Genomic DNA, 67,944 nt, shown 5'->3' with positions numbered 1-67,944 from the left:
TCCTTCGGGCCCTATCTCCCAAGGTCATGGGCAGAGCAAATGCCACTACATTACCCCTTTTTTGTCTAAATAAGATTCTAAACTTAACGCAAACTATATACAATAAGAATGATTATCAAGTATTGTCCAGGGAAAACAAAGGGTAATAACATAAACAAAAATGGAACTACAACCAACAAGAATAACATCAAACAAGAAAGACATGCTAGGGCTGGAGAGATGGTTCAGAGGTTAAGAGCACTGACTGCTCTTCCAGAGGTCCTGAGTTCAATCCCCAGCAACCACATGGTGGCTTACAACCATCTGTAATGAGATCTGGTGCCCTCTTCTGGCCTGCAGTCACATATGCTGTATACATAATGAATAAATAAATCTTTAAAAAAAAAAAAAAAAGAAAGAAAGAAAGACATGCTAAATGTCCAGAACATAGGTGAATGGCAAATTACCAAGATTACTCCAATAGCTAGCCTATCTTGAAGATTCTAACTCTAGTACTAATATGTTCTAGCTAAGCTACAAGAAGATTGTAACTGTAACTATCTAGTCTTCAACTTTATCAAAGACCTGAGGAAGAACATAATAATACCTGAGAAAACAGAAAATGCAAGCAAGCAATTTCCGAAATTCTTGTGAGAATAGACAGAGACAGCTGGCAGCCTGGACAGTCACCTAATGTTTCTCAGCATTGTTGGGGCATCCACTTTGGCTACAGGCCTAGAGTATCTGACAGACCATTTTCAGAAGCAGGAATTTTGAGAGACCATCTTACCCTGTCTTGGCAGAGTTCAGTAGTCACCTTTCCTTGTGTCCTGATTGTCTGGAAAGAAAAGTGTTCATACTGTCAGCCGTCGAGGCAAGGGCAGTTCTTTGCCCAGCAGGCTATTTTGTGCCAAGAAGAAGACAAACTTCCAAACAGAAATGTCTAGAAGCCCAACATTCTCTTGGGATAAGATTAGTGCTGCCAGGAGCAATCATGTCTCACGTCAACAGAATTCTAAGTTACCAAAACATTTAAATGCCATATTCTCTAGGTCTATGAAGTGTTTGAAGATTACCTGTTCATCTGACATATGTTTCTGTAAATCTGGACAATCCAGCCAACCTCACCTCACCAACTCCTCAGCTTCCAAAGAGAGCTACTTCCTGTATACCCACACCTATATGCCTTTCTGTTCTGCCATCTCACTTCCTCTCTCTAACCAGCTACATCACTTCCTCATTCTGCCCAGCTCTGTCACTTCCTGTCTGTACAGACCTCCAGACCTTTATGGTTAACTAGTGTTAGAATTAAAGGTGTGTGCCACCACACTTGGCTCTGTTCCCAGTGTGGCCTTGAACTCACAGATATCTGGATGGATTTCTACCTCCCAAAGGCTAGGATTAAAGGCATCTGCTACCATTGCCTGACTTCTATGTTTAATATAGTGGCTGGCTTTTTCCTCTGATCCTCAGATAAGCTTTATTAGGGTGCACAATATATTGGGGGACACAATATATCACCACACCTGCCTCAACTCTTGTTTGTTGAGTTTTTCTTACAACTTGTAGATTTGTCACATCAGTGGATTTCTCCTCATCAAGGGGTTTTTCCTGTTCAAAGCAAATTTTTATTAATTTTGTTGGTATCCATAACTTTTCCTCTCCTGCAGAAACAAAAGCAAAACTTCTTCCCCAATGTGGGACATATCCTAGTTTCCATTCCAAAGTCAACACATCTTTGAAGTAAACCGGTTGGTTTAGTTCAGGAGTTTTTTTCTGTTGTCCAATGTCTCTCTGCAGCTGTTGTTCCTTTCTCATCAGCATTGAGAAAATTCAAGGTTAATAAAGCATTATGTAATCTATTCCTAGGAGTCATTGTTACCTGTTTCTGTTTATCTAGCATATCCTTTAAAGTTCGATTGGATCTTTCTATGACTGCTTGGCCTGTGGGATTGTGTGGTAACCTGTAACATGCTTTATAGTCTAATAAGCAAAGAACTGTCTCATTTTATTGGAGACATATGCTGGGGCATAGTCTGTCTTAATTTGTACAGGTATTCCCATGATAGCCATTACTTCAAATAGGTGTGTAATCACAGAATCAGTCTTTTCAGAACTCATAGGAGTTGCCCATTGAAATCCTGAATAGGTGTCAATGGTATGGTGTACATATTTTAATCTTCCAAATTCTGCAAAATCAAATACATCCATCTGCCAAATTTCATTTCTTTGTATAACTTCAGGATTATTTCCTGCAGGTAAAGGAGTTTGGTTATAGAAGGAATAAGTAGGACATTTTTTTACAGTTTCCTTGGCTTGTTGCCAAGTGATGGAAAAGTCCTTTTTCAAACCTTTGCTATTTACATGGTGTTTCTTATGAAATTCTGAGGCTTCTGGCATAGTACCTATTAATAACTGATCAATCTCATTGTTACATTGTGCTAGAGGACCTGGCAGACACATATGAGATCTGATGTGTGTGTGTTATTTATATATATATATATATATATATATATATATATATATATATATATATATATATATATAGGACGTTTCCTATTTCTGATGATTTTCTGTAATTGTATAAATAGTGAAGTTAATTCTGTATTATCAGGAATAAATTCACTCCCAACAAAGCATCTTGTGACATTTGGGAAGGAGCAAACAGGACTCCTGAACTTCCTTTGATTGGATGAAATGCAGGAAATCCAAAGCTTGAAACAGCTCTCAGCTTTCCATGTCTGTGAGTGGCACATCTTTTATTCATGGATTTCTTAATTGAGTGGGGACCACGAGCCAAGCACTGAGGGGTCGGGGTGAGGTGGGGGAACACTAGGTTTGCAGCTGGAAGCTGGATGCTTGGAGAATGTCCTCAATACCTTCATTGCCATTCCTGACATTTCATACTAAAATGTTTCTAAAGTCACCTGCAGTGATGATGGCACTGAGTTCATGCTTTAAAAATACCTTCTGCTCCTCACCTAGAATGCCAGGGTAAAAAGGAGCAGCTGCTTTGGAAAGAGGGTACAAGGTTTTTTTTCTTTCTTCCTTTCTCTTCCTTCCTTCCTTCCTTCCTTCCTTCCTTCCTTCCTTTTTCTTTTCCTTTCTTTTTGTTGTTGCTATTTTGTTTCTGCAGAGTCTCATGTAGCTCAGGCTAGCCTCAAACTCCTACACAGTCAAGGCTGGCCTTGAGCTCCTGATCCTCCTGCTGCTACCTCCCAAGTGCTAGGATTACAGATGAGTTATACCACACCAGCTAGCCTAGAAGTTCTATGAAGTTAAGCATATACTTACCACACTGCCTAGGAACCCTACTCTTTAGGAACCCAAGGGAAATGCAAACTTGCACATGGATGTCCACCAGTCCCAAATTGGACACAGTTTAAATGTCCATCAAGAGAAAAATGGGTAACCATGTCCTCATGCAACCGAATACCATTCCAAAAGCCATGAAGTGTGGGAGTCCTCACCAGGAGCTCAGGGAAGATGTCACACAGAGCCCATCCGGTCTCATTCCACTGACGGAAATCTGGCAAATGCACACTGATGTTGGGAGGGGCCAGTGCAGTCTGGGACAGAGCTGGAGAAGGGGGCTGCAGAGGAACAAGCTCAGCTTTAAGGGGTAAAGGAAATCCTTTCATTGTAGCTGTGGTTATACCACTGTAGGTTCATCAACATCCACTGGGTTATGCACTCCAGTTGGTGGTTTTATTGAATGTAAGTTATACTTCAGTAGTTACGATATTAAAAAAAAAACCAAACCTGTTCATGAACTAATGGGGAAAATGTCCTCCACTTACGTAATACTGTAAAAACAGACAATTTTTATCTTTTAAAGTTAAAAAAAAGTCACACTCATAAACACAACAAACTTTTCTTTGAAATAAGAAGAAACTGAAACTCAAAGATATATGGAGCTTGTAAGCTCAGGCCAGGCTGTGACTCTGCAGTGGACAAAGTCCTACAGAACACATGGGGATAAAATTGGCCTCGGGGCTAGAAACCAAACCAGAGGGAACAATAGCAACCTGAGCAAGCCATCCAAACTCAGTCATCAGGCCTGTGCTGTGTCTGTTCTCACCAAAGGCTAAGAACCCTGAGCTGTTGGTAGGAGGCCTCACTTGGAGCTGAGGTCAGGGACTGGCTTTATCCACATGCAGAAAAACAACATGGACAGAACTATTCTTCTTCAGAATCAGGCTTCAAACAGGATTCTAAAGGCCATGAAGAAAACCAACATTAAGGGGAATCCAGGTGAGCGAGATGGCTCTGTGGGTGAAGGTGCCTGCAACTAAGTCTAATGACCAGTTAGTCCCTGAGACTCCCATGGTGGAAAGAGAGAAAAGACCCCTGCAGGGTGTCCTCTGACCTCCATATGCTACACACACAAATAAAAAATAAATACATACATACATACATACATACATACATACATCATACATACATATATACTCTAAAAAGAGGAAAGCCAACAAACTCAATACAACAAATAAATCTACTTGTGGTAAATATATGTAATAAGAATTCTGAAAGTCATTTTTAAACCGATTTAAGATCCTAACAAAAGTAAAAGAACTGACTCAGAAGAAGAAAAGTTATTAAGCAAAACCAACTGTAATCACCTGTTGATGTGAAAAAGAATGAGAAACGAAAAGACAAAAAAGAATAATTGTTGAAGTGAATGCAGATGAGCAAACTCTAAAAGATAAGACACAGTTGAAGGAAGAGTTGGTAAACTGAACGTCCTAAGGGATGCATCTGGAAAGTGTCTCAGACAGATAGACATAAAGGACAGATGGACAGTGATGGACCAGCCTGACTCCATCTTACGGATGGAAGCCACTTGATTGTAAGTCAGAATAAGTTTTTCTTGTTTTTGGAATTTGACATGCTCCCCACCCTATGAAGTTTGATTCATACCTTGAATGTGCCCTGATAAGATAAAATATTCTGCCAACTAATCTTGAGATGTTTAGCCAAGTTTCTATGTAACCAAACTTCCTCTGGAAATCATCCAACCCTTGAAAATCCCTAGTCTTGAAGGTTTTTGGGCTATATGAACCCTACCTTCTCCTGTGTTCCATGCTAATTTTGTAAATCTCATTTTAGGGAGATAGCCTTGTTTGACAGAAAATAACTAGACCAAAGAATTTGGGTAATGGTCTTTACTCTCATTCTGTGGAATTAACAGACAGACAGACAGACACATACACACATATACACAAATATTTAAAGATAAGTCTCAAAGACTATAAGAGAATAGACACAATGTCTATAAAGCAGTACCAAGTAAGATGATGGGGTTTTGTTCCTGTTGTTATTGTAGTCTTTGAGACAGGGTCTCAGTAGGTAGCCTTGACTTGTCTTGATGTCACGAAGTCCCTTATGCTTCCTTTCCCAAGTGCTGGGATTAGAGGTGTTCACCACTGTTGGAGACTGACCCAGGACTGTTTGACCCAGGACTGTTGTGTCTTGAGTTTTCTGCTTCGTGGAGTCTTGCAAAAACAGGGCATCCTTGGCCTAACCACCAAATGTACGTTTAGATAAACCACTTGGCATAAACTGTAATCAGCCAGCTGCAGAAGCCTGGGACCAAAGAAACACCCTACCCTGACCACCCTGACTTCTTCTCAAGAAAATTTTTCCACTCTCCCTGCTCCCCCTCCCTGCCTGAAATCCTGCTTATAAGCTGTAACATCCTGCCAATAAACGAGACCTTGACACAACTCAGACTGACTCTGTCTTTCTTTATGCGCCTGGTCTCCTTCTTCTCTCGCCCCCATTGGCTTTCAGGTGGTTCCCTCCTCGAGACCCTCGAATAACCTGACCTGCTGGACGGGTCACACCACCACACATGGCTCAGTAGATTTTTTACTTAGCAGCACTGGATGGCCTAGAGAAAAGTAATATTCTGAGTATGCCCAGTGAAGAGAGTCTATCAATCTACCTCAGTATACACTAAGTGAACTTTTAAAAGGGAGAACATGTCATGGGCATTTTCAGAGACTGTAGACTAGTTCATCACCCACAGCTTTTCTGAAAAGACTATAGAAGTTAGCCAAATACACTGGTAAATCACATGATCAATTGTTTTTTATTTATTTATGTAAGGCTGGGGATTAAACCCAGGCTCTTGTGTATTATAGATACACACTCCCCCACACAGACCTATATTTCGGACCAGTGTTTATTCTTGGCGTGTGGCTGTAGCTCAGTTGGTAGAGTATTTGCCGAGCACTCACAAAACCCTGGGCTTAATCTCCAGTTCAGTGGAACTCACGTGTGCAAGCTCACACTTGGGAGCCGGAAGCAAGAAGATCAAGAGTTCAAAGTCCCCAGGTATGGTGGCACACAACTTTCACCTTTAATCCCAGCATTCCAGAGGCTGAGGCAGGAGGATCTCTGTGAGTTCGAGCATATAAAGAGTTGCAGGACAACCAGGGCTACACAGAGAAAAACCTGTTTCAAAAATCTAAAACAAACAAACAAAACAAAACAAACAAACAAACAAACAAACAAACAAAAAAACAAGAGTTCAAAGTCATCCCCAGTTATACAGTAAGACCAGTTTGGGCTGCAGGAAACCATCACACACATTTTAAAAAAAAATTTTTTTTTTGAGACAGGATTTCTCTGTGGAGCCCTGGCTGTCCTGGAACTCTCCCTGTAGACCAGGCTAGCTTTGAACTCACAGAGATCTGCCTGCCTGGGATTAAAGACATCTGTGCTGGGATTAAAAACATGTGCCACCACAGCCAGCAACTCATTAAAATATTTTAATGATAAATGTTAGAACTGAAGTTCTAGATAATAATGAAGATGGGGCTGGGAGGGGTAAGACTTCACACTCGGTTCCGTGTGTGCAAGAGATTATCTCCACGGGAGGAGTAATACACTGTTAGGATACTTTACACTTAAGCAACCAGGTTAAAAATTAAAATGAGTAAGCTGGAGAGATGGCTCAGTGGTTAAGAGCACTGGCTGTTCTTTCAGAGGATTATCTACATGGTGGCTCACAATAATTTATAACTCCAGTTTCAGGAGATCCAACATCCTATTCTACCCTCCATAGGGAGCAGGTCACAAAAGTGGTATTCAGACACACATGCAGGCAAAACAGCCGTGCACAGAAAATAATGATAATGATAATAATAATAATAATAATAATAATAATAATAATTTTTCAAGTGTCTGGAGAGATGGCTTAGTGGATAAGAGCTCTTACTGTTCTTGCACAAGCCTGGAGTTTGGTTTCTAGAGCCCACACTGGATGGCTCATAATATAACTCCAACTCCAGAGAATCCAGTGCCCCCTTATGGCCTCCAAAGGCATGTGAATGCACATACTAACATGCTGACATCACACACACACATACATAATATTGCTGTGGGATGTATGGCAAATGTGTTGCTAATTAATCAATAAAACACTGATTGGCCGTTGGCTAGGCAGGAAGTAATAGGCGGGACAAGGAGGAGAATAAAGCTGGGAAGTGGAAGGCTGAGTGAGAGAGACACTGCCAGCCGCCACCATGACAAGCTGCATGTGAAGATCCTGGTAAGCCACGAGCCATGTGGCAAGGGATAGGTTTATGGAAATGAATTAATTTAAACTGTAAGAACAGTTAGCAAGAAGCCTGCCACGGCCATACAGTTTGTAACCAATATAAGTCTCTGTGTTTACTTGGTCGGGTCTGAGTGGCTGTGGGACTGGCAGGTGAGAGAGATTTGCCCTGACTGTGGGCCAGGCAGGAAAACTCAAGCTACAAATGGCGTCCAACGTGGTGGCAAGAGTTTCCACCTAAAAACTGAGAAAAAAGATTCTAAAACGGAGCTAAAAACAGCTTCCTAATTGTCTCTCTCAAATGAGCGGCAGCTGCGGTTTCAGCTACTGGTGGGTTCCTAGCGTGCTTGCTCAACCTGCTGTATGGCGGGAATGAGGCCTCTGCAAGTGGCACATTAAGCTGCATGGTGGATTTAGACTTTGCTAGTATAAAAAAAAAAAAGAAGTTTCTGGATTACACGCTGCTTGGATAAAAGCATAGACCCACGAAAGCTCCCAGAGCTGGTGGTAAACGTAGCCATGTTGGGAAGCTGAGGTGGGCGGAGCCAGCAGCCACAGCTGCTGCAGTTTAAAGCAATAGATTCACAATAAGACAGATTCAGATGTAATAGTTTACAATGTGTGTAAAAGATACGTAGGCTTGAAAGAGACAAAAAAGGTGATATATAGAGTTATAGAAACAAATACATAGTTTTAAAAAATAAAGTCATTAAAGAGACAGTAAAGGTAGTATAAAAAATAAGCCATGTAAAAATGGATATTACACAGAGAATCTGGATTGTGTTGTCTTTGGGATTTTTAATTGCAGAAAAACATTTGATTGTAAAAGCTGTTGAGTTATGCCAAAATGTATATTTTAAAGATACCTTGACTTCAAAATTTGGATATAAGGATATGTTGCTTTGGAAAAGAGTCTCTTTTGTTCCCACAGAAAGCCAGAGGCTATGGATTTGTTCAAGATTAAGATACATCAGGTTTGACCAGCCAAGACCCCCTGAAAGATCTCCGATGATACCATGGCCCAGATGATCCAACATCCAAAATGGTTTGAAGGCATCTGGCTCAGACAATACAGCCTCATGGACTATTCCATAATTCTAAAATTTTCTTTGTTTCCCCATAAGATACAGCGCCCCCTTCCAGCAGGAAGTAGCAAGAGAAGCTACGCCCAAATTCCCAAATTATATGTAATTTTACTTTGTTAAGGTTAAAACCTTCCTTTTTGAAAAAAAAAAAAAGGGGGGGAAGTGCTGTGGGATGTATGGCAAATGTGTTGCTAATTAATCAATAAAACACTGATTGGCCGTTGGCTAGGCAGGAAGTATAGGCGGGACAAGGAGGAGAATAAAGCTGGGAAGTGGAAGGCTGAGTGAGAGAGACACTGCCAGCCGCCACCATGACAAGCTGTATGTGAAGATCCTGGTAAGCCACGAGCCATGTGGCAAGGGATAGGTTTATGGAAATGAATTAATTTAAACTGTAAGAACAGTTAGCAAGAAGCCTGCCATGGCCATACAGTTTGTAACCAATATAAGTCTCTGTGTTTACTTGGTCGGGTCTGAGTGGCTGTGGGACTGGCAGGTGAGAGAGATTTGCCCTGACTGTGGGCCAGGCAGGAAAACTCTATCTACATAATATGAATTTTTTTTTCAAAACAGGGATTCACTATGTAGCCCTGGCTGTCCTGGAACTCACTCTGCTGACCAGGCTGGCCTATAACTCACAGAGATCCACCTGCTCCTGCCTCCTAAGTTCAGGAATTAGAGATTTGGAGTTGTGTGCCACCACATTCAACAAATTTTCTAAAAACCTCAAAATTGCCCTTGGGAGGCAGAGGCAGGCAAATCTCTGTGAGTTCGAGACCAGCCTGGTCTACAAAGCGAGTTTCAAAACAGCCAGAGCTGTTACACAAAGAAACCCATCTTGAAAATCCAAAACCACAAAGAAAAAAGAACTCAAAATCTAGCTAAAAGTTGGATATAAGGTATACCCAACATACTGGTAAAGCCAAAGCTGAAAACGGGTATAAAAGATGTCCTAGGCAGGCCGGGCAGTGGTGGCGCACGCCTTTAATCCCAGCACTCGGGAGGCAGAGCCAGGCGGATCTCTGTGAGTTCGAGGCCAGCCTGGACTACCAAGTGAGTCCCAGGAAAGGCGCAAAGCTACACAGAGAAACCCTGTCTCGAAAAACCAAAAAAAAAAAAAAAAAAAAAAAAAAAAAAGATGTCCTAGGCAATGGTCTGCGTGGAGAGTTTCAAGACAACCAAGGCTATATAGAGAGATCTTGTTTCAAAAACAAATACACCCCAGGCAAATACTAATGTTAAAAAACAATCTGGTCTGCCAATAATAATAATATCAGGCAAAATAGACTATATAACAGAAAGCAGAACTTGGGTTAAAGTAGGTCAATACATTCACAATGAAAGCAACAATCCCACTATGATGGCAGCAGACCCAGAATGGAACAGCTCCCCAGCATTTGGATGGAATACTTGTCCAAGAATTGTTTGTTCATTAAAGCAAAACTTCACGCACGCCCAAGTCCCTTAATGTGGAAAAGGATGAGACTCAAGGACCAAGAATATTAAAAAACAAGGTTGCTTACTAAATTATTAACCATCCAGCTATGGGCTAAATCAACATAACTGCAACTTGAACAACACAGGCCTACTGCACCCCAAATCACCAGCAGCAAATTTGCATATTAAATTGGAACATTTATATAGACGTAGTCTAGAAAAAGGCCTTTATTAAAACATGCCCACAGTTAACCCTTTCAGATACCACTGGAATTGAGGGAGCGGAGCCTCCTTCACAGGCAGGGTGAAGGACAGGAAAGAGGGCGGGCTCAGAAACCCGGGGTGTGGGACAAAACCACACGAAAGAAGAAAGAGGCTGGAGGCCGTCCTGGGCTTGAGGGCGGCTGTTTAGTGGACATTGTTAGGCTGTGAACCAGACCCAAATCCAAGGTTTGTTTTTATTCATTGACTGGATGATCTTGATAAAGTCTTCCCTATCATTACTGGTTGTTACCTTTATGTTAATCTATTTATTGTGTGTGTGTATGTGTGTGGACACACAAACTACTACAAGCATGTGGCGGTCAGGCGACAACTTGCAGAAGTCAGGGCTCTCCCATTGTGTGGGTTTGAGGGCTCAAACTCAGATCATCAAGCTTGACAGCAGGTACCCTTATCCCCGAGCCATCTCACTGGCCCTAAAAAACATATCTTATATGTATGTGTGCGTGTGTGTGTGTGCGCGCGTGTGCGTGTGTATGTGTGTGTGTGTGTGTGTGTGTGTGTGTATGTGTGTGTGTATGTATGTACATGCATGTGTGATATACATGGATGCATGTGATGGATGGATGGATGCATGTGTGTGCTCACCCATGTATGTGAATGTGGGCACACATGTGCCATGGCACACGTGTGGAAATCTGAGGACACCCTCGAGTATGAGTCCTCATATTCCTCCTTGTTTGCTGCCTGCTGCTGTGACCAAGCCAGCTGGATGCCAAGCTTCCTGTGTCTGCCTCCCGTCTCCCCACGGAAGCACCGAGATTACACAGCCAGCTTTACCTCAGTGCTGGGATCCAAATTCAGGTCGTCCTGCTCACACAGCCAGTACGTTACCCACTGAGCCATCCGCCCAGCCCTTTCCTACCTTTCTATTCTTTATTCGTCTGGCCATCAGTCTCTCCAAAAAGAGATGGTTGCCTATTTCAAGGCAGTGTGTGGATTAAATGGCATCAATCTCAGAGGCACTCAGTGTGCCGTAAGCACCAAGAGCTGCTCTGCTTCCCACTTAGAGCACAGGAAGAGAGCTCAGGAGCCACAGAGCGGGAACAGGATTTAGAGTTTTGGTTGAGATACAGAGCAACAGTATGAGAGCTGTCTGCGATTTGGGGCTATGATAAGAGGAGAATGGGGTCTGCGTTGAGGGAGGAGATAGCTCAAGTTGTGATTGCAGTTTTAGAAGCTGTGGGTGTGTACCTGCATGTGTGACCACCCTAGACCCTAGACCACCAGTTCTGATTTCGTGGTGGCCACAGCCAGCACCAGGAACAGCGGCAGCGATAGGGAATTTTTAAAGAAATGCAAATTTTTATGACCTGCTCCAATCCTGTTGGATAGTGCCCAGTCATTTGCATTTTAACAAGCTACTGTTCACCAGTGTTAGCATAATTCTGACATGTGCTGTAATTTGAGAACCAGTGACCTAGCTTGACACACAGTAGGAAGGATCAAGGTTTCCAACCAGGTCTATGGAATTCACTGGAGGAGAGATCAGACCAATCCAAATGACCGAAGGGCTGGCTTGTTTCTGCGTCCCCACAGCAACAGTGAGGATCCCATGTGGGAAGAGCAGTGTGGTGGCTGTCTTAGAAACAGTGGAGTGGCCAAGGCAGAAGGTGCTGAGAGACCAAGGATGGAGGGAGACGATCCAGGATGGCACTACAGGCAGAGTGTCAGTGAGCTACTGAAGGTATCGTAACAAGCTTGAAAGGAAAAGTACCAGCTAAGGACCCCCAAGACCAAGTTCTCAGCACAAAGGAGATTTATTTGCCCCAGAGGGACAGAGGGCAGGGATAAGAGACAAAGACAGGAGATAGAGAGGGAGAAGGGAACAAGGGAGGGGTCAGGGGTATTTGTCCCCAGGGGTGGAAGAGACTGGACAAAGGACTGCCTTTGGATAGAGAGGAGACAGACGTGGCACATAGGAAAATGGCGGTTTATAAAGGTACAAGGGAACCCCATGTTAGCATGAGGTATTTAATGTTAATTGGGCATGTTAATTAGGTAGGCCAAAGCGGGCTTTTGATGGCTGGATTTCAATACTTTGTTAGCTGGACCTTGGTAGTCAGCCTGGGGGTGGGGGGGATTGGCCAAATAAGGGAATGGACCTTGGGGGCTAGCTTCAGGAATGTAATCTAACGGGTTTTAGCAAAGCAAAGGGAACCAGGAAGAAGGGCAAGGCCTGCCAGAGCCACCTGTTCAAGTGGGTTAGTGTCCCTTCAAAGCTCACACTCTACAGTGGGAGAAAGAGGTTTGTATGCTCAAGTAGACAAAGGTGAGCCCTAGCCAATCAGAATGCTCCTGGGCTTCCTATAAACCATGGATGTGTCAAATGGCAGCTAGGAATAGGAAGCTGAGAGCCTCAGCTGACTATCTTAATGACTTTGTTTACCCTGTCTGGAATGTGTGCCAGGGTCAACTGGGCAAAGTGGCAGTCACAATCAAGATGGTGGCCACGGCTGGAGAGATGGTCCAGTGGTTAACGACACTTGTTCTTTAGAGGATCCAGATTTGGCTGTCAACACCACATGGTTCACAAGCATCCAAATTCCATGTGATGGCTACTCTTGGCTGTCAGCTTGGCTATGTCTGGAATTAACTAAAATCCAAGGGGCTGGGTACACCAGTGAGGGGTGTTTTTCTTAATTAAATCGTTTGAAGTGGGGAGACCCACTTTTAATCTGGGTCTTCTTAGATGGGAAGATATGACTTTAATCCAGATCTTTTGAGGTGGGAAGATCCACCTTTAATCTGGGCCACACCTTCTGCTGGCAGCCTATACAAGGGCTTGGAAGAAGGAAGCTTGCTGTCTTTGCCTGATTGTTCTTGCTCTCGCTGGCAAGTCTGTTCCTTCATTGGCATTAGAGCCTTCTTCAGGATTCTGGTGTATACTGAAGACCAGCTGAGGCATCCAGCCTCATGGACTGAACAACTATTGGATTCCTGGACCTTCCTTTGTTAGAAAGCCATTGTTGGATTAGCTGGACCAGGGTGTAAGCCATTCTAATAAGTCCCATATATACATACATGCATATGAATATATATATTCACTCTAAAGTTCTGTTCTGACTAATATACTCCAGTTCCAGAGGATTTGACACTCTCTTCTGATCTCCACAGGCACCAGGCATTCCTGTGATACACATACATATACATAGGAAAAAACACTCAAATACGTAAAGTAAGTAAACACACACACAAAAAGATGGTAGTCAAGCCAAGTCCCTCTACCTAGGGTGGATTCTAGAAGGTTCTCTTGGCTACAAGTAATATACAGCTGACCTAAATGACCTTGATTATCAGGGATTTATTGGTGGTAGCAGGAGTCCAGAGATGGGCTGCTTCTGCTTTTGGCTAAGCTACAAGCTCCAGAAACCCTCAAAGACACAGGGTTTCCCATCAGTCATCTCTGCCTGCCAGCTGGCTCAGCTGCCCTCCTAGGGGATACCCAAAACGGGGAGAAAGTCTGCCCTCCAGTGCTTAGACATCAAGAAACAGAGAAAGGAAGAATGCTTTCTTCTGCCTCCTTTGAAGAGTTTAAAAAAAAACCACAAAACTTTTCCACGAGAAATCAATGTTCTCTCTCATCTCACCAGGTCACAGGACACAGTGTAAGCCAATCATTGGCAAGGATAATGGACTGTGAAGATCATCAAAGACCAGGTTCTCTCTCTCTCTCTCTCTCTCTGTCTCTCTGTCTCTCTCTCTCTCTCTCTCACACACACACACACACACACACACACACACACACACACACACACACACACACACATGCTGCGGACCCTCTGGTAGTATGGTGAGGCTACAGACATACCAGAATAGTTTTCAATTACATTTATTTTTAAAACGGCAAAAGTAAATCCATTCTAGTGAAATACAGTTTCTAAAACTATCTTTTTAAAGCATGCTATAGGAATAAATATCCTTTGTTTCATTTTGTGGTGCTGAGGGATGGAACCCAGGGCCTCACACCTGCTAGGTTGAGTGCACTACCACTGAGCCACACCTCCAGACGCTACATGTGTGTCTTTCCTGTTACGTGGTAAGACACCCTGACAAGCAAGCAATCTAAGGAGAAGAGGTATATCGTGGCTCACAGTTCCAAGGGTCACAGCCCATTCAATGCATGAATGGCAGGAGTCAGGAAGGCATGGGGACAGGAGCAGGAGACTGGCTGATCACATTGCATTCAGGAAACAGAGAGGTGGAACAAGAAGTGGGATTGGTCTAATAAAGCCATAAGGCCCACCCCCAGCGACCCACTTCCTCCAGTGTTCTCGATAGGGTTTCTATCTGCTCTTCCAGAGGTCCTGAGTTCAATTCCCAGCACCCACATGGTGGCTCACAACCATCTGTAATGAGATCTGGTACCGTCTTCTGCATACATAATAAATGAATAAATCTTTAAAAAAAAAAGAAAGAAAGAAAGAAAAACTATGACCAAAGAAACTTGGGAAGGAAAGGGTTTATCTGGCTTATACTTCCACATCTTAGTCCATCATTGAAGGAAGTCAGGACAGGAACCCAAACAGGCAAGGAACCTGGAGTCAGGAGCTGATGCAGAGGCCATGGAGGGGTGCTGCTTACTGGGTCACTCCCCATGGCTTGCTGAGCCTGCTTTCTTATAGAACCCAGGACCACCTGCCTGGGGTGGCCCCACCCACAAAGGGCTGGGCCCTCCCACATCTATCACTAATTGAAAAAATGCCCTGCAGGCTTGCCTACAACCTAGTCTTATAGAGACATCTTCTCAAGTGAGGCTCCCTCCTCTCCAGTGACTCTAGCTTGTATCAAATTGACAGAAAATTAACCATCACATCCAGCAAGACTAATTTCCTAAAGTTCCACAGCCTTCCAAAACAGCGCCACCAGCTGGAGGCCAACTGTCCAAACACGTGAGCCCGTGGGGGACAGTTCCCATCCAAACCACAGGGCCTGCTTCTTTACTAGGCCAATAAATAACAGATTCCAGCCGCTGGCCTGATAACAGCCAGTTTTAAAGCCGCAGCGAGTGTGTGCAGTGTTCCGGGCCACCTGCAGAAAGCACTTTAGGATGATACGAGGACTCTCTGCAGTTCCCATAGTGACAAAGTCACTAGCTGTTGATGCCACAGTGACAGATAACATGGTTCCTTTTGTTCTGGGGAGAAGGGGATGCTGAGTTTTACACAGGTTAGTGAGAAGAAAGGGGTAAGGCTTTCTCACCCGATGTGGGGATTTCCCACTCCCGTGTGTGAACCTTGTGTTCTATCCACAGAGCTCTTGGACTTCATTGTAAGAACTGACTGAGCCAGGCCTGGTGCTCCCAGCTAGTGGGGAAGCTGAGTCAGAGCGGCCATAGGTCCAACCTGCTGGGTCTTGAATTAAGTTCAAGTCCAAGTGGACCAACTTAGTAAGACCATGTGTCCAAGTGAAAAGGAAAGAAGGCTGGGAATGGAGCTCAGAGGTAGAGCACTTGTCTAGCACACGCAAGACTGTAGCTGTAGGTACAATCCCTAGTGCCAAGGGTCAGGGAAGACACCCCTTGGGAGCCTGATCAAGAGGTATAAGCCAAGCCAAGACAAGTCTTCTCTGAGATAAGTGGTCTAAAAGGAGCATAGAGAATGAAACCAAATCTGGACTAAATCAAGAAAAAAAAAAAAAACTGTAGGATTAGAGAGAGATTAGGGAGAGGGTGGGAGCAGCTGGAGGAGGCGTGGGTGGACATGGCTCCAGGGTCTGCCTCAGTAGTGAAGGCAAGGGCTTCTTCATCAGCAGAGCAAGGCTCGGCACTGGGGAAGAGATGTTGTCAAGGGGACTCAGACACCAGATGGTGCCCGGCCTAGGACGCTTGCCAACCTCGGCATTCCTTCATCTCCCTCCCCCATTTTATTTACTCTTGCGTCCTGATTGGTTTTCTTCAAATATTGATCCATGTTTCAGGTGCAGATGTAATACTTACCCTTTGCAAACAGCCAGCCTCCTGGCCCCATCTTTTCTCTGCCACTTATCAGCAGTGACGGGGGCTCTTACCTCACCTGTCTGTTCAAACACCTCATTCTGCACAAAGGATATCCCAAGAACTCCCCTACTCAGGCGGGCAGAGGGGCAGGTTGGCAATGCAGATTCCCAGGCACTACCCTATCACTACCCTATGCTTGTAAATAAGAACAGCCTCACTGGACCAGATGCCACCTTTAGTGCCTGCGTAAATTTTCTAAAAAAAGAAATTTGGAAGTTCAGGGAGAGGAGGTGGACCCAACATCACATACCTCAAAGGTGGCAGAGCTTGGATTTGATCCCATGCCTGTCTGTCGGTCCTGGCTGAGACAGCACTGACACTTAAGCTTCACCAATAAGGTTGAGGCTCTTAAAACAGTCGGTGGAAGTTTGAATAAGAATGGCCCCCATAGGTTCATACATCTGAATGCTTAGTCACAAGGGAGTGGAACTGTTGGAAGGAATTAAAAGGATTAGGAGGTGTGGCCTTGTTAGAGGAGGTGTGTCACTGGGGGTGGGCTTTGAGATGTCAAAAGCCCACACCAGGCCCAGGCTCCCTTCTTTTCATGCTGCCTGTGAATCAGGATGTAGCTCTCAGCTACTTCTCCAGCACCCTGTCTGTCTGCTTGTGGCCATGCTCCCCACCATGATAATGGACTAAGCCACTGAAACTGTAAGCAAGACCCAATTAAATGCTTTCTTTTATAAGAGTTGCTGCAGTCATGGCGTCTCTTCACAGCAATAGAACACTGGCTTAGACAGTCATGGGACATTAGACAGTGCTAGGGAAAAAAATTAAGCATTCACATTAAAATTAAAAGCACAAAAACTTTAAACCCCAGCGCATGGGAGGAAGAGGTGTTCCTCACTAGCCAGGGCTACCTCAAAAACAAAACAAACAAACAAAACCAGAAAACAAAACCAACTCTACCAGGACTCTCATTTAACAGCAGATACTAGCCAATGCAATTAGATAAGCTAAAACAATAAGAAGTGTAGAGTTGGAAAGAAACGCAGTTGTCATTTACATGGCTGGGAGGTGGGGTAGGGGCAACCAAGTGGAAAACCACTGTGAATATTACAGATTCAATAAAATGGCTGGATACAAAAGTGAAAAATACAGAAACCAGGCTAGGGGTGGAGCTCAACGGTGAAACAAGTGTTTGCAGACACAAGACTTTGGGTTCAAGCCCCAGCACCAAAAAATACAAAATATAGAAGCCAGTAGCTTCACATGTATCAAACAGCAATGAATTAGAAGACTCTATTGCAATGGTAACAGCAAGAAAAGTGAGAACTAAAAATAATTAATTAATTAATTAATTAATTAATTAAAAAAATAAAAAAATAAAAACAAAAGTGAGAACTAACTCAGCAAAAGTATGCACAGACTAGAGAAAGACGACATCTTTATGGTGTGTGTGAAGGGGTAGTTGTCTTATGATGGTCTCAAGCTCCTGGCCTCAAGCCATCCTCCTGCTTCAGGCTCCTGAGTGGCCAGAAGGACAGGCATTTGCCACTGTGCCGGGCTCAAAAGCAAACCTAAGTGTGCTCTCTTCTCTCAGCATCTCTTTTGAGAAGGATTCTATTTTATGTATGTATGTAAGTATGCATTTATTTATTTATTTAGGGTTTTTGTTTGTTTGTTTTTTGTTTTTGAGGCAGGGTTTTTCTGTGTAGTCCTGGCTTTTCTGGAACTTGCTCTGTAGACCAGGCTGGCCTGAAACTCACAGAGATCTGCTAGCTTCTGTCTCCTGAGTGCTGGGATTAAAGGCGTGCACCACCACTACCTGGCAGAGAAGGATTTTATTTTAAATTATGTGTCTATGTGGGGGCTGGAGAGATGGCTCAGCAGTTAAGAGCTCTGGCTGTTCTTTCCAAAAACGGGGGTTTGTTTCCCAGGCCCCACATGGTGGCTCACAACCATCTATAACTCCAGGTCCAGGGGATCTGATGCTCTTTTCTGATGCCCACAGGCACACGCAGTGCATATACATGCATTCAGGCAATACACTCACAGACACAAAATAAATTAAATAAATCTAAAAAGAAAATATTTTAAATTATATGTATATTGATAAGTATTAGATCCCCAGTTATTGGGTATCCTCCACTGATGCAATAAGCCAATAATAAGTAATAATAATAATAAGCCTAATTAATAAGTCCAGGTTTAATAAACAGAGCAAAGCAACTCCTGGGTGACCCTTGGGAAGGCAGGAGAGAAAACCACATGGCAGGTCTGGTGAGTAGACCCTGTAGGCATGGTCTTGAGCAGCCCTAGGGGAGGGGCTGACCCTTGGTGGGCTTTCTGAGGGTGGGGTCTGTAGAGGGCAGCTCTAAGGGAGATCCCCAACATACATGTTGAGGGGGGTGCACATGAATGCAGTGCCTGGGAAGGCCAGAAGGGAGTGTTGGATCCCATGTAGTTGATGTTAAAGAAGGTTGTAAGCTGCTCAACATGGGTGCTGAGCCATTTCTCCCCCTCCTCCCTCAACATCTTATTATTAAGTTTCCGGGGCTGAGGATGTAGCTCAGTGCTGGAATGTTTACCTAGTATGCCAGAGCCCTAGGTTTGATCCCTAGTACCCTCAGCACCAAAAAATAAAAATTAAAGTAAAAGCTTTAATAAGCATAAAAGTTGAACAGTACAGAACACACCCATATACCTACCACCCTGGTTCTCCAGTTGGTATTTTTCTAGATTTCACAATCTATATTTTACTTCTCTATCAATCCATGTGACTAGCACACATATTTATACTCCTGACTGAAGAAATGTCACAACAGGGAGGGACAGTTGAGACACACAAAGATGGGACTACATTAAGCTTTCGATGTGCTAATTTACGAATTTAACATAATCCCAGTTGTGGTGGTTTGAATGAGAATAGCCCCATAGGCTCCTAAATTTCAATGTTTGGTCCCTAGTTAAAGGAACTGTTTAGGAAGGGTTAGGAGGTGTGGCTTTGTTAGAGGAGGTGTGTCAGTAGTGACGGGCTTTGAGGTTTCAAAAGCCCTGGCCAGGTCTCAGTCTCTCTCTCTCTCTCTCTCTCTCTCTCTCTCTCTCTCTCTCTCTCTCTCTCTCTCTCTCTCATCTTGTCTCTTGGCCTCTCTCTCCTCTCTCTCTCTCTCTCTCTCTCTCTCTCTCTCTCTCTCTCTCTCTCTCTCTCTCTCTCTCAGGATTTCTATTGCTGTGATGAAACACCATGACCAAAAAGCAAGTTGGGGAGGAAAGGGTTTATTTGTCTTACACTTCCATATTACTGTTCATCATGGAAGGAAGTCAGGACAGGAACTCAGGGCAGGAATGAGGAGGCAGAAGCTGGTGCAGAGGCCGTGGAGGGGTGCTGCTTACTGGCTTGTTTCTCCAGGCTTGCTCAGCCTGCTTTTCTACAGAATCCAGGACCACCAGGGAAGGAACCACCAGAAATGGGCTGGGCCCTCCCCCATCAATCACTAATTAAGAAAATGCCTTTCAGTTGGATCTTATGGAGGCACTTGCTTGAGGTTCCTCCTTTCACATAACTCTAGTTTGTATCAAGTTGACATAAGACTCCCTCCCCTTCCCCTTTCTCCTGCTTATGGATCAGATGTGAGCTCTCAGCTACTGCTCCAGCAACATGCCTGCCTGCTGCCACACTCCCTGCCATGATGGTCGTGGATTCACCCTCTGGAACTGGAAGCAAGCCCCTAATTAAATGTGTGTGTTTTTTTTTTAAATAAATGGCATTGGTCATGGTGTCTTTTCACAGCAGTAGAACAGTAACTAAGACAGCAACTTAAAATAACGATTGAATTTTGTCTGAGGTGAGGATAGAACACAGGCTTTGAGCATGTTGGAGGGAGAACTTTTTTTTTTAGTGATTTATTTATTTTTATTTTATGTGCATTGGTATTTTACCTGCATGTATGTCTGTGTGAGGGTGTTAGATCCCCTGGGGGTAGAGTTACAGGCAGTTGTAAGCTGCCATGTGGGTGCTGGGAACTGAACCCAGGTCCTCTGGAAGAATAGCCAGTGCTCTTAACCACTGAGCCATCTCTCCAGCCCTGAGGGAGAACTTTCTAACTCAATGATTCTAGGTCTAAATGAGTAAGCTGGTAAGTTCTGGAGGCAAAATGTTACACATGAGCCAGGCAGTGCAGTGCAGGTAGAGACAAGAGGATCACTGCGGGTCTGTGGCCAGCCTTGGCTACACAGTGAGTTCCAGGACAGCCAGGACTATGTAGAGAGACCCTGTCTCAAAACAACACATTATACAGAGCGGGAGCAGAAAGCTGCAGAACACATTGGAATGTGTCATAAAAGAGTTGATGCTGACCTGTCATAGATGAGCCGAAGAAGTAGAAAAAAGATGGGAGAAGAGGCCATGGATGAGGGGGAAGAGGCCATGGATGAGGGAGGAGAGGCCATGGATGAGGGAGAAGAGGCCATGGAAGAGGGGGAAGAGGCCATGGAGGAGGGAGAAGAGGCCATGGAGGAGGGGGAAGAGGCCATGGAGGAGGGAGAAGAGGCCATGGAGGAGGGGGAAGAGGCCATGGAGGAGGGAGAAGAGGCCATGGATGAGGGGGAAGAGGCCATGGAGGAGGGAGAAGAGGCCATGGATGAGGGGGAAGAGGCCATGGAGGAGGGAGAAGAGGCCATGGAGGAGGGAGAAGAGGTCATGGATGAGGGGGAAGAGGCCATGAAGGAGGGGGAAGAGGCCATGAAGGAGGGAGAAGAGGCCTTGGAGGAGGGGGAGAGGCCATGGAGGAGGGGGAAGAGGCCATGGAGGAGGGGGAAGAGGCTATGGAGGAGGGGGAAGAGGCCATGGAGGAGGGAGGAGAGGCCATGGATGAGGGGGAAGAGGCCATGGAGGAGGGAGGAGAGGCCATGGAGGAGGGGGAAGAGGCCATGGAGGAGGGGGAAGAGGCCATGGAGGAGGGGGAAGAGGCCATGGAGGAGGGGGAAGAGGCCATGGAGGAGGGAGCTGAGCTTAGTGCTAGTGGCATCTCATACCAGTGGGGGAAATAAAGGTGCTGCTGAGAGTCTAGAAAAATTAAACAGCTAAAAAAAAAAAAAAAAAAAAGTGAATCAGAGACTTTAGCTCATACCTGAAGACAATTTAAATTCCCAGAGTCTCAAATTTATGTTTATATAATGAAAGCTAACTTAGAAATGATAAAGTAATAGAGAGACTGAAACTACTTAACAAAAAAGTATTTGTCAAACAAAAAGTCAAAAGGGAAAAGAAAACAAAACCAAATTGAAATGCACTTCACAGAGATGTCACAAATCAACAGGATGACAGCCCCAGCCAATAATGAGGCAGCCAAGACGGAGCCGTCAGTCCCTGGGGAGGGAGAGCAGAGGATTCTCAGACCAGCAAAGAGCTGCTGGGTCCTGCTCACAGGAGCCAGGGAAGGGAAGGGATACCAGCTAACAACCCACAGATCGCCAAGATCAGTCCGTTTGATTTCTGAGGTTGTGGAGATGGAGAAGGGGCCAGGTGCACATTCACACACCATTTATAGAGGTGCAAATTGCTCCCACTTCTACGGAAAGTAATTAACAGGAATTAAAACACTGCCGGTGATTTGACCCTGCAATTTTAAGGTATAGAGATGTCGTACAGAAGTGCTCAGCCTATGCTCAGGTTTGCCAGGTAGGACATTCCACGCAACCTTGTTTCTAGAGGCAGGAGACCCCATGGAATCCTCCGGATAAATCATTCTCTGTCCAACAATGGAATGGCCTACCGTCACTTGAACTCCATAGGGAGACTTCACTGAGGTATGGTTATCTTGGGGCTGCTCAGTAGCTATAGATGCTAATAGGGTCTGAAAGCCAAGAATTTAGAATGAACCCCACACTGGGGTTCTTTTTGTGTTTTTGTTGTTGTTGTTGTTGTTTGTTTATTTTTCCAGCCTTGAATTCCTAGGTTTACCAGGCAATGGTGGCACATACCTTTGATCCCAACACTCAGGAGGCAGAAGCAGGCAGATTTCTGAGTTCAAGGCTAGCCTGGTCTACAGAGTGAGTTTCAGGACAGCCAGGGCTACACAGAGAAACCTTGTCTCAAAAACAAAACAAAATTCCTGGGTTCAAGCAATCCTCCTGCCTCAGCAGCCAGAGTGCCTGGGGATCCAGGCATATACCACCATATCTAGTTATTCCAGGTTATTCTTTGGGGCATATGCATACGTGTTTGCATGTGGAAGCCAGACAGCTCAGTGTCCTTCCTCAGCTGGCAGCGTCTGTCCATTGGACTAGAATCTATTGATTTGGCCAAGTTGACTGGCCAGAGCTCTGGGATCCTGTCTGTCTCCACCTCCCCAGCCTTGGGATTTTAAGCATGATCTTGCCTACTTTTTTAAAATGTTGGTCCTGGGAATCAAACGCAGGTCTTCATGCTTGTACAGCAAGCAATCTACCAACTGGGCCCACGGGCTATTCCTGTGTTGGGCACAAAGGGAAAGCGGCTTGTAACTACCCTCAGGGAATGTTGGGGTTCTTTCTGAACCTTCAGGACAGGCCTGGGCACCACCTTGGGGACGTGTCTCCAGCCTTATTACCGCACTTCCCCCAGCTGCTATCACTGGCTGCCCCTAACTCTCTCTAGCTTTCACTTAAACATCACAGAGATAATAAACAGGAGCCATAATTTCCAAGAGCCGGCCATGTGCCCAGCTTTGGCACGTGGGCACAGTGCTGCAGTTAGGAGTAGCCTGTTTCTTTTAACAGCTTTATTGAGATATCCACACACCATACATTTATCCACTTAAAATATCTGTTCAGTGATTCAGCAAACCCACACAGTCGTACAACCACAGTGACAACCAATTTTAGAATATTTTTATCACCTTGCATATCACAATGTTCTCAGGGTTCCTATACACTGTACTGTGCATGAAAATATTCTTTTTCGCTCTCAAATAATATTTCATTGCCTGGATAGACCACATTTTCTTCATCAGTCACGCATTGGTTGATGGACACTTAGGCTGTTTCCGTTTGGGAACTTCCATGAATATTCATTGACAGGCTTTTGAGCAGACATGTGTTTCCAGTTCCCTTGGGAGTGTGCCTGCTGAGAGGTGTGTGGATTGACACTGAGAAGCTGCCTCATTTCCCATCCTCCCTAGCAGTGTGAGTGGTCTGGGTTCTGCACACTCCCCAGCATTCCTCATCTGTCCTTTTGATGTTGCTCTCCTTGTATGTGTGATGACAGCTCATGGTGGTTCAGGTGTCACTTCCCCAGTAGCATCCCCATTACACAGAATGGGAAACTGAGGTTCAGGAAGGTGAAGGGTCCTGCTGGAGGCCTTGCAGCAAGGATGGACAGGGGCAAGACTCCAGTCCAGGCACTTTCTTCCCCCTGGGCTCTCTCAATGAGGCTAGAGCAAGCACTTCAGACTCCCCTGTGGGAGGAGAGGGCTTTGAGAGGTGCAGATTTTGCTGTGATAAGCCCTGCACCAGTGCCTGGCACAAAGCACCGTGCCTGGCTGGAGCGAGTGGGCACTATCATCACTAACTTCAGCAAGGCCCTCCTCCCTCACAGAGGGACCTGGGCCTTTCAAGGCCAGCATTGCCTTTGGACATTTCTGAGATGGATCATATTCATTGAATCAATGGTAGACACTGGCCAGATGACCACAGGGCAGACAAGATGGCCCTTGGATACCCAGATTCTGCAACAGGTGCAGGCCTTGATGGCTCCACAGCCTAGTTATGTCTCAATCCACCCATTCATCCACCCACATACCTACCCATTCACCCACCAGTCAGCCATCATCTGGCTATCCATCTACCTACTATCCAGCAGTCCTTCCTATATACATCAGTCCATCTAGCAGTCCTTCCATCCATCCGTACCCACATCAGTCCACCCACTCACTGACCCATCAGCACATCCGTTCATCCATCGTTCACCCATTATTCATCCATCACCCATCTACTTATCCATCATCCATCCACCCATCCATCCACCTATCATCCATCCATCCATCCATCCACCCATCCACCAACCATTCATCCATCCATCATCCATCTACCTACCAGCCCATCCATTGTCTACTCATCCACCTATCATCCATCCATCCATCCATCCACCCACCCTGCCTACCTTCAGCTACCCTCCTCTGAGCTTGTATCCTCACTTGAAAATTGAGGACACAGGGCCTGTCTTGGGGGCCCAGTTTCACCATATCAACATACCTCTATCCCTGAGTAGTGCTATTGGTTTCTGAAGGTGCAGAGAAAGGGACCTGCTGGCCATACTGGCCTGGGAGGTCCATGTCAACACATCCTCAGGTAAATTCTCCGCAGAACCATGGCAGTCGGGATGATCCAAGGCTTGCATGGTGAGGGAGAAGGGGTCTGAAAGGATCTGGTCTTGCCAGGGCCAACCACTCACACTTTTAGGCTAAGGAAGGTCCAACTACTGGGTGAGCTAGGGTGAACTATGTACCCTCTCTGACCCTGACTCCTCTTGTGTAATAGGGGGGATGGTGATGGTCTAAGGAGAACATGAGATCCTAAAGTGGACAGCCTGGAGCACCGGCCTGGCAAAGCTTGCCAGGCTCTCAGGCTTGTATGCACAGCAGACATGGAGAAGGTGCCCACAGCACTAGGCCCAGATAAAGCACTCAGAAGGAACACACGATACACCTTGTCAACCCAGTACTAGAGAAGCTGAGGCAGGAGGATCGGGAGCTCAAGGTCATCTTTGACTACACAGAGAGTTTGAAGACATTCTGAGCTATGTGAGACCATGTTTCGAAAACAGAAACACAAAACTCAAATATATAGGGGCTGGGGTGTAACTCCACGGGAGAGCACTTGCCTAGCATTTCTCACTCCCAGCACTCAAAAAAAGTGAATTAAAATACTTTGTCTAAAGTGACAAACACAGTTGGTGTGAGAGCTCCGTGGGTGAAGGCACTTGCCACCAAGCCTGATGACCTGAGTTTGATCCCCAGGACCCACATGGTGGGAGGAGAGAACCGATATTCTCAGGTTGTTCTCTGACCTCTGCACACGCGCTGTGGCATGCCTGTACCACCCATAAAGATGCGTGTAATAAAAAATAAAGTAATATACATACAGCTATTAAAACTAAAAACAAACAAACAAAAAACCCACTAAATGGTGGCACACTTCTACAATCCCAGCTCTTGGGAGATTGAAACAACAGGACCACGGGTTCCAGGCCCACCAGGGCTATATGAGACTCCAAAATTGATGATGATGATGATGATGATGATGATGATGATGATGATAGTATTACCATAAGAGTCACCACTGGATTCCCTCGAAGAGGGAGGGAGGGGACGGTGGAAGAGACTGAGGGCTGAGGTGGGGTCTGCTTGAGAGTGACAGGTTTTCTGGGTGGCAGCTACAAAGATGTGTATCCGCTCCTGAACGCATGCTTCACAGATCCTCCTGAAAGTGTGATTATCGCAGGATCCAGGACTGAGTCAGGCGCCAGTATTCACAGTAGGGTCGACAAAAGCTGCTTCTCTTGCCCTTTGGGGACCCCTCTCCCCAGCCAGCAGCAGTGACTGCCCTTTCAGGCTCCTCCCAGCACCAGGTCACTTTGCCCAGTGCTGTGACCCACCAAGCCTGCCCTCCCTCCCTCCCTCCCTCCCTCCCCACGGTGGCTCAGCTGCCAGCCCCATCAAGACACTGTCTGGGTTGGTTTAAACCGCTTTATTGGAGTTGGCTGGTACTCACAGGTTGGGTCATATACACAGGGCCCGCTCACCCCTAGGCAAAGCCCTGGGCCTCCCACCTCCCCTCCATCACCGAGGGTGGCCAGAGGTTTGAGCCAGTTCCGGGGCGGGGTGGGCCCAATAGAAATATTTACAAACCACCAGGGTGGGTGTCCCCTGATCAGGAGTGGGGAGGGGGTGGGTGGAGGGGATCCCTTGGGTGGACTTCACAGGCCCAAGACAGGGCTGGGCGTGGGGGGGGGATGCCGGCAGAGGGGGGCTCGGGGAGAGCCTCGAGGGCCCAGAGCGAGCCTGCTGGTGCTAACTCTGCCTGGCAGGGCAGCCTCCCGCGTGGGGCTGGTGGGTCTCCGCTTCCCGGGGGGGGACCCAGAGCCTGTTCCGGGTAGAAAGAGACGGAACGGGAGCGTGGGGCCCCCTCGGCCCGGCTCCTCACCAGGGGGCTGGCCGCGAGGACTGGGTGCACGAGGCGGAGCCGGAGGGGGGGCAAGCAAGCAAAGCACACGCGGGACTCCTCTGCCGCCGTCGCCGCAGGGCCGGGAGGACTGCATGCGGGGCGGGCGGACTACAGGCTGCAGGCCTCGGGCAGAGAGCGCTTGCGCAGCTCCCGGCCCGGCTTGGGCGGCGGCGCGGGCGCGGCGGGGGGCGCATCAGGCAGCTGCAGCACCGAGTTCTCCCCGGGCTGCACCCGCAGGTAGGCCTTGACCTTGTGGTGCCGGGCCTTGCCGTCGCTGAAGTCGATCACGCGACACTCGTAGGTGCCTTCGTCAGTGGGCTTCACCCGCGACAGCCGCAGCTTGTGGGAGATGTTGCTGCCCACCACCTTGACCACCTGGGGGCGACAGAGGCACCGTGAGGACCGGCCGGGGTCGCGAGCCAAGCCGCCAGGCTGCCCCCACCCCAGATAGAGCCAGGGAGGGGACCCAAGGTCAGCATCCGAGCAGCTGAATGACAGAAGGACAAACAGAAGCAGCGCTAATGCCTAACCACAGGGTGGTGCATGCAGCCGGTGGAATACTGCCCAGCTATGAAGAAGGGAGAGCCAGAACCCAACCTGTGAGAGTTCCTACACGCAAGCAGGGAAGAAGCCTCCTGGCAAAGCTCCCGGGCTGTGCTGCTGTTCATGAACAAACGGAAAAGCCCTGCATAGGAGGGAAGCCAGCTGCCTCACAGCAGAGCTTGGGAGAAACTTGAGTCGGGAGCTTGTGCCACCGTGAATGTGTGGTCAGAGGAAAATCTGCAGGAGTCACCTCTCCTTCCTTCCCCCATCTGGATGCCACGGCTCAAACGCAGGTGTCTGGCTTTAGCACCAGCGCCATTACCGGCTGAGCCACCTCACAGCCCAAGGTTCTGTTTCTTCCAGATAAAGGCTGGACGATGAGGACTGGAAAGATGGCCCAGCACTTAAGAGCACTGGCTGTTCTTGTAGAGGACCAGGGTTCGATTCCCAGCACCTACATGACAGCTCACTACTGTCTGTAACTCCAGCTCCAGGGGATCTAATTCCCTCTTCTAGCGTCCACAGCCACCTGGCACACGGGTGGTGCACAGACTTAAATAAAGTCCAAGGGGGAAAAAAGGATTCAGGCTGACATCCACAGCACTACAGTTGATGCTAGAGTTTCTACCGCCACTCCCTGGCGGTAGAGTGAGTGTTACACTTGTAAAGCTTTGCCTTTTTATTTATTTGAATTTTTTTTGGGGGGGGGGGTTCGAGACAGGGTTTCTCTGTGTAGTTTTGGTGCCTGTCCTGGATCTCACACTGTAGACCAGGCTGGCCTAGAACTCACAGAGATCTGCCTGGCTCTGCCTCCCGAGTGCTGGAATTAAAGGTGTGTGCCACCAATGCCCGGCGATTTGAATTTTTTTTTAAAGATAGGCTCGGGGTTGGGGATTTAGCTTAGTGGTAGAATGCTTGCCTAGCAAATGCTTGCCTAGCAAGCACAAGGCCCTGGGTTCGGTCCTCAGCTCTGGAAAAGGAAAGATAGGTTCTCACTATGTTGTCCAGGCTGGTCTTCAAGTCAGGACCTTCCTGTCTTAGCCCCCTGAACACTAGATTGTTGCACCAGACCTAACCCTTGACCCAATTTCTAATTTTCATTTTACAGTTGGGGCCCCACTGTCTTGGGTCAAGTACACCCAACGGGGTGGACAGCCCATTCATGCTTGTGTCTGTGTGTCTGCCATGGAGACTTTCTAAAGCTCTGGGTCCCTTCTGTGCCAGTACTTAATCCCCACAAGGGGCAACCTTTCCATATCTGTCACCACAGTTTAGCCGCTTTCTAGAACACTCTATGTTGGGGAGGACTCTTTGCCAAGTCTGACTTTCACACAATGCAGTATCAGCTGGTTCTATGCATTGCTGTGTAGTACTCCATTGGATGACCACACTGTGGCTTGCTAACAGTTTCCTGTTGGCTGGTATTCAGGTAATTTCCAGATTAGTACTCTCATGAATAAATCTGCTGCGAATATAACTCCACTGGCAACTTTTTTTTCCCCAATTACAAAAGAAAAGGCATTTGGAGAAAAACGCATCCTAGTGTGACTGGAGGGTGGTATGGGGACTCTGGCTTATTTTTGTAAATTTCTACATTTCTATAACTAAAAAACAAAGTTAAAGGGAATGAAGTTGGACCTTTATTTAGGTAAAGACCTTTCTTAGAGCTGGAAGCCCGGCCCTACAGGGGTTCAGTCCAGCCACCATCTGGCACCACCACCCTTCCAGGCGGCTCAGCCCGCCAGCCTGGTCCCCGAGCACCAATGTCCCTCTTCTAGATAGCAACAGCTGCACTGTGCCTGCCAAGTCCCAAGTGCTGCTTTGGGACCCTAGTGGGTTCCCTGCTGTTCTCCCCCACACAAAGTGAGGGACCCCAGGGCGAAGAGGATGGCCCCTGAGAGGGCGGGTATGGCCTGTACGGAGACACACTTAGCTGGGTACACAAACAGCAGCCAGTGTCTGTTGAGTGCAAGGACTCGCCTCATCTCCTTTTTCCAACTGGAGTAGAGCCCGAATGCCATCCTCTTGTCTTTACGGATGGGGGAAACTGAGACTCCAAAAGGAGTGAAGGGGTCTTGGCCTGGTCCAGAACCCAAACCAGTATGCAGCAGGGCTGGGCACTGACCCCAGGTGAGGCTCCGTGCATTCGCCCTAGAAACAGTGCGACAGACCCACTGAGGATTCCAGAGCTGGCAGCACAGGCTCGCTAGGAGCCCCCTGGTGAGGAGCCCATCCCCCAGAAAGCAGGAAAACATGGGCTTATGGTACATCAGAGGACCTGGGATGGGACACAGACAGAACGTCCCCATAGAAAACAGGACACGAGAGTCAGGAATCGGATGTTCCCTCCCCGTGTGGGGCTCAGCTGATGTCCACTCTGCCTGCTAACTCCATCACCCTGACCAAGGGCACAGAAAGACCCCCGCGGTCCCGCCACGCTCTCCGGTGAGTTAGGAGAAGCCATTGCAAATGCGCAGCGGGAGCGAATTACCTCAACATCTGTTTCCCTCACGGATATTAATTATCCTTCATTTGTCAACCCTACAAGGCGCTAATGGAGTAATAATGCGCAGCGCTGGGAGCAGCCGCTCCTGGGGAGGGAGGCCTACGCCCCGCCCTCCAGGCGCAGGCAGAGGGGCACACTGAAACCTCGGCCCCAGCTGTCAGCCCCCTCCGCAGCCTCCTGGAGGCCAACAGACAACGGTGGCCTTCAGAAGGGCGGCGTTTCCATCAGGGCTTGGTGGGACAAGGTCTACAGCACAAGCCACTCACGGGTACCCTGGGCATCCAAGTCAGAATCCAGACGGAGGCGAGGCTGCAGCCCCGGCTTTGCCCTTAGCACAGTGTGCAAAAGGCAAAGACCCAAGCAGCAGCCATCAGTGCTCAGAGCGCTTCCTAGTTACAGCACGATGTCCCTGAACCTCCCAGGGTCCCTGAGGGAGAAAACTGAGGCTCCCGAGATCAGGCATGCAATGGCCACACCCGGGGCGTGGCCTACGGGCACAAACCCCTCCCCCCCGCACTCTGTCCTTGGGGAGCCCTGCCCTAAGCCTCATCAGCTGCTGCTCCCTTAGAGGGTATCTCTATTCCACCTCAGTCGTTTGGGGTGATGGAAGAAGAGCCTGCTGAGCTTCCTCATTCAGGAATCCGTGCGACTGGAGCGGCCAAAAGACACACCCGCAGGGCAGCTTGGCTGTAAATCATAATCACAGCCCAGCATCGACAGGCCTCAGCGATTAAGCACCTAATCACGCCGAAAGAGCCTGGCCAGGCCGGCTCTGACCGCCAGCTTCCTGCTGGCCACAGCCACACACCCCAGGCTCTGTCCTCCCAGCTGGGCCAGGAGGAAAGGCCAGGCAGGCCATCTGTGCCCATAGAGTGACCTTTGCCTCCGTGTGGCTCCAAGGAGAGACTTGGGAGGTGCCTGGGGAGGTAGGGAGGGGTGGGCTGGTCTAGCCTAGGCCAGGCTCTGCTCAACTCTACCACTTCACCCCCTGGGCAGATTCAAAGCCCAGGGTGGGAAGCCCCCAGCTCTGGGACCTGTGGGTCTGAGTACCTCCAGTTGGTCCTACTGTGGTCACCTTGCTCCATGAAGCATCTCCAGCCCAGACTCCCACTGCTCCTGCCCCTGAGCATGTGAGGCGCCACCGTTCTAGCCAGACCACCCCCCCCCCACCACCCCCCCCACCCCTGCATCGGCAGGAGCCAGGGCAGCCCCTGACTCTGCCAGCCAGGCCGGCAACAGAACCCGCATGTCTTCCCAAAGGCCCCCAACCCCATCCCACCTGCTCCTCCTTGATTGGCTGCAAGCCCTCCCACAGCTGGCACAGCACAGGGGGCCCTGGAGGCACTAGCCCTGCCCTCCAGGGAGCCCTCAGGCCTGTGTTAGCTCAGGCCCCTGGCACAGGCTCTCAGAGATCAGCCACTCTCCTGTGGTGGTGGTGGCAGCTGTCACGTTCCCTTTTATCCCCTGGGAGTAGTGGATACATGCCCATTTCCCACTTGGGCCTGGGGACTGGGCGTAAGTGACTGTGGCCTTCTGGAAGCATTTCCTGCCCACTGTCACTGCAGCTATCACCTGACAGGCCCAGGGAAGGGGAACTTTTTTTTTAAACTAATTTTTGTGAGTGCATGAATGTGTGGGTATGTGCTTGTTCTGACATGTATGTGAAGGTCAGAGGGTGACATGGGGTTCTGTTCACTCCTACTGTATGGGTCCCAGGGATCAAACTCAGGTAATTAGTTGGGGGCAAGCACCTTTACCCACTGAACCATGTTTCCTGTCCCGTGGGGGAACTTAAGTCAGGAATTCAGCACCATCTTCCCCTGTGTGACGAGTGAGTGATCAACTTAACCCCTAATGCAGAGAGCATTGGCTAGACCACAGCAACCCTCCCAGAACTCGACCATGGCTGGCAACCAGGTACCCTACACTTGGCAGAATGGTGCCATGGGTCTCTGCAGGCCACAGGTAAGGACTGGCTCCCTTGGCACAAGCTAATTCTGGTTTCTAGTGTTTTCTTACACCATCTTATTCCAGAAACAGAGATGGAGAGGAGGCAAAGCCAGAGCCAGAGCTCAGCTCCTCGGGATCCCCAACTACCGTCAGTACAGCCAGCCCCGAGTCTGGACCTCTGCAGGGCCCCACAGCAGGCTCCACAGGTTCTGAAGTATCCCCCACAACCTACCAAAGCCAAGTCTCCCACAGGCCCCGGCACTGCCTGGCCTATAGTTCTCGTAGTGGTTTATCAAAGGCCCAGAGATGTCCCAACAGCTAAAGCTTGGGAGCTAGTCTAGCAAATTTGGCCTTTAGATGATGTAGGAACATGAAGTCTTTTCTTGGTCCCTGTGGTCCCCACATGAGTTCCTCCACTGGCTATTATCACCTGGACACACAAGTACAGAAAGGAAGCCAAGTCAAACCATGCTACCACCCATATATACAGACATGCTTGCATACACATCGGTCTGAGTGTGTGCGAGAGGGATAGTGATCAGTCAATATTAACTGGGCACCTAATGTGTGCCAGGCTCTATGTTGGTCCACGGAAACACAACAAGGGATTCAGGCTCATCCTGGGCCTACTGTCTCTCGGGAAGACTGACATGAAGTAATCCAGGGGTGGATAATGACAGGTGAAACACAGCCATCAGGGAAGGGAAAGGGTACAGTTGTGACTGGGCCCAGGGGTCCCCCCTCAGCTGAGCAATGAAAGGAGAGATAAGAATCGATTTCTAGGCAGACACCCTAGCCTATGCAAAGGCCCAGGGGTGGTAGGAAACAGATGAGCCTGTGCATGACAGAATAGTCACAGAGCTTTGAAGTCTAAGAAGAAAAGTTGGTACCATCTCCTAAGACATTAAGAACGCAGGCCGTGGGTCCGTCTTTGGGTGTGGTCTGCTCTGGCTTTGTAGTTAGGGACGCTGGCTTGCATGACTGTGTAAAAGGCTGGGCCTGGTACCAGACGCAGAAGCCCCAGCTGGTATGAGGATTATGGGGATGGACTGGGGGTGACTTCACACTCCCACAGAGAACATTTATTTTATTTAACTAATTAGCATTGCATTCCCCTCTCATGAGGCTAGCAGCCTGGAATTATAATCCTCTCAATCAATTAGATAATTCTTTCTTTGCCAGAGCCCAGAGCGGCTCACGAAACGGGACACAATAAAGGCAGAGGGTGTGTCCTCGGAGGGGGTGTGTTGGTACATCTGGAGACCTCTGCCTGAGAGGCTGATGGGTGTAGAGGCAAGAAACGGGCCGTGAAACAGGAGCATGGCCTTGACTGAGGGCAGGACAGCAGGGTTGACTGCCTTCAATTGTGAAGCTGCAATTCCCACGCCCTGCCAGAAGGTATCAGGGATGCTGTGATCCCATCCTGTCCCTCACTTTCTAGCCCCTCTCCTGAGTGGCTGAAGACGCCTCTTTCCTGGCCTCCTGGCCACGGTGCCCTTACTTGTCCTTGGTGGCCACTCTGCTGAAACCCCTGGTTCAGGAGCACGGCTTCTCTTGTACTGTGTCTAATTGACCCTGAGGCCCTGAGTTCCCCCTGTGGTCCCTAAGAAGCTATAGGAGACCCAGGCAAAAGTGGGGGGGGGGTGCTGGAAAGGCTGCCCACACACTTTCATATCTGTACTGGGTGCCTGTACCATGGGTGTGCTGTTGGTGAACTTCCAGTAACCCAGTCCAGTCCGGTGGCCACAGGCATGCCCAGAATAGTCCCCTCTGCTCTATGCTCTTCCTATTCTATCTTCTTTCTCCACAGTGCCTGTCTCTTCCAGGCTGAGCTTTAGGCCCTCCAACTCCACAGTAACTGTCACATCCCAGCTCCCTGGCCTCCCTGGCAGAGGACAAGAGGGCTCAGCACAGTAGCCACACTTCAGGTACTCTCTAGCCTCAGCGCCCAGGCTGTAAAATGAACAAATGCTTGGCCCTCTCTGCCCACTGTGGCCACAAAAAAAAAAAATGAGTGGATGCCTAAGCCTGCCAGTCCTGGAGTCCCTGCTCCTGGAAGTCACCCCCAGGGACCCTGAGATGCTCCAGCATCAGTCATGGTGGGCCAAAAAATTGCCCACTCAGCCTCCTGAGACCTTGTAGCTTCCCAGTGACAAATGGGGCTGAGTCAGACATGGAACACCACGGAGGCATACCTGGCCTTGGCCCGCCAGGGGAGAATTCGTCTTCTCTCTCCCGTCATTTTTCTTACCTGTCATTCAATGAACTTGAAAAATCTCTGGCAAAAGACCCAGAAAAACAAGCAAAAGACCCCACCAAGCTGGGGCACCTCCCAGCCTCCTCCCCCTTCGTCCATTTTCTTGCCCAAGTTCCCTACTGAAATGGACCAAAAAAAAAAAATTTTTTTTTTTTTGTTACAGCTGCTTCTTCCATTAGACTATTTGTAGAAAGTCATTATCAAAACTCACACTTATTTTGGTGGCGTCCTTCCCCGAGTCCTCCTGCTGAGAAGCTTTTAGCTGTCCAGAGAGGAGAACAGAGAACAGAGACAGGGTGTCAGCGAGGGGTGAGGGTGGGGAGAAACACCATGGAGACAGAGGACACTTGGGATCATGGTCAAGGATGCTGGATTTCATCAGTGCACAGTGTGTACAGCTGTGGAAATGTCACCCTGAATCCTGTTCATAAAGACACTTATATACATTCTAGTCAAATTTTAAAATGATAATTAAAAAAAATGAAGGCTGGAGAGATGACTGAGCAGTTAAGAACACTTGCTGCTCTTCCAGAGGACCCAAGCTTAGTGCCCAATACCCAGCTCCAAGGGATCCAGTGCCCCTTTCTGGTCCCCACAGGTACTTGCACCCACATGGTACACATACATACACTCAGGCACACACATATACCTAAAATAATAAATAAATAAATCTTATAAAAAATAAGATTATAGCTAGAGGTCATGAGGTCTGGAAGTGGGGTATCTCAGCTTCATACCCACTGGCAATGCAGGAGAGGGAAATCAAAGGGAGATAAAGGGGGTGGTTGTGACATTGGCCACGGACCCAGGCATCTGACTCATGAGGATGTTTGGCTATAATGGCCATGTGTCTGTGCACATATACAAATGGGAAAGAGTGTGGGTGCATGTCCCCAGAAGTCTGTGCCTGCTCTCCATCTGGGAATGTGCTGCTAAGGTTGTATGTTTGAACCTGAATGTATGTTTGTAGTAGATACAGTTAGATCCTGGCCATGTCCTGGAGGCTTCCACCCCCAAATACCTTGAATGCCCCCCAGTACCCCAAACTCCTTTCCTAAGGGTTTCTTCTGGCCACAGGCGTCTTCCACACCTGCATGTGGCAGTCTGACATATTAGGGACTTGTTACTCCCACAATCAAGACAGAGTTTGCTAGAGACTTGTATTAAGGGTGCGTGTGTGTGCGTGTGTGTGTGTGTGTGTGTGTGTACATAAAAGTATATACACACATGTTCATGTGGGTATGTATATATCTTTGTGCTGCTGTGCAGACGTATGTGTGGGATGTCACTGTCTCAGAAGGTGTCCCTGGAAGCAGACCTGAAGAGTATGATGGACATGTACTTGGCTCATTTGGAAGAGAAGGTTAGGAAACACTGAAGGGGAGTTAGGGAGCCAGACAACAGCGTACCAGCCAGGTACACCTGAGCTGCCAACCTTACCTTGCCAGGCACCTTGGGAACACAGGTCCTTATCAATGACCCAGCCACAAGGAGAGGGGGCTGGTCACTTCTCTGCCACCCCCTCCTATCTCTGGGCCAAGGCTGCCCCTATCTGCTTTGCTGACAGCAAGTGTGACTTCCTAGAGTAAGCCCTTAGTGTGGCAGAGGCCCGGGGCAGGGGCTGTGGCTGTGTGAACTCAGGAGATGGCGTGTGGAGGGAGGGCTGAGTGTGTCTGCTGTGACCCAGTGCAGGGAGCCTGTCTGCAGGTAAGCATAAGTGCTTGGAATGAACTGTGTAACAACACAGCCCTACTCACAGGGCCCTTCACAAAAACACTGCCAGTGTGATATAGAGAAGTGACAGCAAGTGTCCTGAGACCCACTTCACCCATCCCCTGAAGGAGGTTCCATCCCTCTGGGCCTCAGTCTCCCTGATACTAGGGGAGGGCCTAGAACAGGCATCGTTCTGGCCATCACCTGCCCAATCCCAGCAAGAAAGGAGTGCCTGCAGGGTGTCGCTGAGGACAGGGACATTAGGCACAAGGTCCCCCAAGGCCCCTGCAGCATCCCCCATGGAAGCATCTCCCAAGATCTTACCTGATTGGAAGCCCATGTCTGCTTGTCAGTCCAGTCCCGGTGGCTGCGCAGGTACCACCACTGGATCTCCAGTGAGTAGGATGGGGAGCCACTGCCTCGGAAGGAGCAGGCCATCTCCACATCCTCGCCCGTCCGTGCCGTCATGTCATGGGGCGTCTCTGTGAAAAGTGCTGTTTGGGGAACAGGCAGATGAGGACTCAAAAACCCGGCCCCAGGGTAGCTATGTGTGGCAAGACACTCTCCTGGGGCCTGAAGAGGACATGGGCAGAAGTGATGGGGGAGGGCTGGCTTGAAAGCGAGCCAGGAAGCCAGAAGGCAGGGAGGCTGCAATTTTAATTCTTCCAGATTCTTCCATTCACCTTACCCAGTGCCCACCCCTGTGAGCCTTACCCTCACCATCTTCTAAACTCAAACCCAGCTTTAAGGACCCCACTTCCCTTGGGGTGCACCCAGACACCACTCTGACCCTCCTGAGGGGCTCTGTCAGGCTCCTTCCCCTCTGCCTGGGCGCCTGCCTCTTCTCCCAGCTCCCTTTGCTCCGGATATTCCTCACTTCCTACCTGGCTCCTGTGGTCAATCAAAGCTCAGCCTCAAGTCACCCCTTTGTGGCCCCCCAGCAACTCTTTATTCAATGGTCACCAGCTTGCCTGCTCCAGATGTGCTGAGTGGGGAGCAGAGGGGAGAGGAAGCCACCCTGCCTGGCATTCCTGCAGAGCCCAGCTCCCACCAAGTCTCAGAACAGCCAGTTCCAGGAGCCAGCAGCAGTCCCCCTGCCCAGGTTACCCTGCTGCACCCCCACTTCACAATCTCAGCACCCCTCCCCTCCATGTGCTCCGGCTCTTTCTCCCCAAACTGTCTGAGATGCAATTAGTGTCTCTTCCTCCTCTCAGGAGATCGCTCACACTGAAGGAAGATGGTGGATGCCTAGCAACTGCAGGTCACTCTAGGAATGTGATGTCCATCAGCCCCCACCCCTGGACTATGCAGTCCCCCAGGCCCAGCTCAGAGGGACAGACATTCCTAGCCCCAGAGGGCCTCCTGTCCCACTAAAGAGGGAGCCCTGGGTGGAGAGGTGGCATCCTGAATCAAGGGCAGTGACCCCCACTCCCCTCCACGGGACAGTGGGAGTTTTGTGTGATCAGGTTTGACAACTGTCTTTGCTCTGCACAAGGTACCCACGTAGAGCTTTACTTCAGCAACATCTCTGGGCTGAGAGAAAGCCTAGCAGGCCAAGGTTTATAAAGCTTCTTATGGAAAAAAAAGAAAAAGAAGCTTTCTGGTTTCGCTTTCTGGTTTCTCGGCAGAGGGGAAGGGCTAGCTAGCCCTGGATGTATAAATAAGGCTGATTTGGTGATGAAGAACACGGCTTGAATCACAGGAATGCTGTGGGGTGCTGTGAGCTACCTTTACACATGGCCACCCCAAGAGCTGGGCTGTCCCTGTCCTTAGGGGGAAGGAGAAAATCAGGATCCTGCAGGGGTGGTGCCAACCACACTAGCCCTCCTCTTCACAGCCTGGGGCCTGTGACAGTCTCAAGCCACCCTTGGCTCTCTGTCTCAACCCTCACAACCTACCCTGGGTCTTCAGAAAACTCCATGGGTTCTGGCCCAGAGGACCTCCAGACGCCAGCCCCTTCCCGCAGGGCCAAGCCGCCATGATCACACTAGTCCCGCTGCTCTTCACGCTTCTCTGAAGACAACCTGTTTTCACACGGTGGCTGGAGGTATTTTAACACAGCACAAACCACCCTATCCCTGCCCTTCTCACCCAGGGTAGGAGCTGAAGCCCTTACGAGGGGAAGATGGTCTGTATGCAAGCTAACATATTGACCACCAGTGATGGTTTGCTGAGTGGACCGGGCACCTGGATTTTAAATTTATTTTAATTCACTTAAATAGAGCCATTTGTGTAGAGGGATAGTTACTGTCTTGTGTGGCACAGCTAATGTGTTATCTGTCCTTCCAGGAGGTGCAGCAATTCCTGTGTTATCTATCTGTGTGACTATCTATCATCTATCTATTTATCTATCATCTATTTATCAACTATCACCTATGTATGTATGTATGTATCTGTCTATCTATCTATCTATCTTTCTATCTATCTATCTATCTATCTATCTATCTATCTATCTATCTATCTATCTATCTATCTATCTATCAGCAGCAATGGGAAAGGTCCTGGTTCACAGCGGGAGGTTGGTAATATTCCTCGGTGTCTAGAAAATGGTCTCCAGGGTCCACACCTGATGATCCTGCCCCAGCCTTTGTGGTCAAATCTTTCCCAGTCTTGTTTGCCAAGCAGAGCAGGATCCAAGGGTGTCACGGAGACCCTGTCACCAGGAGAAGCCAGTAGAGCCCTGGAACAAGTGTCTCTGGATCCAGGCCCTTTCATTAGATCTGGTTGGCCAGAGTACGAGACTGGCTGGGTGTGAGACAATAGGGGTGCTCACCTGTGACCTATACCACATGCCATTACTAAGCCTCAGAGAAGAGAGTGGTACCACCTGCCCTCCCACAGGGCGGGCTCCCCTTAAGATCCTGAAGCTAGGCAAGGGGAGGCTACAGCAGGCCTGGGATGTAGCCTTGGAGTCTCTCCTTCTCCAAAGTGTGATTCAGGAAGCCACATGCGGCAGACAAGAGGATGAGGATCCTCTGTGTGGCTCCAAGTGGAAGGAAGGGAAGGGTGACATGTCCCAAGGAAGGGACATGCCTCTGTCTGTCCCCATTTAGCCTCTCTTGGCCACAGCCCCTGGCCTGCCTGCCCACCAGAGCAGCAGCTACCTCGGTCGGGGCCCTCAGTTCCTCTCACTAGGCTCAGAGAAGGCAGTGTGGTCTGGGCCGTCCAGCAGCCAGGGTCATGAGAAGGTCCCAGTCTTTGAGTCCCGGAGATAGCCCTGTCCTGTGGTTTAGGGTGAGTCAGAGTGCAGGATGGGGCCCACCCCAGGTCACCTCTCCACTGGACTCCCGGTGATGGTTTAGGACAGCTCTTTCCAATAGAAACATGCATGAAAGAATGAGTGACATCATGAGTCACGAGGAACACTTCATTTTCTTGTTTCCCCATGAAAAAAGGTCTAAAAAAACAAAAAGCTAAAATTAACTTTAATAATATATTTTACTTAAACTAATACCAAAAAATATTTCAACATGTGATAAAGTTAGTTACTAATGAGACATTTTACATCCTTTTTTTTTTTTTTAGTATGTGTGCTAAGTAGTGGAAATCTGAGCTCTGAGCATGTCTCAGTTTGGGCCAGCCAGAGTCCCAGCATTTGTCTTGCAGGCAGTGAGCTCCCTTGCCTGTCCTTGTGATTTAAAGGGGGAAGATGCCCCCAGTGCAATCCTTCTCCACACTACAGTAGTCATAATTTGAACCCAGACCAGCATGACTCCCAAGGCTCCCACTCCCCACCACCCCATACTTCTTAGGGGATTTGATTGCTTTAGGAGATGGTTTTGTTGTGTTGTGTTTAACAGAAGGTCTCACTGTGTATACCTGGCTGTCCTGGAACTCACTCTGTAGCCCAGGCTAGCCTTGAACTCACAGAGATCCACCTGCCTCTGCCTCCTGAGTGCTGGGATTAAAGATTGCGCCACCACACTCTGAGATCTGTTGCCTTTTGCTTGTAGAGCTCTTTCTACAAATGGGTGGCCCAGGGCTGGGAGTGAGACTAAATCATTTCAGTGCCGGCCTACCATGCACAAGGCCCCGGGGTTTGATCCCTCACGTGGCATAGTCTGGGCACAGTGGCATGCGACTATAATCCCAGCACTCAGGAAGTAGAGACAGGAAGATTGGAAGTTCAAGATCATTCTTAGCTATGTGGTGAGTTCAAAGCTAGCCTAGGGTACGTGAGACTCTATCCCCAAAAAAGAAAGAAGTGGGAGTGATCCCTGCTGGCTGGTACAGCCCTGGAGGGCAGGTGGGGTGCTGTTTCATCAGTACACACAGCTTGCCCAGTCTGAGGCAATCGGGAAGACTTCTCTGAGGTGGCGTCCCCTGGCCTCAACCCCAGTGCACAGACCATTCTGAGCATGGAGTGGACAGGGGTTTTAGCTAGGCCATTGCTGTGGTCATCGCTGCCAGCTCCCCTCCCCACAAGCCCTCTGGACCCCTCAGACTCATCAGGGCCTCCAAGGTGGGGTGGGGTGCGGCCTCCCTGGACCCCCTCATCTAGCCTCGCAGTGAAGGGGGAAGGAAGTGTGATTGGAAGACAAAGAGGGAGAACAGACTCTGTGCATGTGACAGGACATCCAAGTTGCCCTGTCCACAGTCAGCCACCTAAACACATGTCCTGTCCCTCCAAACAGCTGCGTGGGTCCAGTGTGTGTGTGGGAATCCTGTGAGCACTGGGCCAGGAGCCAGCAGCACACTGGGCAGGAATCGTAGCCTGCCTCTGCCAACTGTTCCGCTCTCACCTAAGAATTCCTCCCCATCCTGAGCACCAGTTTGTCTTTCTACAAGATGGGGTGAGTCCCGGACACACTCCAAGGAGAAGAATATGGCCCGTGACCTAAGGCTGTGTCTGGCCTCAGGAAGGAGGCCATCTGGGAGAGCTCCAAAGACGAGGCGACCTGGGTGCAGTCTGATGGCAGGAAAGCAAGCCAGCTGTGGGAGCAAAGGCAGAATGGGGGTCCCCCTGGGCTCTGCAGAGTCAGGTGTGTGTGTGTGGCGGCGGGGGGGGGGGTGCTACATGACTGCAGGCCATGTAATGCCATCCGCTGTGAGCCCAGCACCACACAGGGGGCTGAGAAAATCAGGTGGCTGCCCACATCCACGAGGAACTGCACTCTTGACCTACCTCTGGCCAGCCCATGTACCCAAGATGGCTGCTCTCATTCCCCCTCCAGGGCAGCTATCATCCTAACTGTCCCCACATTTCAGATGAAGCTGGGGCTCAGAGAGGTTAAGCAACTTGCCCAAGGTCACAGAGTGAGTCACTGGTTAAACTGAACCCAGTTTTAGAAGGCTTAGAATGGAAGCCTGCTCTAGACCATCTCTGAACACCCCGTTCCAAGCCCCCAGACTTCTCCTTCCCACCAGCCCCTGCCTCCTGGGGGCATCTCAGACATGAGCCCTCTCTTCATTAACCACCCCAGGTTCCTTCCAGCTCAGGTCCCTCCTGAAGACTCGGTGCATCTCCAGAGCCAGAGTAATTATAGATTTTGGAGGAAGGGTATTGGTGTTCTCCAGCCCCAGGGCCTACGCCTGCCTGGCTGACTCTCAGGAAAACTCAGGGAAGACAATTAAACCCAGTGTCCACAAATTAGGATTCTGTAGAAGGAACAGGGGCTCGATTGAGCGTGACATCAGCTGCCTTTCTGCTGTTAATTGGGGCAGCGATACACTCATTAACCCCATGCCCTATGGGCATCGGCTGCAGGGACTGGTGCCGAGGCCTGGCTGAGCCGGGCTTTGGTTCCTGGCAGGTAAGAGTGAGCTGAGGCAGGTCCTGACCTTCAGTATCAGGCCCTTCCAGCCTGGGCCTGGTCCACCCAGACAGCTCTGACTCTGCCTTCAGTCCCGTCAGCTTGGCCCTCACTGTGAGACCTGGGCCAGCCCTTCGCCTCTCTAAGCCTGTTTCTTTATCTGCAAAAGGGGAGGATTCAGGGGCTGCTGAGAAAATGGCACAAGGCAGCATGCGTGGAGTAGGTACTCACTCAGTAACCCCACCTCTCGCTCTCTAGAGATGCAACCTCAACACCTCATGAGGCCACATGGCCATGTAGCAGCTGTATCCATGCACGGTGGGCCCTGTGACCCCTCATGCACCAGTTCTGGCCTCTTTGCCCCAAAGGTCCACCTTCCAGAAGCCCCTGGGCTCTTTCACACCTGGGGAACTCATCCACCCACAAATGGGCAGCCCAGCCTGACTTCCTGCTGCTCTGAGCCCAGATCACACATATACGCACCACACACACACACACACATACACACACACACACACACACACACACATACACTTCCTTTAGCTCCGTTTGCACGGCTGGTGCCTGCTCCTTCCTTTTCCAGGCCCAGTGATGGTTCTGAGCCTGGATCTGCTCCGTCCCTAGAAGATCTGGAGCGGAGTGTTGCAGGTGGCTCAGTAAGAGATGTCACCTGGCAGGGTGGGGACAGCAGTAGGGGTGGTGGTGATGTGCTGGGTCTCTGCTCTACCTGAGCCCTGTCGGGGACGTATGTGTGTGGTGTGTATGTTTGTGTGTGTGTGTGTGTGTGTGTGTGTGTGTGTGTGTGTGTATGGTGTGTGTGGTGTGTATGTTTGTGTGTATATGGTATGTGTGGGGGGGTGGGGGGGTGGGGGGGTGGTGTGGGGTATGTGTGTGTGTATGTGGTATGTGTGAGTGTGGGGGAGTGTGGTGTGTGTGTGGTCTGTGGTGTAGGTATATGTATGTGGCACATATATGTGTGAGTATGTGGGGGGTGTGGTATGTGTGGTCTGTAGTGTGAGTGGTCTGTGGTGTATGTGTATGTATGTGGTGTATGTATATGTGTAATTGGTGTATGTATATGTACATGTGAGTGTAGGGTGTGTGAGTGTGTGGTGTGTGTGGGTATGTGTGGTGTGTGTGTATGTAGTTGATTCTCCATAAACAGTTACAGGGTCCCCCGTACAGAGGCCCCAGAGCAGCTGCATTCACAGCGGGCTATACTCAGTGGGAAAGGGCTATTGTCATGGCAGAGGCTCTGTCTACCCCGAGAAATTTCTGGATGGTTCTGACAACAGTTCAGTAGACTGAACACACTTTGACTGTCCGGTTACACACTTAAAAACAGTCAATGTGACAAATGTGTGCTCTGAGTATTTACATTTTAAAAAGCCCCTGGTGGCTTCCCTAAATCATAGCAGCTGCCCCTCAGTGAACATTTCACAGCTTGTATCTGGGTATCTGGACCATGCCCCCACACTGGAACTGCACTTCCTATTCCCTGGGCTTTCCGTCCCCGACATCTCCCAGTGAGGTCTCCTGGCAAGCGCTTATAGCTTCCACACCTCTTCTCTAGCTTTCTGGCTTCCGGCTTGTCTCTGTTTCCACCATCCCACTGACGCACAAGCTCCTAAAAGCAGAGATTCCAGGCTGTTTGCTTCGTCCCAGTCACCAGGATGGTGCCAGGGACACAGGAGGTGCTCGGTGAACTCCACTGTGCTTGGGAGTACACTGGCCACAGCTACTGCAGTAGCCTGGCATGAATCCACTCTGAGCAAGGCTCAGAGGGCCCAGGGCCAACAGGGCTAGCCTATGCTGCAGCGTGGAAGGCAGGAAACCCATTTTACACCCCAGTTCTTGTACTGGAAACCCGATTTCCTTCAGACCTGGTGACGTGGACTATCATCAGCCTGTTTCACCATGGAGTCCAGGTCGTCAGAGAGGGAGCAGCTAAGCCTGAGGTCACAGAGCGGGAAGGCACAAGGTCAGCTCACAGCTGCAGAGCTGGCTGGGAAATTCCCTCACTAGAAGTGACATTTTATCTAGGCCCTCTTTTCTCAGCATAGGAAGTATAATACTTTTTCAGGAAGCCTGCTCCATGCCTAGCCCAGAGCAGTATCCCTCAATCCCCGCCCCGGGGGGTGGGGGTGTGGGGGATGGGGGTGGAGGGAGTGGGGGGTTGGAGGGGGTGGAGGGGGCGGAGAATAGGTGCTCTTTTGGTCTGATCAGTTTGCCTAATCCTTTCACACTGCTTAGGGAAAGGTAAACTTCCCTGAAAGGGAAAAGCAGGTGGAGGGGGGCGACAGAGACAGCCCCAGCCCAAGCCCCTCCTCCCTGGAAACAGTGCAGTGCCTTTGAGCTGGTCTCTGGAGGTTCTTCTGGGGCGCTCTCAACCTGATAGATTGCCTGCACCGAGAGGAAGGAGTAGAAAGTGGGGGGACTGACTCGGAAGGAACCGACAGGCCAGAACAACTTTGCTGTGTGCTCCTTGTGAGAGGCAGATGTAGCGCTGAAGGAATGTGCTGTGTGTCCTAATGGGAAGATGGCTCCTGAGCTGGCAGTCGCCATGCAGGAGGAATGAGAAACACCCAACTCTGACCCCCTCCCCCAGGAGAAAGGCTCTGGCCTTCAAGGAGCCGACAGGAGAGCACACACGCACACGCACGCGCGCACCAGGGACCACTGTATGAACAAAGGCTAAGACTGACTGTGGGTGCTGTGCACAGTTGTTCTGAGTATGTGTGATTTGCACTGGCCGTGAAGTAGAGCATCCCTCCACCCCTCCGGGTTTGTTACACTGTATGTGGGAACTCTGGAAAGAGGCACAGAGTCTGGAGGATCCTAGGGAAAGGTAGCCTGCATCATTATGGACAGTCAGAGGAGGCTCTTAGCAGAGGGGACAAGCTGGGATGTCTAGCCGATGAGGCTGCACGGTGAGGGGGACTCAGAGCAGCCCAGGGCCTGCTACAGGCAAGTTCCTACACCCAGCTTTTGAGGGAGGCCTCCACTTCTCCACAGGGCGCCTGTACCACCGGCGCTATTATTTACTTAATATTTATTTTCAAAGCATCTTTCCCATTTTACTTAAATAAATTCAGCTTAAAAGGAGACTTTTATTACTGCCATAAATGGAAAATCAGCATTGCTTGCCATCAATGGAGGGAAACTGTAAAAATCAACACGGAGAAGCAGCCGGCATCAGTAAATCCCAGCCAGCAAGGCTGCTGAGGGCTCCTGCCTCTGCCTCCTGTTTGCTCCACTAACAGGGAGGCGGGTGAAGGGAAGAGGAGCCAAGAGGAGATTTTTGGCTGGATCCGGAGCGGCACCACACACAGACATTCTTTCTCACCCACTGAAGTGTGGGTGCCCATGGGCACCCCTGCCTCCATTTCACTGGTCTAGTATCACAAGTCACACTTGGCCCTCAGAGGCCTGGCCGGGGCTGTGCCACAGACCCCGGCCTCTGCCTGTCACGGCCGTCAGAACAGCACGGACACTCTGTCCCTCCACTTTATGATACTTGGGGTGCTTGGAATAAATGAGTCAAAAGCCAAGGTAGGACACCCTTTGGTCTGTTCTTCTCCACGCAGGGAGCAACTGCTCAAGGAGCTGGCTTCTCTCCAGAGACAGAAGAACGGGGTGTGTGAGTGTAACAGACTCAGGAGGGAGGAGAACACGGAATTCATGAATTTCGAATGAAATGGGGAACCTCAAGGCGTGTCTACCCCTGCTGGAGCCGACTTCCCTCCTGCACAGGAACAATAAACACCCCAGTGGCTGTTTCTCATCCCATCTGACCCAAGGCCAAGCTTGTCTCAGCTGCCCTGGGCTCCTTAGCCCCTGTCCTCACAACTGTGGCTGTACTGGCCCCAGCGGAAAGAGGACCTGGAGGGAGGGTGAGGGAGCCAGGGTGAGGAGCCAGGACTCCTAGGTCAAGTGTGAGCTACAGCCTGAGGTCTGGTTCCTACCCACTTCACTGGCTGAAGGCTTATTTTGAGGAGGGAACGGATTAATGAAGGCAAAGAAGCTGTTGGGATGTGGGGCGTGGCGAGTTCCCAACACCCACTGCTCTCTGATAGAATCACTCATTGATGGGGTTTAGATATGAGTGTGTTCACGGTGTGTGTGTGTGTGTGTGTGTGTGTGTGTGTGTGTGTGTGTGTGTAGGTTGCCACAACCAATACAAATACAAAGAGAGCAGAGAGCAGATCTGAATACTTAACTGCATGCTAGGTGCCCAGTGATGCTGTGCCTCAGTTTTTCTGTATCTCCATCTATAAAATGGGAACGATGACAGCAGCTGCCCCAAAAAGTTGCTGTGAGCTATAACACTGTCACTGTCTAATAGGGTATCTGCTTTCACCCGGGAAAGCTCTTTCCTTCTCCTTCCCCAGTGCTGGGATCAAAGCCTTGCGCCTCATGCGCAGCAGCCTTAGTCATTTTCAACTCAAGCGAAATTTACTTAAAATTCACCATCCCAAAAGTGAAGACAGAGGAGAGGCTGAGAGGCCCACAGAGGCCCAACCCTCACAGCTGTCTGCCCCCACAGTCTCACCACGCCAAGGAAGCCCCGAACCTGTAACAACCAACCTACCCCACAGCCCCGGCAGCTGCACATGTGGATTGGCCTGTGCTAGACATTCCTGCGTGCTAAGATGTGGTCTTCCTTCCTCGACTGTCATCTTCCACTGAGCACAGCGGCTTTGCGGGGAGTGGCCGTGTTTCCTATCCTGTTTCATTACATTTTGTTCCTTTTGTTTGTGTGCTTTTTTGCATGTTTATTTTATTTTGGATTTGTAGGAGAGTTGGGATGAGGCGTGTGCCACGGCACATGTGTAGTCAGAAGACCACTTTGGGGAGTGGTCTTCCTTCCTTCCACCGTGTGGGTCTTGCGGACTGAGCTCAGGTGGCCAGGCCTGGCACCTTTACCCACTGAGCCGTCTCATTGGCCCTCATTTTCACATGTCTGTCTGTCCGTTCTCTTTTCCTTCCTCCCTCCTTCCCAAGAGAGGGATTCACGAGTCCCAGGCTGACCTCCAACTTACTATGAAGCCAAAGATGATGACCTTGAACTTTTGATCCTCCTGCCTCTGTCTCCCAAGTACTGAGATTACAGATGTGGGCCACCATGCTTGGTTATGTGGTACTGGGAGTAAAACCTGGGGCTCTGCATACGCTAGGTAAGCACTCTATCAACTGGCCTATGTCCCCAGCTACAAGTGTTTCTTTTGTTCATTCATTTGTTCGTTTTTTTATGTGCATTGGTGTTTTGCCATGGGTGTCAGGTCCCTTGGAACTGGAGTTACAGACAGTTGTGAGCTGCCATGTGGGTGCTGGGAATTGAACCTGGGTCCTCTGGAAGAGCAGTCAGTGCTCTTAACTGCTGAGCCATCTCTCCAGCCCTGCAAGTGTTTCTTGTTTGCTTGCTTGAAACAGGGTCTCACTTTGTAGCCCTAGTTGGTCTGGAACTTTCTCTGTAGCCTAGGCTGGGCTTGAACTCACCAAGATTCATCTGCCTCTGCTTCCCAAGTGCGGGAACTAAAGGCATGTGCCACCACACCCAGCTTAGGAGTGTTTCTTTAATGCAATAAGAATTCTCACTACAACCAGAAAAGCACTCTTCTCACGCTCCTCTCCTTACACATGGGGAAACTGAGGCACAGGGAGGGAAGGGGCCTGCTCGTGTTTCCTGCCAGGCCACTAAGACACTATGCGTGTCCCCACAGAGCAGGCAGTGCTGGCACCCAGCAGCTGGGGCAGGGTGCTTCCCAAGGCCACCAGCACACATCGAGGGAGACGGGCGTGGAACTACAAATCTAGGGAGATTTAAGGAGAGCAAAAATATTCTGGCACTTGCAGGATTGTGGGAGCTGATCAGGCTTCCCCAGTGGAATTCCTGCCTCCTCCTCCCACGCAGGCCACAGGGAGGGAGAGGCAGGCAGGTGTGGGAGGCCCAGGGAGGAATGCCAGGGCCTGCAGGCGGGAGCCAAGCAGGCCAGAGTCCTCCTGGCTACAGTCATTGTTCCTCTTCCCAACCTGGCCATCCTGCGGAGCCAGTGGGGGCCCCTTGCCCTGATGGCTGGGGGGCTCAGTGGTGTGAACAAGGCCTAAGATTTGAGCCCCCATGGTGTGACTCCAAAGCCCAGACATACACCGACCTCCTACTAAACAGGCAGAGAGGAGCAAAAATAGGGAGCAAGGATGGAGGCTGCCCTAGGTCATAGGAAAGAGCACCCTAGATCAGTGGTTCTCAACCTTCCTAACGCTGCGACCCTTGAATACAGTTCCTCATGTTGTGGTGACCCCCAACCATAAAATTATTTTCATTGCTACTTCATAACTGTAATTTTCCCACTGTTATGAATTGTAATGTAAATATCTGATATGCAACCCCAATGGGGGGTCGTGACCCACATGTTGAGAACCACTGCCGAGATGCAGCCAAGAGAAGAAAGAATTGCTGCAGGGAAACCGGGAGGACCCCGGGAGAGTCGGGGGCAGAAGGAGGACGAGGCAGGGATGAGGTAGACAAAGGCGACTGGCAGAGGCCCACACCTCGGGTGCTTGAGCGAGGCTCTTGGGTAGCTCTGCTGGCAGGAGGAGAGGAAGGGCAGCTGTGGTGTGGGGCCACCCCGGGTCCTTACCGAGAGCCTCGTGTTTGCCTGGTCACAGCCCCTGCTCACTCTGCCCAGCTGCACCTGGGAATCCCAAGGTGGCATCCAACGCAGCCTCTGAAGACAGACAGGCCAGGATTGGAACTTCCACCACATTTTCTCACCATAGTTAGATCCTAGGCTAATCTCTGTGCCTCTGTTTCTCCATCTGCAAAATGGGCTTGTGAGGCCCACACTAGCTCGGAGGAATACTGACACACTGGTCATGGATCTGCTGCTGTTCACACCCCTCTCACAGGGTGGGCTTGCTGTGGCTCCTCCCTCTCCACAGCTCTAATTTTCTTTTCTTTCAGAGAGGACTGGTCTAGCAAGATCAATTCTAGAACCAAGAATTTCAAGCAAAAGAGGTTCTGCCCCACCCCAGGAACTAACCTCTGCCTGGGCCAGAGGCACAGCACCAGAAAACAGCGAAGAGAGGGAGGAAGGAGGGACGTGCAGGACTTCGGGGACCCCTGCCTGCAGGGAGTCTGGGCTCATAAAGGGACCAGTGGGTGATTTCAGCCTGCCCCTCCCTCTCTGGGCCTGCATGCCCAGAGACCATTAGTGTGGCTTTGTTTTGAGTGCTCTTTCCACTACTGAGCGCTCTGGCCGCAGGGCCTCCATTAGGGACCCTTTCCCGGGGCCGATGACAGGCGGCAAAGAGCTCCCCAGCGAGCAGGCAGTAATTGTTGCTGTCTCCAAGGCCGGAAATGATTTTTTTAAAGCCTCACAAAGCAAAACAGACACCCGGCTGCATGCTTTCCGCCTTCTTACCCTAGCCAGGAAGCAAGCCTGAAGGTCTGAGCACAGGGCCCACCAGAGACTCCTGGAGGCCAAGAGTATGCTGAGGAAGCCAGGCTGGGGGGCCCAGGCCCACCGTGCCTCTTAGAGCCTCCGTTTCTTCATCTACAGGCTAAGCCTGTAGCGTGATGTCAGGGGTACTTGTGGCTGGGTGCACAGGGGACCTAGAGGAGAGCCAGGGAAGAAGGATGGGAGTGAGCCGGGTAGGGAAGGGCACAGGGACAGGTCTGCAAGGGTTGAGGAGCCTGGCACAGCAGGCATGAACTGGGAGAGGTCACACACTCCATGCACATAGGCATGCATGCATACACACCAGTTCCCACCCCCGACATTGCCACCCTCCCCAGATGCTGAGCCAGTGCCAGCACCCCACAAGCCCACACTCAAGTGAGGCTCGAACTATACTCAATGCTTTCCTGGCAGGTGGCGTCTCCTCCAGCGTCCCACATCAGCCTGAGCTCCTGTTTCCCCACACTGCACCAGCCTGACCCAGGGGCCGTGTGGAGAGGTGGTTCAGTGCATGCCTCTCAAGTCCAAGGACTCGAGTTTGATCCCCAATGTCATAAGGTTAGGTGTGGTGGCGTGTGTTTATAATTGCGTGCCGGGGAGGCAGAGCTAGGTGGATCCCTGGGGCTTGCTGGCCATCCAAGTCCTAATTAGTAAGTCTCAGGTCAATGAGAGACCCTATCTCAAAGCCAAGGTGGGATGCGTCTGAGAAGGAACATCTACGGTGGTTCTCTGGCCTCCTCATACATGTGTACACATGTATACAATCACACATACATACAACCATACAACCATACATACATACATGTATGAGGCCCTGGGTTAGATCCCCAATGACACAAAGAGAAAAATACAGCTCACTCCAGGGACCAGAACCTAGGTCCTAACATGCTCTGCAGGCCCTGGCCACTGCTGGCTTTTCCAGACAGGTCCACACAACTCTTAATTTCCTTACTAGAGTGATGAGGCTGCTTCCCTGGGGAGACGGAGATGGAATTTGGGGTCTCCCACAGCCCTTTGGAAGTCTAAGCAAAGCAGGTTCATGTTTCAGAGGCAGTAGTGGGTGGTCCTATCAGACTCAGAGGACTGTGGTCACTGAGAAAAGTGGAAGCCACTGGTCTGGGCAAGCTGAGGCGCTCCAAGCCTCAGCAGTCTGTGACTTATTTATTATGTATATCTGTCATTCGTTCACTCAGCCCCTACTTGGCCGACATTTATTCCATTCTGCGTGGGTGCTTCTGAAATAGGTAATGTGTGTGTGTGATTCTGGTTGTCATTTGATGAAGTGTATGTGTGTGTCTATGTGTGTGCACATGCATGTACAGACAGAGAAGAGAGAGGTGGGGGACAGAGACATGAAAGAAGATGGAAATAGACCCAGAGAAAAGGACAAAGGGACTGAGCGGCAAGGATAGGGAAGAGACAGAGAAAGATCTAGAGAGTCAGAGACCCAGGAAAAGCGACTGAGAATACCAGGGGAAAGTGAGTCCGGGGAGAAGGACCCAGGCAGATGGCTGGCACAGCACCTGGCCGGTGGCACTGCTGACCCCAAGCTGGTAGTTCCCCAAGGCCCCTTTCAGCTGCCGAGCTGACCTCCCAAGGGTACCATGGAGGGCAGTGGAGTCTGACCCTGAAGCGAAGGCCACAGAAAAGAGGGTCCCCGCCTGGCCCCTCTGCACTCCCTCCTAGCCTGCCCACTCTCCAACTACAGCCACCCAAATACACGTCAGGCACACATTGGAGCAAAATCGCCATCCCTGTGCTGGGACGCCCAGGTGGAGACACAAACAGCACACATGTTCACAGGGCCCCAGCGTTCTCCCTCACAATGCCTGGCTGAGACCGTAGAGTGCCTCGCGGGTTCCTTCAGGCAGAACGCAGCAGCACCCTCCCTGTCCTGGCAGTCCCTCCCCCATGACAGCCTCACAAGCCAGGGCAGTGAGCCAGGGCACTGTCAGGTTCAGGACCAGGGCTGCCTACACACTCCGCTGGCAGGCAGGCAGCAGCGGAAAATGCAGGCACTCGGCTCTGTGGTCCTCACCCAGGCTGGGCCTGGCTGGGCCCTGCCACATCTGCGTGTCTCCGGGTAAGTGGTGTCTGCTCTCCCTTTCGGCATCCTGGGCTGAGAAATGGGGGTGCCCTTGATTTTGTGGTGACGACCACACGGTGAGAGGAGGGCGGAGAAGTGTGTGGAGAGAAGATTGGATGCTCGAGCCTCAGACTCCAAGACCTCGAAGCCAAGTACTACAGGCTGTGAGGGACCTCAGCCCCCAACTCCACCCACATCTGCTGCTAAAGCACAGCTCCAGAGGGACTCTAGAAGCCTAGCATTCAGAAGCAAACTCAGCATTGTTTGAGTGGGGAAACTGAGGCCAGGAGAGAGGCAGGCAAACCACCTAGCAAGGCAGAGGCAAGGGGAGCTGGGCAAAGCCGCTGGTATCTGCCTGCCCCCTCCCACCCTAGCGTTTTCACTGAGATGGTGTTCGCACCCCACTGACCCACTTACTGTGTTCCCTAGATGACTGGGAAGAAACACCACTCCTATGGCCCCTAGGTGGGGATAAGGACTCTCCCGACTGGGAGCTCTCTGTCTCTCCTCCCACCCTGTGGCTACACTGCAATGTGTCAGATCTTTTTGAACACCTGCTGTGTTCTGGCTCGTTCACTCTCCACTGACTCGGGGTTGGACCCTTTGGGAAATAAAGTAGAACCCCTCCATGACATCTCCAGCTAAGACGGGGCTGAGTTGTGCTTGTACACCTTCTGTGATGGGGAGCTCACTCTAGGCAGAGTGCCCAGAGGTGAGTGCTCTTCTCTGAAATGAATGTCACACCCTGATTCCATGCTCCTCAAACAGTCTCACAAATTATACTTAAATGTTCTTTATGGGTACCATTGTCTGTCTCTCCCACAGACCTGAGAACTCCCCATGGCAAGAACCTTACCTACCCACTTCACTTATAGTCTCCAGGAGCTGAAGGGCCTGGCATAAGGCAGGTGCTCAATTGATATCTGTCAAGTAAATGAATGCCCAGCTCCTAACAGTTGGCAGCATCCCCCACCAAGGTATAGCCCTGGCATGCCCCCAAAGCTGCCCATTCCTATTCTGGATGCCCACTGCCAGGCCTGGGTACCACCTGTACTATGATGTTCTTAATGGTTTCCTATAAACAAACCCACTATTTTTAATACCCTGTTAGTCTCATCCTAAGCAATCATATCTGTGAAATCACAGTTTTGATGTGCTGGCTATATTTTCCAGCCCACATTAAAATAAATGCATAACTATTAAAATGTAAGAGGTTTGTCTGGGCTCTGCCTAAGACCATCTCTCAGGGAAGGCCCTGTTTTGCTGAGGCCCTGGGGAGGCTTTGGGAGGGATTGAAACTGGAGTTAGGGGTGAAGTAGAACTGAGCTGAGGCCCCAGAGATCCCACTGATTGCTTCCAGGAGGATGAGGGGGGTTACTCAGCTGTGGGAGGGGCCTTGAGGAAAAGCCACAGGCTCAGCCTCCCACCTCCCTTCTCCAGGATACTGGGCACCACAGGGAGCCAGTGAGTGGGTACTGATCCTCTAGCACAGATGGTCACTGGGTGAATAGCTTCTCTGGTTTAGCTGCCCATTTTTCTGATGTGCTACCAGATCAGGGAGGAAGCCCACTTGCACCCCGTTGACACCCACCTGGCAAACACATTCCCTTGGCACCCAGGGGCTGGGCCGAGGATATCCACTGCAATGTGAAATCAATTACCCACCCTACCCTGTCATTGCTGTGATCATTAGCCTTGAGGAGACTCCAGTTCTGTGAGGTTTTTACTGCAAGTATGGATTTCTTGTGATATTTACGTTATTTCAGTGTTTTTTAAATATATTAATGTGGATGGAGCAAGTGTGAGAATTTGAACCTCGGACCATCCATCATTCCCTGCACCTCCCTGAGCTGATTTGAGATGTCCTTCCAATAATCCTGCTAACTGTCAGCTCGACCCTAAAGCCTCAGAGAATGGCTGAGCACCTGGAAATGGGCTTGAGTCAGATCACCTGGCTTTCCCTTCCTGTCTCCTTCCTTCCATTTTTTAAAAAAGATATTTTGGTTGCTTTTGGGTTTTTTTTTCAGGTTGTCTTGCTATGTAGCCCTTCAGGCTACAAGGAAACACCCCATCATCCTTGCTGTCCTTGTAGCAAGGAGCAAAGTCCAAGAGGCCACCTGTAGCTCCCACAGCTCCCGTTTGGCAAAAAGGCCCCAGGAGTCTGCCGATGCGCAAGGTGTCCAAAGCAACCGGTGTGAAGGTCTCGAGGAAAACAATTTCTGAGGGCCAGTTTCCCACAGCAGGCCGGGAGGCCCTCAGCCCAGGCTGAGTATTTATGAGAGTAATTGATGGTATAATCACCAGAGCGGGAGACAAAGGAGAACACACATTTTTAACATCATAACCTTCAGGAGACAAGACGATTTTCTTCAGTCGTCCAGCCACCAAGCCAGCCGGCTTATGGATGGCGAGACACCAGCAGTTAGGGAAGGAACCCTGAGAGGCTACGGACAGTTTGTCAGTGCACAAGCTGCATGTCAAACGGTCCGGAGCCCCTCCTCCAGGGCACCCCACTGCTTCTTCCCGGCAGTGCAGAGCACTCCGACCAGCAATCACTCACGGAACTAAGGGCCAGGCCAAGCTGGGGCCTTTGCTGCACTGTGCATGTGGGGGTATTAATAATTGACGGTACCGGGCTGGGTTGGGGGTCACATGCTGCAAGGGGCTTCTGAGATTTTGCTGTGGATTTCACGCCTCCTTAGGAAACCAGAGCACTTGGTGATCCCCACTCTATATCCCCCAGCAGGTGTGGGTGACTATTTGTGGCAGGACTTCCTACCTCCAGATGCCAAGAATCACCTAGGAGCTCATTAAAATGCAGATGGGGGTGTTGAGGACTGAGGTGTGGGTCAGTGGGAGAGCTCATGCCAAGCTGGTACAAGGCCCTGGGCTTAATCCCCAGCATAACTAAAAAAAAAAAAAAAAAAAAAAAAAAAAAAAAAAAAATGGAAGCATGAGATGGCTCAGCAGGTAAAGGGGCTTGCCACCAAATCTGACTGGTACCTGAGTTCAAACCCCAGGACTCTCAGATGGTGGAGGGAGAACCAACCTCTGCGTGTTTCCTCTGACCTCCACATGCACACCCCACAAAATATACAATGGAAAGAAAGAAGAGAGGAAGGAAGAGAGGGAGGAAGGAGGGAGGAAGGAGGGAGGGAAGAAGGGAGGGAGGGAGGGAGGGAGGGAGGGAGGAAGGAAGGAAGGAAGGAAGGAAGGAAGGAAGGAAGGAAGGAAGGAAGGAAGAACAGGTCAGTGGTCTGGAGGCATACACATCATCACAAATACACTGGTGTGCTCAGACTAGGGCCTGTAAATGTCTTCACAAAGCTCCTGCCTTCTTGCCGTTACCCAGAAAAAACGTAGGAAGCTCAGATGTGGACTCCAGCAAGATCTGCCGCCTTCTCAAGCTTCTGATCCCTCCCGGTGAAATGTACTGCTTTACCAGTTCCCCGGGAAACTAGGGGACCCACATTGGAGTTAGGGCCATGCAAAGAAAGAAGTTCATTGCAGGACTGGGCTGAGTCTGCCCAAAGGCAGGTCTCAAGATGACAGGTCCAAAGCCACCTGTACGCCTTCATTCTGAGTCTGGCCCTCCAGGCTCTGTCCAGGCTCCGTGACCTTGGGTAAGTCGTTGGCTCTCTCTGAACTCAGCTTCCTTGAGTATCTGATGCCAGCCTGCATGGGTTCACAGAGGCAAGAGGTCTGGGGCACCTGGAACACATAGTCAGCATTCCAGACACTGTGGTTACTTTCCTCCCAGCCCTGCTGGGGGCATGGCAAGGAGCTGGCCCTTTCTTACGAGGCAGGGGCAAAGCAGCTGCTGTTACCACGTAGGAAGCATGGGTCTCCCCACACAGCCTCCGAGTTTGAGGTACCTTCTCAGAGCCAGGCACCACCTATTCTGTGAACCTCTGCAAAGCTTTCTTTGAAGGAGGTTGAACGGATGTGGGAGGAAGCAGAGGAGTAAACAGATATCCTTGCTGACCTGGTCACAGGCACTCCCTGTCACAACCCTGGGGACAGACAGGTGCAAAGCAAGAGCTGGTGAGTGGGTAGGGCTCAGATGGGGCTGGAGCCACGAGCTGTCACCAAGCTAAGCAGTTGGGGCTCAGGGGCTTGTCCCCAGGAATCCCTGCTTTACCCCCAACCCTTTAGCCCAAACCCAGAGACACCATCCTGACCTGGCCACATTCCCTGAATCAGCTGAGGACACGCGGAGCCCAGGAATAATGAAACGATCAGGCTCCAATCTGCTAAACAGCAATTTCGGGCTTTTTCAGCACACACAGCTTTTATCAAATTGGTATTCTCCTCCTGAACACAAATGGCTTATTAGACATGACCCACTTATTCGCCGCGTCTCACTATCATTAATAACTGTTTCTTTTTGTGATTAAGTGAGTGGCTCCAGACCCTTCCTGTGGTGACAGGGTGCTGGGCCCGGCAGAGGGGCAGCTGTGGGGCTCCTCAGCAGTCACTACTTGGTGACTTTGAACCTGGCAATGTCAAGAAGGCAGCCTGGCCCCCGCAAAGCAGCCAGGCCATTTCCTGAGGGACAGAGCAGGAGGTCCCAATGGGTAACTGATTTACCCAGAGACACAGTCAGGAGGGGGTCAAATTCCCAGCAGCAGGTCTTGTCCCCTTTGCATCCAGAATATCCCTTGGGCCTTTAGGGATGGTCCAGAGTGGAAATGGGAAGGCTACAGAGGGGCTGTGACCCTCAGCATAGCTGGCACCAGGGGGCAGGAGGAGACCGTTACACAAAGAGCCTGCTTGCTCAAGAATGACCCAAATCCTGGGGGTCTGGGACCCCAAAGATAGGATGACTGTAAGCCACAGAGTTCCATGTTCATACCTCAAGGAATCTCAAACTCAGAAAGGGAAACCCTTCTCAGAGAAGCCTCCCAGTGTAAGTTTTGACGGTGCCAAGGAACTGAGCTGGGCAAGCAGGCGGAGAGGGGAGAAAAAGGAGGAATTCCCAGTTCCCCCTGAATGAGAAGGAAGTGACAGGGAGATGAATGCCCTGGACAAAGTGCTGCTTCGCCTGACAGACCCTGGAGCCAGCCTTGGCTCAGTCTCTCTCTCACTGTGTGACCTTGGGCAACTCCCATCACCTCTCTGAGCCTTGGTTTCCCATCTGTAAGCAGAGCATCAAAGTAGTCCTTTCCCTATTTACTGCCTGTCCAGCCAGGTCAGCAGAAATCTTGACAGACACAAAGGTAGGTAAATGATGTGCTGAGAGAGATTACTGTCAAATACAGTGAGGTGTAGGTACAGGGATCCCCGGCTTCCCTAGAAGCAGGGATCCTGAGCATGGCTTTGAAAATCCCTCCCCCTGAAGCAACCCCATTTATGTAGCACACCTGTGAAAGGCCTTCCCTGGGTGTCTAGGCCCCTGCACACACACCTCCGACTCATTCCCACTAGAATAAATCATCCGGTCCTCAGCCCTTTGTTCAGACCTCCTCCAGCCTGGGCACACAGAGCACAGCATGGGTGCTGTAGCCTCTGCTCAGGGAAGGGAGCAGGGTTCTCTCAGCTTTCATTCATCTCTGCCCCATAACACAGCGGGGCTCAGAGGCAGGGAGACTCCACAGCTGCCTGTCTCACATCACCCAACTCTGCTGTCAACTTGGGCTCCTGTGGGGAGGAAAGGAGCTTCAGACACTTGGGCAGGCAGGACTGGGAACACTTGCTCGCTCTGTAATCCCACAGTGCTGGAGTTGAGGTTCAACATTTCAGTCCTCTGGGGGCAAGGATGAGATGGAGTGCCTTGAGGAAGGATGCAGGGGTTTCCTGCCCACCCCACCCCCCACCCCGAGGACCAAGAAAGCACCCTATTCCTCTTCACTCCCTGCCTCTGGCTGGAAGGAGTGACCTCAACTACTCCAGTGTATCCCAGCTCTCCACCCCTACTCCTTCATCTCCACATCGCCCTCATTCCTAGGATGCCACCCACATGGCAAAGGAGGCTGCCACCCAGGCTAGCAGGTCTCAAGTAACAGCATCTGGCATTCCTCAGGACCATTCCCAGCGATGGGAAGGATGGATCCAGATGACGAGCTTCAGCGTTAAACCCACAAAGGAGAAAGGCATCCGGGCAGAGAGGAGTGGGTGGGCAAAGTGTATGCACAAGTGTGTGCGTGCATGTGTATCCGTGTCTGCAGACAGGCAAGAGTTGTGGCAAAACGAAGCGTGTGTGCCTGGGTGCCAGCTGGCAGGGTGAGCCACCAGCCAGTGTCTGATGCGTGTGCATAGTGGGCACAAGTGTATTTACCAGCGAGGAGAGGCTCGGAGGGGGTGTGCGGAGTTGTGAGTGTGGGATGCAGTGAGCGTGGCTGAGTGTGTCCGCGGCTGGAGACATCTGTATGGTCGCGGAGGTGTGTGTATCCGCGTGAGTGTGTGCGCGCGTGGAGGGGTTTCTCCAAGATCTGGGGCGAGAGCGGGGATGCGCTCGGGATCCCTCCTCGCAGCGCTGGCCAGGATAGGGACCAGGGTGGGTCCCTAGCCCCAGCAGGGGGCGCCTGGGAACTCCGGGCCGCGGCCTCTGTGGTCGCAGGTTCGAGCCCGGTAACCGCCAAGTTGGAGCGTCTGCGGCCGGGGTGGGGTTCGGTGGGGAAGTCCGTAGGGGCGGCACGCGAACTCACCGTGTCCGGAGACGTGGTTGTCCCAGGGCGCATGGCCCGCGGGCCGCGTGGCGCCGCCGAGTTGCAGGAAAAGTGCCAGATAGTGGAGGGCGCCGAGCGCCGCGGCCAGCGGGGCCCCCATGCTACGCGCTCCGGCCGGGGGGGCGCCGCCGCCTCACATCGGGGCTCCGCAGCCTGCAGAACCCGCTCCCGCCGTGTCCTGCCCGGCGCCGCCGCCGCCCTCTCCCGCTGGCCCCGGCCCGGCCCCGGCTGCAGGCAGCGAGCGCACGCCCAGCCCGCCGCCTCCGACTGCGGGACTCTTCGCTTGCGCGGAAGGCCACTCCGTGCCGCCGCGCACTCGCCCTCCCCCTCGCTCCCCGCCCTGAGCCGGCGGCGGCGGAGGGATCCGCAGCTTGATTTATCATCAAAGTTTTGCCCAGGCTGGGATTTTTAAAGCGGTACTCGCAACTGGCCTCCCGCGCGGGAGCGGGGGTGGGGCGGGCCCGAGCGCAGGAGGGCCACCTGGGGCCCCGGCCCCCCGCAGGGAGGAACACTAGGGTGTTGGGAGCAGAAATCTAATCGTCGGGAATAAGGGGCAAAGCCTCCCACCTGCCGCCAGACCCGCGCGCTGGAGGGACCGCTCAACTTTGCCAGCTGGGCGGTGCCGGGGCCAGGGCCAGGAGGGGTGCAGGCCAGGTGGACCGGGGTGGAGGGGGCACCGGGGCCGAGACACGAGTGAGCTGGTCAACGCTCTGGCAGCCTTAGGCTCCCCGCGTGATCACTCGTCGTCCCTGCTGTCTGCACCTCAAGGTCTTCGTCTGAGAAATGGGGACAGACGCCACCTCCAGAAGCAGTAGTGAGGATCTTTAGAGTTAAGTGTGTAAAGTGGGGAGCATCGCAGCCTCCACACACACCCCTCTGTGGTTATCGTGTGGTTCCCCTCTCTGGGACTCCACAACAGGGGAGTGAGGCTAGCCAGTTAGTGGGGCTCCTAGCTTAAAGGTGATGGGGCTCTTCGCAGTGAACTGGATCGCCCCCTTCTGGACTGTAAGGTTCTCCCTAGATGGAAGAGTCTAGATGGAGGTGTGTGTGTGTGTGTGTGTGTGTGTGTGTGTGTGTGTGTGTGTGTGTGTGAAGCATGAAGCTTCTTCCATTCCCAAGCGCGGCAATCCAATTCCGATTCCTTCCTCGACCCTTTTACTGAGGCTGTTGGGACTGGAAAGAAGGTTTGGGCTCATTTTAAAGAGAAGACCCTTTCATCAGACTAATTTCTCCGAGGTCCTGCGTAAGGCCTCAGCACCCCAGGAAGGGTCTCTCCTGCCCTCCTTCCTCCTTCGCCTTCGCCGGCGTGGTTTCAGCATCCTTCTCGCTCCATCCTTTAAGTACCGCGGACAGCGCCTGGGCCGCGTAGATGCGAGGGTTCAGCACCGTGGACAGACATCCTGCTCCCCACGCAGCACCACAAGGGTCCAGCAGCCAGCAAGGCGCACGGTACCTAAAGTTTGAGAGAGCTAAGAAGCGGAGGGACACACGGTGCTCGCTGCCTTTATTCTATCTTCCCGTCCCTCTTTCAGAGGTTACGGTGGATAGCACACTGTGGTCACCAGGAACAATTCCGCTTCTTCAAGCCAGGTGTTGCACACCATTGCAGAGCCACGCGCGTCCCCGCCAAGAGTTCTTTCAGCACCACGGACAGATCTCCTTCGGGATCCCCACCTCCCACCAGCAGCGCAGAGGCCTTTCCAGAACACTGTAGGGACTCAGACCTGGGCTTTCTCCTCTTAAAATGCAGACTGGAAACAAATAAATACATTTAAAAATAACACACACACACACAGGGAGGGAGGGAGGGAGGGAGGGAGGGAGGGAGAGAGAGAGAGAGGGAGAGAGAGAGAAGGAGGAGGAGGAGGAGGAGGAGGAGGAGAAAACAAAGGGACAAGAAGCCATCGCCTCTCAGAACCTAGTTAGTTGCCATTTTTAATTCTTCTTTATTTATTTTCTGGTTGGCTTTTTGTTTTGTTTTGTTAGAGTGTTTCATGTAACCCAAGCTGGCCTTGAACTCACTATGTAGCTGAGGCTGGTCTTGAACTCTCGGTCCTCCTGCCTCTGTCTACCTAGTCCTGGGATTACAGGTGGCATGCATCACCATGGCCAGCTTCTAGGAAAGATTTGGCTCTGTAAGGCTCATGACTGCCTATGTCCCATATCCATTTTTATTTGAGATTCTTGACTTGTCTGGCTGGCATTCATCTCTCTGTGGTCCAACAACCGCTCCCTCCTTGAGCATGCCTTCTCTCCATTGAATCTGGCCCTTCCCATTGCCTCCCATATGTGTACACACCAGGTCGCTGAGTCCCTCATGGGCCAAAATCCAACCTAAGTTCCCAAGGAGTATCTTCTACCTTCTCTCAGCCTCTACCCTCTATAGCATCACAGTGGACACAACACTGTGCAAAATAATATAGACATCCCACTTGTCTCCAAGAAAATTAGGCCACATAGGCAGGACGTTGGTTGTAAGAGTGGACTCCAGGAACTGGGAAGATAACTAAGTGGGTAGAACACTTACTCCACAGGAAGACCAGAGTTAAGATCCCTGGAACCCATGCAAAACTAACTTCGGTAGCATGCATCTGCAACCCTAGCATTCCTACAGCTAGAAGTGAGGTGGGACATGGGAATCCCTTGAAGCTTATGGGCCAGCTAGCCTGGTGTGCACAGTGTTAAACAGCAAGAGACTCTGTCTCAAATAAGGTAGATGGTGACTGACGCCAAGGGCTGCCCTCTGATCTCCACACATGAGCTGTGGTGTGCATATACATGCTTACAGGCAGAGAGAGAGAGAGAGAGAGAGAGAGAGAGAGAGAGAGAGAGAGAGAGAGATTTTTAAAAATACTGGGTCCTAGAGACACACCCTAACTTTCAAATACTGCCACTTGCTAGCTCTGCTACCATTGACAAGTCATTTCGTTTTTCTGCCTCAGTTTCTTTCTCTGTAATATAAGGATAATACTTTTGAGCGTTAAATCAGTTGCCACACAGACAGCACTTAGGACAGTGGCTGCCCATAGGAAATGCATGATAGTTATTCCTGTCCTTATCAACCACAGATGAGGAAACTGAGACACAGAAAGGGCAGGCTTGCTGCTCAAAGCAAGGCCATGCTAGAAGTGTGTTGGTCCAGGCTGCAGAGACCATGCTGTCAGGAACGTGTGAGCAGTTTTAACTTAACCCCCCTCCTTGCAGCTTTGGTGAGGAAGAATCAGGGAGTACCCATGGCTTCCTCAGAGTCACACACTTTCCAGAACAAGGTCCAAGTCCTCTGTCTTCCATCTCAGGCCTCCCCCATTGTGTCCTATTGTTCCACTGGCATTCCCTACAACACCTTCTTAAAGAGCACTTTACAGTTTACAGATCCTGTTCACATCCAGGAGGCCTGAGGTGTTCCCCTCAGGGAACTCAAGGTGTCCCCTTTTCCCCTTTTTAATTGCATCTCCTAAATTGCTGCCTAAGATTTGGAGAAAGAGAGTGACTTACAGCTCCAGTAATGGCCATCAAAGCTCCTGGCCCAACCCAGGAGTGGCCCGGACTGTACCAGGTTCCATCATTCACATTCCTGACTCCTGAGGCCAATGTTCTTCTTTCACAGTCGAGGGGACTGAAGCTCAGGGAGATGAAGTCACTTGTGCCAGGTGCACGTGTGGCTGGCAGAGCCAGATGTGAAGAACAAATCCCCAGGCTACATGCCTTCCTTGTGTAACTGTCTCTTGTCTGCATCCCTGATCCAAATGCAAACTGCAGACCCTGTAACAACTGAGTGGGGGGAGGCAGAGTATAACCACACCGTCCCAAGAAAGTCTCTGGGAATCCATCAGAGCAGGGTGTTCTAACCACTCCCTGGGCTCTGGTATGCTCCAGGAGAGAGGAAGTCTCCTGTCCCTGGAGGCAACTAAGCAAGCATCCAGCAGTCATATGGATGGTGTGAGGCAAATATCACGGCCATTTCCCGTACGCAAATGAGGCTTGGAAGGTGAGCACGTTCTTCGGCTGGAAGAGGTGCCCATCTCAAAGTTGCTCCAAGCAGGGGATCTTGTGCTCTCAATGCCAAGTCAGCAGAGCTCACTGGAGAGTCTCCACCCTCCCCTTGACTCTGAGAGGCCACCCTCCCTCCCTTCCTTGAAAGGTGTCACTTGAGCACTGTGGCTCTGTCAGTGGTAACAGCCGTAAGATTTGTCCTTTTAATCCAGAATCAATAACAAATTTCATTTAAAAATAAATTAAACCAGGCATTGGAAATCATTCACCGTGTGGGCCAGGGCCCTATAGAGCACCGTCTAAATGGCTTCCTCTCGCTCATCTATCAATGTCACGAGGGGGGAAATACCTGAGCTGCCTGATTCATGGGGAAACGACTTAAATGTATCAGGACCTAACAATGAGCAATGTACGCCAGAGCCGCACCTTGCACACACCAATAACATGGGAGCGAGGCTTCATGGGAGCTTATCGAGACCCCACGGTCACTGGCTTTGAGGGAGCCCATTTGTAAGGGGAACAATGGCTTGAGGATATAGCTGCCTAATTTCTAGAATGCATTACTGAGCTCAGAGGAGCAATGGAATTCTATTAAAGCCTTATCTGCCACGGGAGGGCATGAAACCGGCAGGGAAATCCAGCCTTGACACCAATATGCCTAAGACAGCAGCACCAGGGCTGACCTGGGAGGTAGGTGAAGCCGCCCAGAGGTGGGGGCGGGGCAGACAGGGCCCTGGGTGTGTGGAAATATGTACATTAATAGAACTCCAGTTGCCAGCGATTACGTTTACATCAGCGAATAAAACTTGGCAATAAAACATCAGAGCTGCGTCTCCGACAGCACCTCCTTTTATAGCCTGTGTATTTCACTCATTCTAAGAGGAGGCAGGGAACTTGAGGTGTCCCCTTTTCTCCCCTTTAATTAAATTTCCTAAATTGCTGCCTAGGATTTGGATAAAGAGGATGACTTACAGCTCCAGTAATGGCCATTGAGGCTCCTGGCCCATCACTGAAGTGGCCCCGATCGTACCGGGTTCCATCCTTATTAAAGTGAAATATAGTAAGCCTTGCCTTCCTGGGCTCTGGTTTGTAGAAGGAGATACACTGTCTTGTGAGAGGCTGGCCCAGGCCCAAGTCTGCCTTAGTTAGCATCTCCCTGTGTGAGCTTGGGTAAATGACTGGCCCTCTCTGAGCTTCGTAGCTCCTCCTCCACCATGCATACACCATTATGCACATATGCATCCATCTGAAGTCTCTGATAATTGATCAGGGGCTAGAGCAACCCTCAGGTACACATCATGTAAACTATTAGTGCCCAAGCCACAACCAAGTATGTTGACATTAGTGTCCCAGATGACTCCAGTGCACAGCCAAGGCTAAGTATCACTGGTTTAGACAGTTTTGTTTTTGTTTTTGTTTTTTGTTTTTTTTTTTTTGAGACAAAGTCTCACTGTGTAGTCCTGTCTGGTCTGGAACTCACAGAGATCCACCTGTCTCTGCCTTCCTAGTGCTGTGATTAAAGGCAATCACCATCACACCTGGCCAGCTTTTTTTTTTTTTAAGGATTTAATTTTAATTTTTAAATTGTGTTTGTGTGTGCCTGCATACAGTATCCATGGAGACTAGAAGACGGACATAGGAGAATCCCTTATGATTCTGGAGTTACAGGCAGTTACGAGTTGCCCTATGTGGGTGCTGAGAACTGAATGTGGGTCCTTTTCACTGCTCTTAATGTGGAACCATCTCTCCAGCCCTTAGATGAAGTTTTAAGACATTTGTGGCTTTAGGATCTGTGGGAAGGCTGTCTGTGCCCACTGAAGTCAGGGCCTCACCTTGGGGGGATTCTTGTTTGGCCTAGATGTTGGGGTGGGGGAGATATTTGGCAATCTGCCAACTTACTGGGTACCCCAGTGTGCCTGCTATGTATCCTCCAGCACAGCTAGGGTAGAGGGCCCTCATCTCCTGCCCTGATTTGTGATGATGGTGCTATCTGCTCTTTGCTCTCCTGGAGAGCAGCTCAGAGGTGACACTGTCACCAGCCCCTCTTTGACACTTTCATTTACGATCCATCAGAAGCTGGGCACGAGCCCTGGAAACCTCAAAGATAGTCCACACACCAGTCACATGAGCATCCAGGTTGGAAGCCTTCTGCTTCCACGACACCCTGGGGTAAATCCAGCCCTCAAGGCCCTGCTCATTCCTGGGCTTGAGGCCAGGGCCAGGCAGGGGTGGAGAGAGATTGTCCAGTACAGTTCCTGCCTTGCCAAGCTGGAAGCCCCATGCAGACTCCAGCTCCTAGCTGGCAGGGACAGTCACTAAAACTGAAATCAAATAGATCTCCACTTGAACATTGTATAGACTGGGAAACTGAGGCCCAGAGAGGAGAGGTGACATAAGCCCTCTGACACCCCACAGGACAGGACCAGAGCCAGGATGGAAGTCTAGGTCTCTCAGCTGCATGCCAGGCTCTTTCCTACATGTCACTGCCTGACGAGGGAGACAGTCCGTTGTCTCCTTTGCAACTAGGCAGCTCATGCCAAGACACACAACTCTAAGACTTCCCAAGAGACATCTACAAAGCTCCTGGAACCCTTTGCTTTAGAGAATTCCGTAACAAAATACCACAGACAGGGTGGCTTACACAATACCATTCTACAAGCCATGAACACACACACGGGGTGCTGGCAAGGTAGGTTTCTTTGCTAGCCGGTTCTCTTGGCTTGTTGGTGGTGTCCTTCTTGTTGTGTGTGCAGAGCATGAAGAGAGGGGGTGGGAAAGAGGGAAGAGGGGGTGGGAAAGAGGGAGGAGGGGGACTCCAGCTCAGCTCGAGGGAATCCACCATCCTCTTCTGGCCTCCTTGCATGTGTACACACACACACACACACACACACACACACACACACACACACACTTAAAAATAAACGTAAATCTTAAAATACACAAAGATTTTCAAAATGTTATAATTTCAACACATAATCATATAAACCATCCCTAGTGAGGTATGTCACACCAGCTGACTAACATGAGCATGTCTCACACTCAGAACATCTCAACTTGGACACAATAGCCTTGTGTGACTCCTGATTTTTCCTAATGGACAATGCAAGGTGAACCAGAGTCTAGAAGGGACTGGAAGGCCAAGGTCTTCGAATACTCACATGGTACTCACATATGAAGAGAAGGAGCATCATTGGAGCTCCTACTGTGTGCCAGGCACAGGACTTACCACGTTCAGTCCTCACAACACGGATGTGGCTGTTCACCTCATCTCCTGGCCCATGTCTACTGATGTTCAGAGAGTTGACCAAGGCCCACTGCCCCAGGTTCCTGTGACCAGAACCCTCAGGTGGAGGCCAGCAGGAAACAGGGTCTCGGTCTCAGGTGACGGAGAGGAACAGATGACCTTGTGAGTGGTGGTCAAGAAGGGTTGCTCACACTGAGGATCGCTCCCCGTTCTGGGGACCGTTTATTTCAGTGACTTTCTACTGCAGAGCAAAGGGCCTTAGTGCAGACATCAGGGTCCCAGCCAGAGCAGCCACAAAAGCCAGGATGACCTCTGTCACTATTCCAATGAAGTCATGGGTTGTAGTTAGCTGAAGTGTGACCCGCTCCCAGAGGAGCCAGACTGTAGGCTTTGTAACGGCAAAACGATGCCTCTCTCATCCCCCGTGGGGTCTTCAAGGCCAGATTTAGGCCCTGCTTAGTCAGCCACACTCTCCAGTAAAGGAACAGAACATCTCCAAAATAGTTTCTTCCGTTTGACCTGGGCTTGGGACCCAGCTTGCCGTTTTACTGTGGGGCCTGGTGCACAGTAAACTCTGGTGCATGCTGGCCATGTGGTTATTTTTGGATCACCATGGCCACAGCTGTTGCTCATCAAAATGCCCCAGGCTATGTGCCACATGGATAGTGTGGTATTCCATTTATTCCTCCCAGCATTTGGTATGCAAATCTCATCTTGCAGATGAGGGAAACTGAGGCCCAGGGAGGTGCCCAAAACCTGGCTGGTGGCAGACCCTGGGTCCATGGTGGATCTTCCCAAAGCAAACAATGAACAGCGTCTCTTGGTGGCTGTGTACTGCTCTGAGGAGAGCACTTGGCAAATCTCACCCCACATGGTGTCAAGGGCCGCCACAGGACTCTGCTCCACCCCTTCTTGCACACAACGACCCTGGTACCTCAAGGGACAGAGTTGTGCATGCATAGACGACAAACTTGCTGGTCTGTGGGTCTTTTCACTGAAGCAGAGGGATCCTTCCTATTCTGAGGGCAAGTTTGAGATCAAGACTTCAGCTTGGTGATGAAGGAGGCCAGGCTGTCTTCCTCCAGTGCTGAGATTCAGCCCTCCCTTCTAGGTGACCCTGGGATCCAGCAGGCCCAGGCCTCGTCTCCACTTCCGCTGAGTTCCAAGTCTCCTCCTGCAGGTGTCCCCTCTGGACGCTGAAGGTCCAGGTAGAAGCATTGGTCCAAGCCAGAGTCCTCTCATTCCTTCTTGTGTCTCAAGGCTGGAAAGGGCCCTCACCGCTCCCCCCCCCCCCCAGCAAGAATCCCCTTACATTTTAGAGATGCAGACATGGCTGTCCAGTGAGGAGATGGCTGGAGCAGGCTTCGGGCTTTGCCAGCACTCACAATTAAATCAAGCCACGGCCGATGCAGGGAGGACAAGCTGTCCTCTAGTCCTGGCATCTTGGCCCTCGGTTTTTGTAACCCGAGACATCTCTAGCCCTGTTTCCTGTAATCTTGCACTCTGCAGTCCCTTCCTCTGTCATTTGTACCGGCTCCAGTCATGGAGACTGCAAAGCACGGAGACTTTTCTGAACCTCTCACCCCCAAGAGACCCTTTAAGATGCCAAGAACCCCAAGGCAGCTTGGAGGACGGTCTTCAGGTCTGCACTCATATTTTCATTTCCCTTCTCTCCATGGGTCCAAAGCTGCCATCACCACTGGCATAGCTCCTCTGCTGCCTCAGTTTCCTAGGCTGGGAGATGTACCTCTCTCCCTCCAGAGCCATTTAGAGGAGCAGATGTGATTGATTGGAGGTCCCCAGTGAACAAGCAGATGCACCCCATTAACACCTCCTGAGGGGGCTGTGATTATCTCCATCTCCCTGACAGACAAACTGAGGCTGGAGAGGGTAGAAAATCAGCCGGACCTATACACCTGGTTCTTGCAGTGCGTACCCACATTCACTGCATGCTTCCAGCTGTCCTCCTGTGCACCTCATCCTCAAAATATCACCAGCTTGCCCATCCTTGAGGGGTGCAACTCCAGTGGGGTGCACATTCCCCCATGCATGTAGCAGAATCCAGTCTCAGTCCAGCCCCGGTGTGTGATGCTGAGAACGCTACTCACCTTTCTGAGCCTTCCTTTCTACAGCAGAGACAACTTAGGCTTTGCGAGAATTGAGTTGCACATGGGAAATGTGGTTCAGCCTCAGCACCCGAGAGGCCAAGAACATCAGCTGTTGATTCGCTTTTCCTTGCTCCCACTAGGTCATCCCCCAGCTGTGGGGACTCTGATGGTGAACACGGTACCTCATTGTACAAGTGGGGAAACCGGGCCCAGGGAAGGCAGGGCCTTCTGAGGTCACATTTCATCTGGCCTGGATCTTGGGAGTCTCACTCCCCTTTGCCGCACTTCTCCATTTTGCCGAGGAACCCTGCCCCCACCCAGCTGCAAGTTCAAGTGCATTCTCCCTTTCCTATAAACCGGGACAGGTCCTAACGCTTAGAATGAAATCCGCAAGGCCTCCCGCCATGCCCTGAGCCTCTACCTGGGACCTCACCACTCACCTTCCACCCTATTTTCCCAGTTCCTTGGCCTTCTGGTGGCTTCTAGACTGTTCCATGCCCCTTCTAGCTCAGTTCCTTCTCCCTACAGCCCCACTCCCTGGAGGGCAGGCTCTCCTGCAAAGTCTCCTAACCCCCTTCTCTTTCCTCAGCAGTCCTAGACTTCAGGATCCTGCCTTCCAGGTCCTGGGCTGAGCCCCAGAGGCTCACACTCTCGCTCAGAGCTCAGCACACAGTTGGGCCCCGGTAAATCCTGCTGAATAAGGAAATGGAATATTAGGTCTGCCCTCAGGGGCTAGGCATGGTGGGCCTGGTCCCAGACTTGGATTTGACTTCAGGGAAGCTCTTCGCCACATCACTCTGATTTCTGGACCCCATTTTCCCTGGGAGAGCAAAGGAGTTGGTAGGATGGCCTCTTTCTCACCCTGGGATGTGAAGGAGGAGGGCCAGTGGCCAGGGACCCAGAGGTGGCCTAAGGAGCTTAGGCTAGGACAAGAACCAAGGTTCCCATAGGAAGGGTGAGCAGCCTCCATATGAAGACGTGAGCTCCCTGTGGTTGGAGGTATGCAAGCAGGATGCAGTAGGCAAGATCCTAGAGGTCAGACCTAAGACCAGCCACAGATGGAGCCAAAAAGCACAGTCCAGAGGCCACCATAGTGCTGTTTTCCTGGCCCTGTGACTCTGAGTTGGCTCAGCTCCAAATACTCACAACCCAGTCTGGAAAATGGGGGTGCA

The 67,944-nt window shown here is 50.5% G+C and overlaps 1 protein-coding gene across 1 annotated transcript; it reads right to left on the bottom strand.

The window, feature by feature from the left end:
• Positions 1-26,599: 26,599 nt before the first annotated feature.
• On the bottom strand, positions 26,600-57,527 carry Vstm2l (V-set and transmembrane domain containing 2 like). Its single transcript, XM_059259715.1, has 4 exons — positions 57,407-57,527; positions 35,785-35,954; positions 33,959-34,009; positions 26,600-26,866 (listed from the first exon to the last, which is right to left on the bottom strand). The coding sequence occupies exons 1-4, from the start codon at positions 57,525-57,527 to the stop codon at positions 26,600-26,602; spliced, it is 609 nt and encodes a 202-aa protein (XP_059115698.1).
• Positions 57,528-67,944: the final 10,417 nt, after the last annotated feature.

Source organism: Peromyscus eremicus, chromosome 4 (assembly GCF_949786415.1).
Source record: "Peromyscus eremicus chromosome 4, PerEre_H2_v1, whole genome shotgun sequence".
NCBI lineage: Eukaryota > Metazoa > Chordata > Mammalia > Rodentia > Cricetidae > Peromyscus > Peromyscus eremicus.
Note: the sequence above shows the minus strand (reverse complement) of the source record. Positions and strands in the feature narration are given on the sequence as shown.

What these genes read in the sequence shown, in the direction of transcription:
- Vstm2l (XM_059259715.1), bottom strand. Translation starts at nt 57,527, where the DNA reads ATGGGGGCCCCGCTGGCCGCGGCGCTCGGCGCCCTCCACTATCTGGCA. An exon ending in CAACCACGTCTCCGGACACG is followed by an intron (nt 35,955 to 57,406) that starts GTGAGTTCGCGT and finishes TTCCCCAAACAG; the next exon opens with CACTTTTCACAGAGACGCCC. An exon ending in AGGACGCCACCAAAATAAGT is followed by an intron (nt 26,867 to 33,958) that starts GTGAGTTTTGAT and finishes TGTCGCCCCCAG; the next exon opens with GTGGTCAAGGTGGTGGGCAG.